Source organism: Bacillus rossius, chromosome 16 (genome assembly GCF_032445375.1).
Source record: "Bacillus rossius redtenbacheri isolate Brsri chromosome 16, Brsri_v3, whole genome shotgun sequence".
In the NCBI taxonomy this organism is placed as follows: domain Eukaryota; kingdom Metazoa; phylum Arthropoda; class Insecta; order Phasmatodea; family Bacillidae; genus Bacillus; species Bacillus rossius.
Window position 1 is genome coordinate 26189543 of NC_086343.1, and position 72089 is coordinate 26261631.

General features: G+C 38.6%; 4 protein-coding genes across 4 annotated transcripts; all 4 read left to right on the forward strand.

The window, feature by feature from the left end:
* The first annotated feature begins 2222 nt into the window (after nucleotides 1-2222).
* LOC134540101 (uncharacterized) lies at nucleotides 2223-7430 on the forward strand. The gene is made up of 3 exons (XM_063382581.1): nucleotides 2223-2257; nucleotides 3863-4368; nucleotides 5689-7430. The coding sequence occupies exons 1-3, from the start codon at nucleotides 2249-2251 to the stop codon at nucleotides 6110-6112; spliced, it is 939 nt and encodes a 312-aa protein (XP_063238651.1). The 5' UTR covers nucleotides 2223-2248; the 3' UTR covers nucleotides 6113-7430.
* A 7330-nt stretch (nucleotides 7431-14760) lies between these two features.
* Nucleotides 14761-21386, forward strand: LOC134540046 (uncharacterized PE-PGRS family protein PE_PGRS46-like). The gene is made up of 3 exons (XM_063382490.1): nucleotides 14761-14808; nucleotides 17570-17805; nucleotides 19133-21386. Exons 1-3 carry the CDS (start codon nucleotides 14800-14802, stop codon nucleotides 19914-19916), a joined length of 1029 nt encoding a protein of 342 aa, XP_063238560.1. The 5' UTR covers nucleotides 14761-14799; the 3' UTR covers nucleotides 19917-21386.
* A 16811-nt stretch (nucleotides 21387-38197) lies between these two features.
* On the forward strand, nucleotides 38198-44843 carry LOC134540052 (uncharacterized PE-PGRS family protein PE_PGRS46-like). The gene is made up of 3 exons (XM_063382504.1): nucleotides 38198-38261; nucleotides 41027-41262; nucleotides 42590-44843. Exons 1-3 carry the CDS (start codon nucleotides 38253-38255, stop codon nucleotides 43371-43373), a joined length of 1029 nt encoding a protein of 342 aa, XP_063238574.1. The 5' UTR covers nucleotides 38198-38252; the 3' UTR covers nucleotides 43374-44843.
* A 16784-nt stretch (nucleotides 44844-61627) lies between these two features.
* Nucleotides 61628-68410, forward strand: LOC134540054 (uncharacterized). Its single transcript, XM_063382506.1, has 3 exons — nucleotides 61628-61707; nucleotides 64472-64707; nucleotides 66032-68410. The coding sequence occupies exons 1-3, from the start codon at nucleotides 61699-61701 to the stop codon at nucleotides 66912-66914; spliced, it is 1128 nt and encodes a 375-aa protein (XP_063238576.1). The 5' UTR covers nucleotides 61628-61698; the 3' UTR covers nucleotides 66915-68410.
* Nucleotides 68411-72089: the final 3679 nt, after the last annotated feature.

Genomic DNA, 72089 nt, shown 5'->3' on the forward strand with positions numbered 1-72089 from the left:
AACCATTAAAAAAATATAAATATTGATTTCAACATTTTTAAATAACTTCTGACATAAATGTCCCTGTCATTATTGAGGCAAGCTGTATGCGCGCACGATAATGTTACTATATGTGAAGTTAAACAAATCCAAGTATTTGGGCATGTACGAAAGAAGTTGTGTAAAGTAGGATTTCGTTGTTTCCCATCCACAGGCGTGAAATACCATTCTGTATCCAAACTGTCCAAAGATAATCATGCCAAGAAGACACCACTAAGAATTGAGGTATATATATTCTAAGAATTTGCCAATAATATAATGGAATATCTATTGATATCTAGACATTAGATATAAAATTTTATCATCTTATCTCCGAAATACGGCATTTGGTTGGAGTGATTTCCTGAATTGCGATGGAAGTTAAGGAACGGAATTGTGTAACAAGCAAGGTGCACCCGTACCTGGCGGATGGCGCAAACCAAAATTTCCAAATACAAAAAAAGAATTATAGTTAATTAAATTAAAGAAGAAGGGCAGTATTTTGACAATTTATTCCTGATCAAATATCAGGTCCAAATATAATATTTTGCTTTTTGTAAGGTATTTTAAAAAATGGATACTTCAAAACACATATAATAAAATTCTCAGATATGATAATCTTGATGATACAGCATATTTTTATTTAATGTGGATTTTGCTTGTAAGTAAATAATTATTCAGCATATTTAAAGTGTGTGTTCTTTAAAACAATTAGATTTATTTCTGCATAGCTGTAAAATTAATCAAGGATTAATTTTGTGATACATGATTACTTGTAATGTACAAATATACAAATGTCTGTCATTCAACTATGAATCCTAATACCAGCTTCCAAAAAAATATAGAAAATATAGAAGTTCAATTAACTACTGTATTAACGATCTAATCAGGTAAATGTTGAAATATTATACTGAATGATCGAAGTTACTTCGAATGAAATTGCACAACCCTTACTATGGTATAAACAGCAGTAAATAAGAAGGCTTTTTTAAATTATATCTGGTAACAAGTTACTGATAATTAGCGCGAGTTCTTCATCGCAGGTTTGCCAAGAGTGAAGCTTACATACACTCACTACGCACTTTTCTTCCAATAAAAAGTAGCTCTTATTAATGATGAAATACACAACTGCAACAATATAGATTTTTACATCATTAAAAAAGTTTATTATTATTTACTTAATGAATTCATAATGATTAACCTTCTAGCTACTTTCCCAACATAGTTTTCAATGACAGAACAATTCACACAGGTTGTTTTGTTACAAAAATAGAAATAATAATACTAAAGTTAACCGTTGTATAGACGTTACCACGTGAACAACATATTTAGAATTATGTTCAGAAACAAGTAGAAACAATCAAACGAAAAAACTTACTCTGAAATATGCTACCTATACACAATTCGACTACTTACTCTCAGGTTGACGATAATATTTAAATTATTTTTAATGTCATTAAAAAGTTTTAAAAAATTATTTGAAACTCTTACTTCTGACTTTAGTTATCTCATGGACACCATTTACAAATTAAAAAAATTAATTCAAATTTATTTCAAACTTTGAAACCTTTATGAAGTAATAATTAATTAATATCGAGAAAATTATTAATTTATTTCCATTGCCTGAGCGAATTTGTTGAGTTAAATCTTATCGTTCAGGCAAAACAAAAATGTTTTCTAACATTATATTTGTCTTAAAAGTATTTAATATATTTTTATTGGAAAAATAAATGGCAGAAAGACACTTCGATTGTATTCATTTGCTGTCATTAAATTTCAACATAACCAAATGACTGGCGTACTTCAAAGTCAGGCTCTGTCAGACAATATTAAAGTTAAAATATAGTACGAGAAAGAGTTCATAGATCGCAAGCCCGTAAACGTCTATCGGTAAAGAAAGAATGTGTTCTAGTAGATTAACAAACCCAGCGCTAGTCACTCTGCTGTCATTGAACACAGTTCAGGCATTTTCCACTCGTGTTCGTTTGTCTTCGGAAGCGACTGACAAATTTCAGGCCACGCCGAGGCTGATAATCCCTCGTCCAAGGACGGAGATGATTCCCGCGGCGAAGAGAACTGGTGCTGTTATCTCTCGCCCTAACTCCCCACGCCACCCACCAATACAACAAAGACAAATGATCCACCACGCACGCGTTATCTTGACCGCTATAAATACCGTCGCCACACTGGAGCTTGTCACATCTCGCCAGCCGACTTCAACCAGAGCAACATGACTCCGGTAGGTGTCTAAATAGCACAGTGGTCAAAATCATTTCTGCTTCAACTTACCAAGAACACTGGTCACAAATAACAAAGTGATCTGCGTAAATTTACTGCTATATTCGTAAATTTACCGACACTGACTTCGCTTACATTGAACTTGGTATCGCAGCCAAAACAATTAAAAAACTATTGAGTCATCAGCAAGGAAAACTTTTATTTGGACCACTTGTGTTTTTGACCTTCGTTTTTAAAACGAAATTTACACCGCTAGGAAGTAATTAACGGGTACTCTTCGTTTATTGCAGTAAAATTCTTTGTTGAGAAGTCCGTAAATTTGTTGTAGATTCTACAAGACCAGTCGGGGCTTCGGTGTCTTTGTCATTTTAGTCTTTCTCGTATTTTAATAAACTGATTAGCAATGTTACGAGAAACAGCAATGCAGTACTCGTTAAGGTATACTTCGGAGACGTAGTAGCGTAAGTCCAAATTTGGCGGATTTTGGTTACATCGCAGTTCCGTACAATAAAAGTTAGTTTCTACCGAACTGTTCCATCACAACATAGTTAAAACAATTTCCTGAAGCATGTCTGTGTTCAAGACGAAAGTTTTTTATTAGAAACTATTTAAAAAAAATTCCTTGATTTGGTTTACATCATGAAAAAATATGATGGTTGATATAAATTAAATGTCTAATCATTGAAAGATAAATTTATCCAATTGTAACATAGAATCGTTTGGTTCTGAGGTAAAATATTTACAGTGTTTATGTTAATACGGTTTTTTATTATCTTAGTATAAGAGAAAATAATATATATTTTATTCAAATTTTATTTATTATTTCTGTACTTAGTCGTGTCAAGGAAAATCTCTTAAACGGTGGTGTATTTATACACTTCAAATATTTAAATTATACAAAAAATATGAACTAAATAAATGAATAAATTAATAACGTTAGGAAAATAAGGTCTTGGTACGAGCTCTTTATACGTCTGTATGACACATTGAACAACACTCTCTGTGGTTCGTACATGACGGAATATTTCTGCTGTTGTTTTTCTTTTGCACTACCTTTGTTACTCCATTAATTGGGCTTAGCTGGATTACTGGAACTTAAGACACACAATCGTTGCGACATTTCTAAATTTAATAAATACTTGGAGGAACGTATGTACGTTGCCCTATATTGCATTTTATTGCGTGCTTCATCAGGCTTCGGGGAGTTACGAATGGTTATAGACGTTTAATTCTAGAAACTTAAAACTGTTTATCCATCTGTGAGAGGTCGTGACTCCTGCGGGAGAAGATGCCTGCAGCCAGTTGTGTCGGGGCTTTTGCCGGCTCCGGTACCCGAGCCAGGATTCAACGGTGTCACGTAAAGTGTGCCTCTCCGACAAACTACCTCCTTGTGGTACCATAGGTGTTCACCAAATTTAGCTCTTCCAGGGATTCCTATTCCCTTGTCATCCTTTCCTTCCACTTTTGCAAGAGCACGGTAAGGGGCCTCTTGGGTAATATATTAGGGTCAATCAAAAGTAAATGGTCCAGGGAACTGCTACGTTTTGGGCCCATCACTGTGTAGCTCCAGTCGGTGTATTCACTTTCGTTCTCTCACTTCCCACAGTTGGCACTGCTGGTCCTGGTTAGCGCGGCGGCCGCCGGATACGCCCCGGGCTCCGTCTCTGACCCCTACGGCGGACCATGTGTGGTCGGGATCTTGGGCCAGCTGCCCGGAGCTGGGGCCTACCCCGTAGCTGGGGCCAACCACGGAGTTAGGGCCTACTCCAGAGCTATGGACTTCCCCGAAATTAGGGCCTACTCCGGAGCTATGGACTACCCCGCAATTAGGGCCTACGCCGGAGCTATGGACTACCCCGGAGTTAGTGCCTACTCCGGAGCTAGGGCCTACTCCGGAGCTATGGACTACCCCGCAATTAGGGCCTACGCCGGAGCTATGGACTACCCCGGAGTTAGTGCCTACTCCGGAGCTAGGGACTACTCTGGAGCTAGGACCTACCCATGGATCGCCGGGGCGTACCCCGTCGCTGGACCGCGCGCCGCGTCAGGCCCCCAGGTGAACATCCGCAAGAACGACAGCGTCAACAATGGAAAACGCAGTTCCGCTTCCGAGTGAGTACATCATGGAGGTTTTAGTCTACAGAATTGGGTGTCGTTCTGAAGTTGAGGTCAACTGGTTGTAAAAAATTCAAACTTGAAAAGTAAAAAATTGATGTTTATCATTTTGCACAGGCTTTGACAAAGCTTTTTAAGTGATAGTTTAGTACTTAAAGTAGGAACAGCGATGTTGGAGTTAAAAATATAAATCTGTATGGCATTTGCGAATAAGTTTGCTTTCAAAACTTTAAATTTTCTTTTCTTCCAAAATGAAAAGAAATTAAAATAAGTTATACTCTTTAATAATATGTATTTTGAAAATTTCACTGACACTTTCGTTATATCTATTTCCACCTCTTTTTTGCATTAGTAGCTGTGTTAAAATAAATTATTCTTTGCTTTCGCGCAACATATTTTTTACTCCCGTAAAATCCACAAAGTTTTTTATGTTGGTCTTCAAGTGCAATGAGTCTTGAAAAACGTTATGCGTTCTGGGTATTTAACTGTGTCGGTATAATCACGATGTCCCTAAAGATGGTCGCAACACAGAATGTAGTAATGTCGGGGATAACTTTACACGTGCCCTTAAACCCGAAAACTGATAAGATGTTAGTTACCCTGGCCACATAATACTACTATATTGATTTAATGACTGTATAGTTAGAGAAAAGCTATAAGGTGAATTGTAATAAAACAGAAATTTAGTCAGTTCACCGCAAAACACCTCATAACCCCGAAGTGTAGCAAAATTCAACTCGAATACATGATGTAAGCTGTTATTAAAATCATTTAATAAACTTTGGTTTGGTTTTCATTTTAAAATATTAAACTTTTATGTAATTAGAATAAATAATTTATTAATTTCTATCTATGGTTTTTAAAGTAAATTAAAACAGTTTTAAAGTTAATTGTATATAGCAATGGGTAAAGGCCCGCATATATATATAACAATCAAATGTACATTAGTGTAAAGTTTTTATTTTATTAACATTGCATACTGATTCCCTTTATTTGCACTTATTTGTTGAAAACACCCTCATCAGTTAACGTTTCATAATTTTAAGTGTCTTAACACAATTTGAAGATCAGCATGATATATCAGATGTGCGTGATAGGTACTGATTATTATGTGCTTTTTTAATTTTTAATGACGATAAAATTGAAATCCACGATTTTAAAAGTAGAAATTATCTTTTTTGTAATACCATAAAATCTTGGCTCAATGTAAAGCAATGACAGGATCTCAAGTGTATTGATTTCAGCACTAGTTGGTGCTGCTATGAGACGTGAAAGGTACTCGTGTGTTCACGAAGGAGTTGATTGTCTGCGCCGCAGATATGCGACCGCCAACGGCATCAGAACGGGCGAGACCGGGGCCGGAGTCGAGGATGTGCGCGGCTCCTACTACTTCACCGACAACGAAGGCAACACCTTCACCCTCGTCTACACCGTTGACGAGAATGACTACCAGTCGAGAGTCACCCACCTGCCCACCCCAACGCCCATCCCGGTGCCCATCCTCAAGGTGGTGGCCACGCCCTACACCGGAGCCGGCGATCCCAGAGTAGCAATTGGTGTGTCCGGAGCTGGTATCCCCGGAGCCGGTGTCCCCGGAGCCGGTAACCCCGGAGCTACTGGCGCCCAACTACCTTACTTCAAGCCACCCGGCTTCGGCGCCAAGACCGTCTACTCGTACCCCAAACCTGGCAAATATCAACCCGACACCTCTGAAGTTGCATCTCGAAAACCGAAGGCCTAGAACTTCAATTCTCTTCCTCGCTGGCGATTGTCTCATTTATAACCTCTCTGTAAGTTACACCCACATTTACAGACGCGATGTCTGTATGGACGGCGAGGGGTACAACACATCTTCTGTACTCACCCCTAAATTTGAGCTGTCTAATAATACTCTGGTGATTTCGAGATAGTTGAAATTTTTTTTATACTTTCTACTTATATATTTTTTTAAATAACTTTAAATTATATATATATATATATATATGAATTGGAAGATACGTACAGTGGTTGTTTTCAACTGACACTCCACTCAACTAAATCTCTCCCGGCACCTTTCCACACACTTCACATGAGCGCGCGTTGTTTCAGTACTTGAGTTCATTATGGTCAGGACGTGAGAGTGTCCTTTGGAGCCAAATCCTGGGGCAGATAAATTTTATTTCATTAACATTCTATGATGTATGAAACGCCCACGTTTCAACTAGTTTCTATTTTGTGGGTCACAATTCGTGAATTGACTGTAAGTGACCATGACGTCTCAAAATAATTTTGTGAGACTGTTTACTTATACAGGAAGTTTTTTTTTTAATAACAATTCCGCTGATCATAGCATCGTATAGGAATACTACAGCTTACTGACATGTGATACTGGTGTTTGACATTATATATTCGTTAAGATATTTTTTGTTGTTTTTCAACGGTTACCTATTTCATATTTTCCTTGTATAGAAATTAAGATAAGCTTTGGCCAACGGGTTCTAAACTCGCATCACAAAACTTCAGTTACTTAATGACTGCTGTAAAGCTCAATGTCATATTACACTCTAGATCTGAAAGGAACAGTAAATAGTTCTGTGTAAAAAAAAACTCTGCATAAAATTGCCTTTACTTGAAAAATTCGTTAGATAAAATGCATACATCAATAATTCAACAATTTACTCAGTTAACATAAAATAAGATTAATAATGTTAAAAGGCTTATTCGTTATGCAAAAATACATTGGGAATAAAATCATAAAGTGATTTGCCAGTCTTAATTTAATCCCTCTTATAAATAATACCACATAAAAGTCAAAGATGACAATTTTACATCCAACAGAATGAATGGTGCTAATAAAAACAGAAATTTTAAATAACATGTAGCTATCGAAGTCTGAAAGATTTCTGTGATTTGTTTCACATATTTCCAGTTAACTTTAAAGGTTTATAGAACTAACTGTCTATTTCTTAGAATGTTTAGATATTAGTTTTAAATGTGACATTATTATGATTATACTTATATTATAAATGTTATTGTACTATGTGTGAAATAAAATAAATAAATTTACAATTGGTACTAAATATGAATTGGAATATTGATTCTCTAAATACCAAGAAAATATTTCAAATCTGGGTTCAGCGAGCTGTAAAATGTTCCTTAATTTATTTAATTCACTTAAGCAGCCCAACCAACTATATAAAATTATTATGGAATGGTAATAAATGACTTAAACAAAGAAAGCGTAAACTTTAACATCATTGGCAGATAGCCTGCTACAAAATAAAATTCAATAAATTCCTCCTCGATAAAGAGCTACATTTGAAGAACAAAGGGATATGTTTCCGTTCTTTAAGGAACAAACGGTAGCGTTTTACACTGCGATAAATCACTCTTAACGTTATAACTGCTGATGACGTAGGTTATTGAGTCACTTTCGTTACACGCAGAGAAAAATACCTACAATCTGATAAATGCCCAAATACCCTTATCTAATTTCCTAGAATTATTTTGTATTTCAAATTAATGTTTTTCAAACAATATTCATTCATTCCATCGAGTTTTATTAAATTGTAATACGAAATAACTATCTTAACAGAACTAAATTACATTATACTTCTCTAAAGCGGAAATATCCTATTTAAGAAAATATTGAATTTGTGCCTGAGAGTAGAGTTACCTTGCAATTATCACTATTTGATTCTGCGACGTCTTTAGTAAGCGTGGATTTAATCAAGACATAGTGCCATGTGTATGTGAGTAAGTGTCTACACAGAAAAAAATAGTGTATTTTTAAAACGGTTACCATGCGTGCCAGGTGCCAAACAATAGTTTTTAATACTACAGGAAGGATATTGTATAAAAGTACCACACTTGGCTATGTATAATGTTGCATATATGAAAAAAATGTATTTCGAGGTAGTTCTGAGTATTTCTTACAGTAATTGCCGCATAATTTTATAATTTAATAATGTTTCATTCAAACATTATATTTTAATAGTCAAAAAGATAATTAAATATTCAATAATTGATCTTTTATTTTATTATGTACGCAGTAAGTATTGGAAACTATTCAGTAAACCGTTTTCAAATAACTATTTAAGGTACCTACTTAGAAAACCCAACTTATAAATTTCCGGGTAAGAATATGATCCCAGTATTACTGCGAACCCAATTTGTAGTGACACAGATGTACAAATTTACAAATATATGATTTTTTCATAAATATATCTATTTGATTTACAAAAAAAAAAAAAGTACAGTGTATTATGCTGCGTAGCAACAGTATTTATGTTCTAAACGTATGTACCTAGTCTCAGGTGACTCTTTTGATTTAACCTGTCAACATATTTTTACATTTTCTCTAATGATTTATATTTATAGAATAAGTACAACCCCGATGAATGAAATTATTTAAGCAAAACTTTGAAATGTTTATCATGAAACTTTGCTGTAACAACTGTAAAACAAGAAATAATCACGTTCTTTACGCAAATTAACCATTTTTTATCAGCAACTACAACCGTTATGTTTTAAGGTGCTTTACTTTTTTTTTTCAGGATTTTTATTGGTGAATATGTAGAAACCATAAACAAAAGAATATAATTGGCAAATCATTGAGATACCTATGCTTCTCATATTTTGGGTCATATTTTAATTTGAAAAATACTGGATGCCCATATAGTATTGTCCTAGTTTAGGTTTAATTAAGAATGTTTAAACAAATCATTTATTAAAGTGAAGGAAAACTAACCTTGATTATTTTACTAATGTTAAAAATGTGCACCTTTAGTAATACAGCACATATTTAACCTAAAGTCCCATTCTTCCCACACTTTAACACGTTCAGAATTATGGAAGCACTAGCCTCTTCAATTCTGTGTCTCAACACTGGAAAATCATTAGGTAGCGGCGGAACGTAATCAAAAACTTTTATATAGCCTTAAAATAAAAAAAAATCGCATGACTTTATTTCAGGAAAACATGGAGAACAGCGAAAAAGAGCTCTGTGTTTCTCGACCATTACGACCAATCCAACGGACAGGGTCTTCGTCGATCAACCACTCTTGTTCAAACGAAACACACTTTTAATTTGAAATTACAGATTCACTCTAGGCCAATCGCAGAAAACTTTGTACGCTCAGGAGTCGCCTTTTTGCGTAAGTGGTGCTGGAAACGAGAATACCACAAAGGAGTACTCGAGCATGCGCTTATCTAAAACTGTTTGAGTATCTCTTTAATTGTGACCTCTGACCAACACTTCACGCTTACAGATGAAACGATTTAAATTCATAACTGGGACATTCTTTTATTGACCAACTGTATACAGAAAAAACGATGTTTGCCTGCACACATGAAATTAGCACGTACATTTTGGAAACTTACCGTATCTCAAAACAGCTCGACGTCAGTATTTCACTATAAGTTTTGATTAAAATTGCCAACTCGATCTTAAATGGCATAATTTCTTAAATACAGTTTAATTGATTATTAATATAATGTATCGTTAGTCATGAAATGTTATGGAAATATTATAATTCATTAATGTGACTAAATACCTCAATCTCACAACTTCAATTAAGAATGATATAAACATCACATTTTTTTTTACCTTTCCTGACTAGCCGGAGTTTCATATGTAGAGTACATTCTACAAGAAACGATTTTGTAAAATGGTTTCTTCGGAATTTACCTAGAACGATTATATATTTATAGCCTACGTCATTCAAATTATCTCAAATTTGACAGTTCTCTAAAGTAGTACCAACGGTCTACATATCCATTCTCCACTGTTGGTCTGTCAGCAGTTTTTGTAAACAACTTAACATGATTATCAATTTCGTGTCCGAGTTTTGTAATATATATATAATTTCAAGATGAGAACGCGTGAATTTCCTCGTTACCGAGGTAAGAGATGTTCACACAACACTGGCCAGTAGTACTGGATGACTCGCTCACATGCTGCGTGCATGCTTCCGGCTCGCGGAGGGAAGATAGCGGTGCGAGGTGGTAGCGGTGGCCTTGACGCACGACGAACCAATCAAGTGATTGTTCCCGCTGCGGCCTCGTTCACGACCGAACACAGTAGCGGGTCTGCGTCACTCTGCAGCCTCGACGCACTGTACACGCTAGGTTCGAGACGTGAGTTGGAGATGGCGCAACCGACTAGCGGCAAGGTCGCGCCTGCAACAATAATCTCCTTGAAGACGTCCGAGCTGTAGTCTGTCTCATGCTGAGATTGCAGTACGTAGTAAATAGTGAACTGATGTCTCCAGATACTACCCAATTCGTTAATATATATTTAGGATTTAAACATTTTTAATAAAACTATTTGTTAATTTTTAGAATATAAGTTAATGTCTTTTGACTGTACTATCACAGTCGAAGTCACTCTGGCGGGAAAAAAAATCAATGTTAAACACTAATGATTTATTTTTCAGAAGAAACTATTTAAGCAGCCTGTCTCCATTAAAAAACAAAAATGCATTACAAAAAAAACATGTGCTATGCTTAAAATAGAAAAATAATTTTAGTTTAAAATTATATAAAAATGATAAAAAAACCAAGATAGCGCTCTATCAATTATCCCTAATTGAAAATTAATAATAATAATAATAATAAATATTATCAAATGATGTATTTAAAGAAATACAACAGGAAAATGTGTTTCGAAAATTCTCATTTAAAATTTGTTTCTTTACAAAACACAATATTTTATATACAATATTAAAAAATTTCATTGCATCACATAGTTGCGTCTTAAACCATTTTTCTCAATTATCTGGTAACAGAGTACACGAAGAAAAAAAAACGGAGCTACTAGCAGATATATTGCATTGGAAATTTAAATCAAATGTCAATTTAAATGCTGAGTGCAATGTAAGGATGAGACACATTATAGGAGCCACATTTGATACACTTATTATTTGAGCTACAACAGCTAATCTGTATTCATCTTTAAAATTTTAGTCCACAAAGCGTCTATTACGAATAGTAGTTTAACTATTAATATATTTTAAATATTTTACCTGTGCGATTCTATGTTGAACACATACGTAGCTAAGTAACCTTACAAAATGTATTGCACCTCTTAAAAGATAAACTAAGTTAAGATTATTAAACTCAGAAAACCTACTTTTTTGTCTAACGCCTTAACAGAGTTGCATAGTTAGAATTTATACTGAGTAAAAAAGTTTGAAAATTATTTATTTTATGTTCGAATATTCTATCAAAGTTTTCATACCCTAAATTTCATGTACGGTTTAGGGATGGATCTATATGTGTATCATGCCGAAGCCTATACGCATAGTTATTCTGGGGATTAAACATGCAGGGAGAGGGACACATGCATCGTGTGCTTTATTCGGGTATTGGCCGGCCATGTCAGCGATTAGCACAATGACTAACTCCCCTATCTTAAAACTATGCCAAGTTGGGGCCAGGTAAAAAATTGGTTGTTTGTAAAGTCGGTTTACGGACGATAGTATAACGCGACAACGTCATAACAAACTTTTATGAATAAAATTGAATAATTTTTTTATTTTAATAATAAAATAATAAATACTTGAAATTATACTAGTAATCAGATTTTTAAAATGAAAGAATAATTAACTTTTATTACCGAAATTTTTGTTGTAATAAGCAATGAAAACCACATTTACTTTTCACTTCACTTTATAAACAGTCGAAGAAACAGTTCACGTGTAGATGACTTGAAATTAATTTAAAAACTGGTGTTTAGCTATAATGTTTAAATATAATTATGAACAAGATTGCATAAAAATAAACTGAAATCAAATATCTAAAATCAATTATATGAATCACCAATATTTTTTAGTCAATTGTAACTCAACCAATTATTACTGCACTCGCCGACAGCGTAACGGAACACAGCATAAATGAACAATGAGCGTAACGGGACACAGCGTACGGAACAATGTTCGTAACGCGACACTTTTTCGTGCGTGCAGCCGGCGTTCATCGATTTATTAGAAGTTGTCATGTCAAAAACCGCGTGGACACAGGGAAACCCAGTGCACAGACATGATGGATGCAAAGGCATATGTAGAAATATGCAGGAGACAGAGGACGGATTGTACGAAGAGTTGGATAGAGAAGGAACGAGTCTGCCGTGCGGGGGGTTGGTACCTTGGACTCGTGGTCGTTGTATCCATTTGCTGGATTCATGACCAGTGTGGTTGTGAGTGGCTGCACAGGCCACTCACTCTGCTGCCAGTCAGCACTCCAGCAGTGGGCGGGGCATAGCGCCCTCGAAGGGAGACGGAACCTCTCGAATTCTCACCGAATGAGAAAGGCGTTCTCTTCAAGGATGAACCCACGTTACTTATCTTTCTTTTATTCATTCCCTTCTTTTCTCACCGCGAAGAGAGACAGGCACACGTCTGTGGTCATCAACAGCGCATCGGGCATGCATATGGAGTGAGCCCATTAAGGGAGTGGGATGGGGTAGCTTTCCAACTGGATCGTTACCGCAACTCGCCGTCTCTGGCCTTCGACGCAAATGTAATCCTCCACCGTCCCAACCGCGAGGGTAACGGCGCGATTCACTCGCTTCCAAATCGGCCCGGTGACCTCCTTTTTTTCCGCGCGGACATTTTGTTCGTGTCATCCGGGAATTCTTCGTCGGCGTCACGTAGTCAGAGGTCGCTACGGATGGCCACATGTGACTAACGACAGTGAAGGGAAGTTGGGGAAGGAATTCAACCTATTGTAGGTATCCTTCCCTGTATCCACCTGCAATGGCTTCCGTAGTCCTTGGATACTCTTAACCAGGAACCAGGATGGCTTGACGAGGATACACACCTTGGTTTCTCCTGAATAAGACAGATGTTACACATTTACACTATCTCTCTCATTGTGTCCTTTTAAGAACTAGGAACTATATATAAGGGGCGTGTATTTTTCGCGAAAAAATAAATCTGTTGCCTCATTACACTACAAATAGCTATGTCTGCGCTAGCGTGTAGTTATATCTCCACGGCAATTGCCACATTACACAAATTCTTTCGTATACTCACGAAACATGCCTTCGTGTAACTTAAAGATTTTTTTTTAATTAAAAAACACAAGTATTAATAGCGCAACATAAATACCATCAGTAGCGAAACAAAAACTCATAAACCATTTAAAATTAGATAAATATTGATGTGAAATTTTTTTAAGTCCCTTCTGTCATAAATGTCTGTCAGTATTGAGGCAAGCTGTATGCGCGCGCAGTATAGCAGCTTTCGCGTTAGGGCTCACACGAACTCTAAAATTTTAAATATAAATAAAGTTAAAAAAAACATCTGTAGTTACACATAGGCAAATTTTCTGGCTTGTACAGAAGTAGTGAAAAGATGAATTTCAGTGTTTATCATTATATCCTAAAATAAAATCTTAATTATTAATAAGATACTAGGTGCTTTCCGGACATAGTTTTTAAAAACGGGATAATTCCATCTGGTTGTTCTGTTAAAAATATTAGACATAATAAGCGTAAATTTCACTATTGTATAGACGTTACCAATTAAACAACATATTTAGGATTTTGTTCAGAAAAAAAAAGAAACAATGAAACAAAATCACTTACTCTGAAATACACTACCTATACATTACCTTTCGGCTACTTTCTCAGGTTAACAAAAAAAATTAATACCTTTTAAATGTTTAAAAAAGTTGTTAAAAACCATTTAAAAACCTTTATGACTTAAGTTATCTCATGGACACCACTTACAAATTCAAAATAATTATTCTAATTTATTTCAAACTTTGAAATAGTTATTTAATCATAATTATCTAAATCATTAATTAATTGTGAGAAAATTATAAAATTTATGTCCATTAACTGAGCAAGTTTTTATGAGTTAAATCATATCATACAGACAAAGCAAAAAAGTTTTCTAACTCTAGGTTTTACTTAAAAGTATTCCATATGTGATTATTTAATAAAAATTGCAGAAATACACTCAGATTGTATTAATTTCTAACATTAAATTTCAACATTACCAAATGACTTTCGTACTTCAACAGTCAGACTCTGTCAGATAATAATAAAAGTTAAATATAGTACGAATAAGAGTTCATGGATCGCAAAGCCCGTAAACGTCCATCGGAAAAGAAGGAATGGGTTCTCGTAGAAACACAAGCCCAGCGCGAGTCGCCCTGCTGTAACTAAACTCAGTTCAGGCGTTTCCTACTCGGATTCGATTGTCTTCGAAAGCGACAGGGCAAATTTCAGGCCACGCCGAGGCTGATAATCTCTCGTCCAAGGACAGAGATGATTCCCGCGGCGAAGAGAACTAGTGCAGTTATCTCTCACCCTAACTCCCCACGCCACCCACCAATACAAAGACAAATGATCCACCACGCACGCGTTATCTTGACCACTATAAATACCGTCGCCACACTGGAGCTTGTCACATCTCGCCAGCCGACTTCAACCAGAGCAACATGACTCCGGTAGGTGTCTGCATCACACAGTGGTAAAAACTTGCTGTTTCAACTTACCAAGAACACTGGTCACAAATTATCCAGTGATCTGAGTAAATTTACTACTATCATCGTAAATTTACCGACACTGACTTCGCTTCTTTGAACTTGGTATAGAAGCAAAAAATTTCAAATTAACCTTTGTTTTTAAAAACAAAAATTACCGCGATGAAGTTAATAAACGGTGTAGTTTCTACGAAGCTTCTGTTGTCTGAAATAACGAAGAACTGTTCGTTTATTGCCGTTAAATTCTTCGTTGGGAAGTCCGTAAATTTGTTGTAAATTCTAACAGAGCAGTCGGTGTTATTTTCATTTAAGACATACTCGTAATTTCATAAACGGATTAGTAATGTTACGAGAATCAGTGGTGTATAACTCGTTGATGTATACCTCGGAGCCGTACCAGTGTAAATCCAAATTAGACGGTTTTTGGATCCATTGTAGTTACGTATTTTAAAAGTTAGTTTTCTACCGAACTATTACAACGCAACTGTACCAAACAATTTTCCTAAACATTTCGTTGTACCAGACGAACATTTTTTATTAGTGGCTATTGAAATTAATTTCCTTGATTTTTGACCACATGTAAAATATGAGCGTTAATAGATAAAATAGTTCAACTTTGAAAAGAAAATTTATAATAATTTTAACTTAGAAGCCTTTAGTTCTGAGGAAATAATTTTTACATCAATTATGTTAATATAGTATTTTCATCTTAGCATAAGAGTAAAATAATATCTATTACTAGACATAATTATTTACTATTTCTATGGTTAGACGTCTGAAGGAAAAACTTTTAAGCTGTGGTGTATTTAATAAATTATAATCTTAAAATTATACGAAATGTATGAACATAATATATGAATAATGCCAGGAAAATAAGGTTTAGGTACGGGCCTTTTATAGGTCTGCATGTGGCACTGAACCAACACACTATGTGGTTGGTACATGACGAATTACTACTGCTGTTGCTGTCCTATTGCACAACCTAAAATACTCCGTTGATTGGGCTTAGCTGGATTAGTGGTACTTAAGACAAACAATCGTTGCGACATTTCTAACCGTGATCAGTACTTGTAGGAATGTCTGATCTTTGACCTATATTGCATTTTATTGCATCCTTCATCGGGCTTCGGGGAGTTACGAATGGTGATAAGACGTTTAATTCTAGAAATTTCAATCTGAATTTCCATCTGTGAGAGGTCGTGACTCCTGTGGGAGAAGGTGCCTGCAGCCAGAGGTGTCGGGGCAGTTGCCGGCTCCAGTATCCGAGCCAGGATCCAACAGGGTCACGTAAAGGGTGCCTCTCCGAATCACTATCTCCTCGTGACACCAAGAGTGTTGAACAAAGCGAGCTCTTCCTGGAAGTCCTCGTCCCTCGACATCCTCAGATGTGTGGAAAGAGGCATCAGGTGAGGCGGAAAAGCCCTATGTGCAGGCAACGGCAGAAGTTTCGGATATTTACCTGGGGGATCAGCACTGTCGGGAACTCATGCCGTCGGGTCCATAAAGGCTTTGGCTCACTGTGCAGAACCAATGGTGTAACCGGAAAGACTAGTCTAGGTGTGGCTTTTGCTGTTAATACGTAAGTAACCAGACTGTACGCTTTAAGCTCCGAGGGGCTGGCCCTACGTGCCCGAGACATCTCCTGTGTTCTGGACCATTAAAGCTGCCGCGCTATCTCACATGATAATCGACCGTACGAGCTCCACAAGTACATGAAGAATCCAGGCAGTATTGCAGGGAGACCCTTTTTGATGCTGGGAGTCCCCGCTACTAGCCCACGTCGCATGTTGAGGACTCGAACTAGCAGTTGCTGGCTCTGATCGCTTGGAGCATGCCCTGAGGTGTATTCTCCCCTCTAATGGCAAACGCAGTGAGAGGTGACCTAGCTCCGGTGCTGGCCTGGACAGCTAGTTGAGGTTGGATGCACCTTTGCCAGATCACAGGTTCTGTGGGACACAGGTAAGCCGAATGGTTAAGGGAGGGGTGGTTGGTTCGTTGATGCTGAGATTGGTTGCCTCGACCTATCATTGTAGCTCAAATGCTTCCAAGTTTTTATGAAATCACATATGCGACTCACTGACTATCTTAGCTACACAAATTCTTACTTATTTCCGGAAGAGCTAGATAATTGAAATTTTGGCATAATTAAGGGTGTTATCTTGTACTGAACGGAAAAATTTCTTTTGGTTAAAAATTTTAATATTCAACCCATCAAAAACATTTTTTTTTCAAATGGTGAACAACTTATTATTTAATTGCTGTCCTAATTCTTTGCAGATTTAGGTCGCATAAAAATAATTCGTACCAGTAGTAAAAAATGTTGACGTAAACACATACAGGGTTAATTTTGAGACTACTTTTGACGTATCTCCAGAGTTGGCTTCAGACACAGGCAATTCGGGTAATGCGAGGACCCATTTCATTTAAATTTTCCTTGGGTTTCTAATTTTCTTAAAAAAAATTAAATTAATAAAAAAATTAACAGTTAAATTGTGACTGGCATGTCTTCCTAAGTTCTTTAAAAGAGTTTATATTAAAATTTACAAAAGTTTAACTTCGGAACGTCCTTTTCTCAGGGGAGCTTTCCTTCAACCATCGCAGGCCCAAGGTAAGGGCCCTCTTAGGTAAGATATTCCGGCCAATAAAAAGTAAATGGGCAAGGGCCCTGCAAAGTTTTGAGCAAGTTCCAGTCTTTGTAATCACTGGCGTTCTTGCCTTCCCTCAGTTGGCACTGCTGGTCCTGGTCGGCGCGGCGGTCGCCGGGGGCGCCCCGGGCTCCGTCTCTGCTCCCATCGGCGGACCTGGTTTGCTCGGGATCTTGGGCCGGCTGCCAGGAGCCGAGGTCAATCCATGGATTTCCGCGGCTAACTCCAGCGCCGCAGAGCGCGCCTCATCAGGCCCCCAGGTGCTCAACCCGAAAAACGACAGCGTCAACAACGGAAAAGGCAGTTCCGCTTACGAGTGAGTATATCATGGAGGTTTTTGTTTACTGAATTGCGTGTCTGTTCTGAAGTTGAGGTCAAATGGTTATCAAATCTGCAAACTTCAAAAGTAAAAAAATTATTTTATGTTGAACATTTCGCATGGGCATTAAAAAATTTTATATGAGATAATTTAATATTCAAAGTAGGAACAGCCATGTTGAAGTATAAAATAATAATCTATATGGCATTTACGAATAAGTTTGCTTTCAAAACTTTAAATTTACTTTTCTTGCTAACTAAAAATAAAAATTTCAATAAGCTGATACCTTTTTATAATATATGTAGTTGAAAAAATCACTGCAACTACCGTAATGATATATTTTATCGCCTCTTTTTTGCATAAGTAGAGTGTGTTTAAATAATTTATTATTCATTTGCATTACCGCAACATATATTTTACTTCTAAAAAAGCCATAGAATTTTTAAATTTTGGTGTTGAAGTGCTATGATTCTTAAAACCTTTTTGGGTTCTGGGTTTATACCGTGTCGTTTGAATCACGATATACCTTGAAACTACTGCAAAAAATGATGCAGAAATGTCAGACATAACTTTACACGTGCCCTAAAACCCATGAAAATGGAAAATGTGTTAGTTACCCTGGCTACGAAATACTACAATATTGATATAATATCTACATAATTAAGAAAAGTTATTAGGTTAATATTGTTATAAAACAGAAATAACAGAAATTTAGACATCACACCGCCAAGCACCACATAACACAGAAATGTAGCAATATTCACCTCGAAAAAATAATTTTAGCCATTAAAATATAAAATTCAGTTAATAAACAATGGTTTGATTTTCATTTCAAAAACCCGAAAACTTATGTAATTAGTAAAAACAATTTCGTAGTTTCTATCTGTGATTTTTTTTAAGTAAATAAAATAATTTTTTAGTAGATTCTATATAGCCATGGGTAAAAACACGCAGATAAACATCACAATCAAATGTACATAAGTGTAATGATTTTAGTCTTTCAACATTGCATACTGATTCCTTTAATTTGCAGTTATTTGTTAAAACTACCCTCATCAGTTAATGTTTCATAAATATTTTAAGTGTCTGAACACAAATTGAAGATCAGCATAATTGTCCGAGATAGGTACTGATTATTTTGTGTGTTTTAATGTTTAACGACGATGAAGATTAAATACACAATTTTAAATGTAGATATATCTTTTTTGTAACACCATTATATCTTGGATCTATTTAAAGCACTGGCAAAAGCTGTAGTCGGTGCTAACTCGATACACGAAGGGCACTCGTGTGTTCACGAAGGAGTTTTTTGTCTGCGCCGTAGATACGCGACCGCCAGCGGCATCAGAACGGGTGAGATCGGAGTCCGGAAGCAAGCTGGCGTACCCGGAGCCGTAGCCGAAGTGGGTCACGGTTCCTACACCTACACCGTCGACGAGAACGGCTTCCAACCGCAGGGCGCCCAAGAGCCCACCCGGCCATCCATCCCGGAGGCCATCCTCAGGTCCCCGAAGCAGAATGCCACTGAGGTCTCGGCGGCCGCGCGCTACCAAGGAGTCGGCACTTCCAGAGCCACATATGGTGCGTCCAGGGCCGGTTTCCCCGGCGGATATGGTGCGTCCGAAGGCGGTATTTTAGGCGGATATGGTGGGCCCGGAGGCGGTTTCCCCGGCGGATACGGTGGGTCCGGAGGCGGTTTCCGAGGCGTATATGGTGCGTCCGAAGGCGGTATTTTCGGCGGATATGGTGGGCCCAAAGGCGGTTTCCCCGGCGGATACGGTGGGTCAGGAGGCGGTTTCGGAGGCGTATATGGTGCGTCCGAAGGCGGTATTTTCAGCGGATATGGTGGGCCCGGAGGCGGTTTCCCCGGCGGATACGGTGGGTCCGGAGGTGGTTTCGGAGGCGTATATGGTGCGTCCGAAGGCGGTATTTTCGGCGGATATGGTGGGCCCGGAGGCGGTTCCCCCGGCGGATACGGTGGGTCAGGAGGCGGTTTCGGAGGCGTATATGGTGCGTCCGAAGGCGGTATTTTCGGCGGATATGGTGGGCCCGGAGGCGGCTTCCCCGGTGGATATAGTGCGTCCGGAGCCGGTTTACCCGGAGCTTAAGGCGATCCGCTGCTTTCCTTCAAGCGGCCCGGCTTCAGCGCCAAGACCAGCTAATCTCGTACCCCAAACCTGGCAAATAAAGAAACCGACACCACATATGAAGTTGTTGTTTTTCGCAAATTAAAAGCTCAGTATTTTTTCTCTTTTCTCGCTGTCAATCGTCTCATTTATAACCTCTTTGTATGCTACACCCACATGTTCAGTGACGCGACGTCTGTCTGGTACGGCGATGGGTACAACACATTTATTGTATACTCACCCCGAAATTTGAACTGTCGCATAATACTAGCGTGATTTCGAGAAAGTTCAGGTTTTTTTTATTTTCTGCTTATCCTTTTTACTAGATAACTTCTATATATATATATATATGTGTGTGTGTATATATATATCAACTGGTAGATAAGGACAGAGATTGTTCTCATCCTGTACTCCACTCAGCTAAAACTTTCCTGGCACCTCTGCACAGACTTTGCTTGAGCGCGCGATGCTTCAGTATTTTAGTTCTGGTTGGTCGGGACGTGACAGTGTCGTTTGGAATCAAATCTCGGGCGGATAAAATTATTTCAGTAGCCTTCAATGACGAATGAAACGATCACGTTTCAACTAGTTACTATTATGTGGGTCACAATCCGTGAATTCACTGTAAGTGACCCTGATGTCCCAAAAGTCATTAGTAACGCTGTTTATTTGTACATGTAGTTTTTCTTAATTTTAAACAACAATTCCGTTGATCAAAGCATCGTATGGGAAAACTACATCTTACTAACATGTTATAATTGTATGTTACATGATATATTCGTTAGGATATTTTTTGTTGTTTTTCAAAGGTTTGGTATATTATGTTTTCCTTTTATGGAAATTAAGATAAACCATGGTCAGCGGTCTCTAAACCATCATCAGAAAACTTCGCATACTTCTTGCCTGGTGTAAGGCTCATTACTGTATTTCGCTCTGGATCTTAAAATAAACAATAAACGTTTCTGTGTAAAAAAAATTGCATTACAAAATTGCCGTTAAGTACCTGAAAAATTCGTAGAGAAAACGCATACATCAATAATTCAACCATTTCCTTAGTTTACATGTTATAAGAGTCTGAATATTCAAAGGCTTATTCGTAATGCAAAAATAGAACGGGATTAAAATCATGAAGTGCTTTGCCATTGTTTATTGAATTCCTCTTATAAATAATTCTACGGAAAATTCAAGATGATTATAACATCCAACAGAATGAATGATACTAATAAAAACTAATATTGTAAATAGCCTGTAGCAATCGAAGTCTGAATGGTTTCTGTGTTGTGTTACACAGATTTACAGTTATCTTTCATGTTTCATTGAACTAAATGTCTATTTCTTAGAATGTTTATATATTCAATTTAATTGTATATTATTATTGTCATTTTACTTATATTATAAATGTTATTGTACTATGTGTGAAATGAAATAAATATATTTACAATTTATGCTAAATATGAATTGGAATGTTATTTATGTCAATACCAAGAAAATATAACAAATCTGAATTCAGTGAGCTAAAACATTTTCCTTAATTTGTTTAATACACTTAAGCAGTGCAAGTGACTGTATAAGCTTATTATTGAATGGTAATAAAATACTTAAAAAAGAAACATAAATTATTTAATCATCTGCAGTCAGGCTGCTACAACATATTATAAATTAAATTGCTCCTCGATAAACGGCTACGTTTGAAGAACAAAGGAATACGTTTCCGTTCTTTTTGAAACGAATGGTTCCGCTTTACACAGCAAGAAATCACTCTTAACATTGTGGTTGCTGATGACGTAGGTTACTCAGGCACTTTAATTACACACAGAGAAAAATACTTACACAGTATCTGATAAATGCCCAACCCTGTAATTTTACTTCCTAAGAATATTCTGTCTTACAAATTAATGTTTTTCAAACAATATTTATTCATTCCGTCGAGTTATTTAAAGTTGTAAAACGAGTTAACTATCTAGACAGAAATAAATTATATTATTTGTCTCTAAAGTTTAGTTAATACAAAATTCGTGACTGAAACCTATTGTCTCGTAGAATTACCTTGCAATTATCAATATTTGAATCTGCTAAGGAATCTTATACGTCTTGAGTAAGCTTGGAGTTAATCAAGACATAGTGCCGCATGTATGTGGTTAAGTGTCTACACATCTACAAAAAAGATTGTGTACATTTAAAAAAATCCTTTGTGTGTCAGGAGCCAAAAAATAAATTTTGTAATACTACAAGAAGGATATTGTATATTTGTGCAATATGTTTATTGTTGCATATATAAAAAAATTTATTTCGAGGTAGTACTCAGTAGAATAAACCGATGTAATTTGGTGATATTTCACAACTATTGATAATTGGCCGTAATCTATGTTGAAAAATAATATGTTTATCAACAGTAAATCTCAATATACACTTTCGTTCGTACATTAAACCTGATAGAAAATTGATACTCTAAAACAATGAATTTGTAAATAAATTTTTATATTTACTTTTTTTATGTAATTTAGTGATACATATTGTATTTGGGGATATTATAGTCGAGGTAATTTGGTGACAAAATTTATTTTAGAAGTATAATTCTCTGAAGTAGCAAAATCATATTTATGTTACATAATATACACACAGTAACACATAAACTTCCAACTATATGTTGTTATGACATTAAAAAATATATATATAAATTTTTATAAGCTCACTATTAAATTGACATGTATAAAGCATACATGTGAAAACACAATCCAGGATTTAAATAATTAACATTGATAATTGAACATAATTACTAAAAACATTGTTATATTAATTATAAAATTCAACCCCCCCCCCCCCCCCGCCCGTAAAAGGTCATAATTATCGTCGTTGTATCAAAATGTTTATGTAGAAAGCAAATGTAAAGAATCTTTTTTACAGAAAAGTTTTAACCCAAATTTCTACATTATTTAATGGGCACAGTTGTCACACATATAATAGGTTGTGTCATCAAGTTAAGTTTGACACATCTAGTGGTATGGTACTAAACAAGGTAGTTTAACTATTTATATATTTAATGTTTTACCCTTGCGATTCTATGTTGAAAACATACCAAGCTAATTAACCTTTCAAAATTTTTAACATGATTAACAACATTAAGATTTTTAAACTCAGAAAACTTTTTTTTTTGTTAATTCCTTAACATAGTTGCATATTTAGAATTTATACTGAGTAAAAATTTTTGAAAAATATTTATTTTATGTTATATTTATTTCAGTTAAATTTCAGGTGCGTGTTAGGGATACACCTAGATGCGTCTCAGTCCGAAGCCTATACGCGTAGTGATGTTGGATATTAGCCATGCAGGGAGAGGGTCGCATTCATCGAGTGGTCTGTGCTGGGATTGGCCGGCCAAGTCTTCGATTAGCGCCTAGACTAACACTCATATATTAAGAAAAATGCTTAGTTTGAGATAAGTAAAACCATGAATGGACACAGGGAAAACCCTGGGCACAGACATGCGGGATGTGGGGGAACATGCAGGAGTATGCAGGAGACAGAGGATAGTCTGGACGTATAGTTGGACAGAGTAGGAAAGAGTCTGCCGTGCGGGGTTTTGGGAGCTTGGACTTGTGGTCGTGAAAATTTTACCAGGGACAGCTGGCTCCCCTGGTGACGAATGGCTGCACTGGCCACTCACTCCTCTGCCACTCAGCACTCCAGCGGTGGGCGTGGCGGAGCGCCCTCGAAAGGAGACGGAATCTTCTCGAACTCCCGAACGAGAAAGGCGCTTTTCTCATGGATGAACCCCGCATTACTTATCTTTCTTTCATTCCCTACTTTTCTCACCGCGAAAAGCGACGAAAACACGTCTGTGGTCATCACAGCGCACCGGGCATGCATATGAAGCGGGCCCAGTAAGAGGAGGGAGGGGGTAGCTTTCGAACTGGATCGTTACCTCAACTCGCCGTCTCTGGCCTTCTACTCAAATGTCATTCCCCCCATCCATACTAGCGGGTGACGGCGCGATTTACTCACTGCCAAATCGGCGCAGCGACCTTCTTTTCTTCCGCGCGGACACTTTGTTCGTGTCATCCTGGAATTCTTCGTCGGCGTCACGTAGTCAGAGGTCACTACGGACGGCCACATGTGACTAACGACAGTGAAGGGAAGTTGGGGAAGGAATTAAACCTATTGTAGGGATCCTTCCCTGAATCCGTCTGGAATGGCTTCCATAGTCCTAGGATACTCTTAAATAGGAACCAGGATGGCTTGACGAGGATACACACCTTCGTTACTCCTGAATAAGTCAGATGTTACACATTTACACTATCTCTCTCATTGTGTCATTTAAGAACTATATCTAGGGGGTGTGTATTTTTCGCGAAAAAAAAATTAATAAAAATTTGTTGTCTCATTACACTGCAACTATGTATGTCTGTGCTAGCATGAAGTTATATCTCCACGGCAATTGCCACATTACACAAATTCTTTCGTACACTCACGAACCATGCCTTCGTGTAACTTGAAGATATTTTTTTAATTAAAAATACAAGTATTAATAGCACAACATAAAGACAATCAGAGTAGTATATAATAGTTCCTCCGGCGCCTGGCTTCTGGCTGTGAAGCCGAGAGCCGGTCTGCCATCTTGGATTTTGACGCCACGGCGGCCATTTTTGACTCAAAAATTCCTCAAAAATGACTCAAAATGACTCAAAAATTCCCGTTTTGAGGAAAAATTTCCCGTTTTATTCCTTAAAAATCCCAGCAGCTAGAAATGTCCATATGTAGGCTTAAGCATCCATGTCTACAGCCTTTGATAAGCCTCTGACGTCATCATGGATTATGACGTTACCGCTGCAATTATAATAGTTCCTCCGGTGCCTGGCGCCGGCGAGTGGAGCCAGAGTCGGGGTCCGCCATCTCGGATTGTGACGTCACTGTGGCCATCTTGGATGGTTGTGACCTTCACCTTTGACCTAGACCTTGACCCCGGCGCCCATTTTGGATCCGCCATCTTGGATCCGCCATTTTGTATGACTTCATAGTGTTTTCTCGAACATTACGGCATTGTGTGTTCCGCCATGTTGGTTGATGACGTCACCGTTGCAATTTCCGTTACACCCGCAATCTTTAAAATCTTTATTTATTATCTGATTTTAATGAAAAAAAATTAAAAATTATAAAAAAATTTAATTAATAAAATTTGAGTAAAAAATAATAAAAAAACATATATTTACGACACGGAGATCGAAGTCCTCGGTTCGAACCCGACGAGTGCAAAAAAAATTTAAAATGGTGACAGGCTCCTTCCTCAATGGTGGCTGCAGGCAGACTGACTCCCACCACTTTTTTTCAAAGCATATATATCGTCACCTAGTATGACGTCATGTCCGCCATCTTGTCTTCGTTGCTGGAAGCCATCATAATTGTATCGTCGGCGAGAGTGCGCTGATGATATATTATTTTAATTCTTACCCGCTAGAGTGCAGTAATTAATTATTGCTGTGAGAACCGCCATCTTGAAATTTAGGCGCCATCTTGGAAATCCGTAATTATTTAGCTAGAAATTCAGGAAAAGTTCCAATATTCAATAAATAAATCACTCATTATTTACATATTGATTCGATCGATTCCCGTCCTCGGTTCGATACCCGATCGATGCAATAATTTTTAATTTTATGTAAAAAATAATAATTTCAATCAACCATGTTCAACATTCGTAAAGAGACTCTAAATCCTCTACTACAATCATCCTATCAGACATCAACACCACCATATTGGAAATTCGTAATTTTAATGCTAGAGATTCGGGAAAAAGTTCAAAATTCATTAAATAAATTTGTAATCTATATAATGATTGATTATATCGACTAAGGTCCTTGGTTCGATCCCTGGCCGATACAAAATAACTTTAATATTTTAAAAAAGTACCACAAAAGTGTAAGGTTCGAGAAAATAAAAACACCACAAAATCTATTAAAAAATTTTAATACATTAATTCTACACTACTACAAGTACAAAAAAAATACACAGACAAATTACTACAGTTTTGTGGATTCCTTGATTCAAACAGTCTTCCTGTTGTATGGACCAAGTCTGTTACATGTTCGTAAATGTCTATTCAGTTTATCAGGTCGACATATTGGTACACCACAATTTTCACACAAAGACGAATTATCGACTTCATTAAAAGGACAGTGATAAATTTCGTGTCGTTGTGCACTTTGAATATTTGCCAATGTTTTGTTACAAAATATACAGCTTGATTCCGATGAATGTACAGCCAGTCTATCACAATTCCTGGTGCCGTTTTAATCTTCCATATTGTACAAACTTCCCTAAACACCTGTTGCACTGATATTTAATGCTTTCAGAGTAATTACTACAATTGTGTATTACATAATCCCGTAATTTCAAGTTTTTGATGTTCTCACAGTACGTGCAGTCGGATGATGGAACACCGCTGGATGCTCCTTCCTTCATCAATGACATTGGAACTGTTGACAACCATTGTAACACTGCTGACATGTTAACTTCTGAAGCCGTTGAGGTCTGCTCTGCAGAATATGTTGCACGCGTCGAAATCTCCTGCTGTGCTGAAAGAGCAGGTGTAGCTGTAGACATCGTTGTCATCGTGCTCTGCACTGATGATGGTAGACGTTCGATCCAGGTTGGTCTAGATAGTGGTAATGATGCCATCGAGTTATCAAGAATAGCTAGATACCGGTCTATTATGTTATACAAGTCTAACTATCCGATCCGTTCATCACCACAGTCAGATACGGACTGAAGTTCATATCACCAGGGTCTCACTTATATAGTCTCATCAGCTGGTGCAACACATGAGTCAAATCAATAACCATGTTTATTATACTCGCACTTAACTTTCTCGGAGAATTTTTTATAATGATGATGTAAGGTATCGAGAAGTGAAATTAGTTTATTACATTTTATACACTGAAACATTATTATTTGAGCATTATTCTGACAGCTGCTTCTTTCATGTCGGTGCGCATTTGTAGGTTTAGTAAAAGATGCGCCACAATATTTGCATTGATGCGCTGTACGCTCTTCATTAATTGAAGTCTGGAATGCAGATGATGAAACTTCAGCTGATGGTGGTATCACATCTAGTGAAATCTCCTCCAATGTTGACGTCGTCGACGTTGCCAACGGGATCTGCACCTTCTCCGTCGTAGCTGTCGTAAAGGTTCCCGTAGACGATGGTAAACAGTCTATTCCGGTCGACATAACTAAACCTCACGAAACTACCTGAAGAGAGCAGGTCCGTACTGCACCGTGGTCACAGGTGAACTGCGGGTCCAGTCGTCTGAACCTCGCTTATATACCCGCGGTCTACTGGTATACTACATGAGTCAAAATATTGTCTGTATTTAAAATCATTTTTTATTAGGTACCTAAAAATTATAGAAATAAAAACACACACAAGTTTTACACATTTATTTATAAAACATACACAAATACACATTATGTTAAGGAATCAAGCATTTTAACAAGCAAAGTCTTTAATGACGCACGCACTGTAACATCGACTCCGGTTCCAACTGGTTCGCAGGCCACGGGATCAGGAACACAGGTTTCCAGCTGGTCAACTTCTGCGACGTCGACAACTCCGACAAGACATGATCGATGACGTCTGTGACCACGTCTACGCCTGGGCTTTGGCTCAGTGCCAGTTGGTACAGATTCACTGCCTGAACTGTGACGACGAGACGCACACCGTTTGGATGTCTGCGTAGAAGCATCACAGGTCGCAACAGGTTGCAACACGTACATGTTTGGTGTTGCACATGCAGACGAGGCGACTACCTCAGCGATGCTAGCAGGAAGGATTGTGTGTGGTCTCATGTGATAGATGGCACAGTTTCCAGGTTCGCAACAATCTACCAGCTGCTGGGTCGGTTCGTAGGACACAGGAAAGTGCGCAAACCGCCCATGCTGAGCGCCTCCATCACAGGTTTCTGTATATGTACGTAGATACCCGGAATCCTAGTAGTGTACTCGATAATGCTGAAGCTAGGTCTTGCGCTCATGTACACGTTAGCAGGATGAAATGTAAACATCTTCTTGCAGGTCGAACGACAACTGAAGGCACGTACGTATGTATGCCATTTATATATGCAGGCTCCTACTAACATTGTGTGTGCCATTTCTGCATCAACTGCGAGTTTGTACAGGCAAAGACATGTTCAAACTTGTCAAGTGGCTGCACGTCGTATATTGCACTAAGCTTGCGCAGGGAAGGACAGCCGTAGTCGGTCTGTAGGTCAACAACTTCAACAGGTGCATCACACAACTTGCTCAGCCATTTCTTCTGTTCAGGTCCGGCGACGTAGATTATTTCGTTTTCAACTAGTAAATCTGAAATAGGGTTTTTCACTTGGTGGTACGGAATTTTTCCTTCGTCCCACTCTAGCCCGTGATAATATTTACATAGCCATTCATTCGACTCCTGCATTGAGCTGTCTTCCGGTCTGAAGCCCGACGATGATGTATCTTGTTTTTTCCGTAGCGAAGCTGGACTTTACTATCCAATTGATACGCTGACTATGAGGCAAGCCAGGATAAGTTTCCAGGCTCCAGGATCGGAATGGCACATCGAAGTTCTTGCCATTTTCTATGTTCTTCAACATCTTTACTCGTTCAACGGTGCTCACTTGGATGTGGGGCAGCATCCTTTCGATAGACTGTAGTGTTAGCGAGACATCTTGAGGGATTTCTGCAGCGGCGACAATTGCATTAATGTGTGTGTTGGCTAGAAGCAGTACGAGCTCTTGTTTCGAATTAATGATTATATGCTTGTAGTCCTCAGCGAAACCAAGAAGCATGGACAGAAGAACACAAATTCGAACTTCCCTTCGGCATAAACCGGAAGCTTATATTCATTCTCGAGAGCCCAACCGGCCATCTTTGCAGCAGACAGTTCATTTGGCGTGAGCGAAAGGTAATTTTTCATAGCAGATGTTATGCCTACATCTCTCGTCTGGTCTACCTCGACACCATTGAGTACATATGTAATGCGCTCGATTAGGTGAAGAATACCATTGCAGGATATTGACGTCGTTGTCGGGTGCGTACCATCCGATTTTGTCAGCGTGTCTCTGTAAAAATATCTTGGTGCTGTACAGCAATGCGTACTTTCGATGGTAGTGCGTACGGTCCGAGCAGGAAAGGCTGGTACTCGTGCAATTACATTTTCATAATGCTGTCATCAAAAATGACCGGATCTTTCACGTTGAGGATTTCGTCTTCCATATTTATTCGGCACTTGTCCAATACTAAGAAGATACTTTATGTTGTCAGGTGTTAAGGCACCGATGTCTGGTAGAGAACTGTTCTTATTCACGACAATACGATTTCTTTTATAATTGTTCGGTGTTACGAACTTTATGCCCATCGCTTCAAGTGCAGACGTAATGTAATTTCTTAGTCTTGAAAATTCACCAATCGTCCGCGCTGGTCAACGATTCTGACGACGACTTCGTGTGCACACTTCACGACGACTGGAACATAAATGACACTTTGCGGTACTTCTACCAGTTTATATCCTGGCGGGACCATCGGCGAAAACTCGTGCAGCATGTTGTTTAGTCTTCCGTTGAGATACGTTCCACTTGCCAAATTACAGTTTATTCTTATGACATTCACAGGCAAAATGTTTACTGCGCGCGTAGATTCTTACGTTCTTCCTGTATCATACACCTTTGATTCGAATCCGAGCATCGTACCTATGGTCCCAGGTTTCGTAAAATCGACATTTTCACTGCATGTTAGAATGCTTTTTTGAGTGTTTGGATTTCCACGCAGTTGAAAGTCTACATCCTGTGGTATCATATCCCTGATGTAATTTGCAATGTCATCAATTTCGTAAGAGCCAACAGGTAACCGTATTTCATTAGCGGTCCCATCGCTTTTCAGGAAGCACATCTTGCAGTTTTCCTCGTCGATATTAGGTATGGCATTATATGTTTGAAAATCTACGAGTCCGATACACCATTCTCCGTCTAAATCCAGAGGCGGGAAATGTACCGCGTGCACTCAGATGTGTGACCTGTCAATGTAAGTGTTATTGACATGACTAATAAATTATCATCACTGCACAACCTTTAAGTAGCAATTTTTATTTGTCAGCTAATTTTTGTTTGTTAAAAAGCGAAGACACAAGTGTCCGCAGTTTGTTTGATTAGGCCTCTTTTCCGTTTCGTAACTGTAAAACATCATCGTGGACCGGCCCAGGTAATGTCGCAGTTCTGGCGGAGGGCGTAAATTACCGAAACTATCGTAGTTTTCGGCCATTTTTCCCGTCTTTACATAAGCCACCCAGTGCGTGCTGCGACCCGCCGACGTGTCTAAATTAATTATGGTGCGTTCGTACGTTTTTTGCTTGCTGGGCAAAGTGTCTCGCATAAACACGCCGCGGAAATTTGGTATTTTAGGTTTTCGAGCATATTTGAACAAATCTATATTGGTGAGCGGACATTTCGGCAAAGAACTTAGGATTTTTTCATTCGTTTCTTTCTCATGCCTCGACCTGATTTGTGAGGTTGCAAGTAGAGTCCTGCGCCGTTTTTTTTTGTTTTTTTTTACCCATGGCAATGGCTTCCATGTTGGCATTGTGTCGCTGTGTTTCTTTTAACTGCTTGCGCTCATTCTTCGAAGTATTGACTGCCCGCACTATACAGCTCGTTGCACCGATGAGGCCGCCGAGAGCACCCAATGCACGCAAAAGCAAAGGAAGAAATACTCCTATAATCTTCTTGTCGAGAGTCTGTAATTTTTGCTTGGCTTTTTGCACGCCTGCACCAGTCTTGCGTTTGGTCTTGCGTGAGTTAGTCTTTGACTTGATGGAGCTGGCTCGACGAGCACCCAGTCCTAATTTCGTCTTTGCCTTCATGATTTTGGAAACGCCCCACGCTGCGATTTTCTCTCCTAGTCCCGCGTTCGACGATTTACTTATATCTTCGGCTTCCTGTGCCAATATCTCGTCGGCCCGGTGTCTGGATTCCAGATCCTTGCTGAGCGAGTAGGCGATATCGTGCTCCTTGCACTTTTCGTCGAAAGAATTAATTCCCACGTCACCGCGAGCTAACCTTTTCGCTAGTTTAGTCCCGGGGCCGCAGAATCTGTAGCCGGGAATGTGTAGCTCGAATGGTAGATTGTTTATCAGCGAGTTCACGAGTCCTGCACCGATGAGTTTTTTGTTCTTACCTCTTCGAGTCATTACATGCAACTGACCAGAAAGTATAAATGTGTTTGATTTTATACAATTACTTTAGTACAATGCATGTCGTCAAGCAAGAAGTGTGTTTGCCCGTGTTCATTACGCAAGACGATGTATTTATTGCGCTTGAATCACGACATGGCTTACTGTTGCCTTCTGCCATAAGTTGCATCATAGCAGGACCGTCAAACTGTGGCAAGACGTGTTTTTACTGAGTTTACTGGAGGAGCCAAACGGTCTTCGGTTCGAGAACGTTTACTTGTATTCCAAGTCGTTGCAACAGCCAAAGTACCAGCGCTTGGCTGTCGTTCTACGCTCGGTGGATGGTCTGGAGTATTTTCCGTTTAGCTATAATACCGATGTTGTACCTCCAAACGAAGCAAAGCCTAATTCCGTGTTTGTTTTCGACGATGTAATGTGCGAGACACAAGGCATAATACAAGAGTACTTTTCCATGGGCAGACACGCCAAGGTAGACTGCGTATACCTGTGTCAGACCTACAGTCGTATTCCAAAATATCTCCTACGAGACAACGCAAATGTCATGGTTTTGTTTCGCATGGACGAACTTAATTTACGCCACGCTTATGATGATCATGTAAACACCGACATGACATTCCAGGAATTCAAAGACATGTGCTCCTTGTGTTGGAAAGAAGAACATGGATTTATAGTCATAGTCAAAGACTGGCCTCTATATAAGGGCAGGTACAGACGAGGTTTCGACCAGTTTATTGCCAAACATGAGTTATAGCATTTCGAAATTCGGTCGTAGCAGTCGAGACTTACGTACTGCTCTCAAGTCTCATGACGGCGATATCCGCAAATACATTTCGCTACTGGCTCAAAAAGTAGACAGTGTGAAAAAGGAATTACTAGAGTATCTCGTTGCCATCGACCAGCATGTGGAAACCTCGGATTCTCGCATTCGCGACATGATCAAAGTATCGAATGCACAAAGACGTGACGATCTGAGGACTTTTCACAGTAGTCTGAAAGCATATCTATCTCACTTGTCAACAAATTAAGTTAAGATTTGGCCAAACACAAGAAAGAAGTTTCTGCGAACGATTGAAAAAGTATAAAAAGAGGTCTTGCAATAAGTTTTCAGCCAGTACAATGTCGGACCTGGCCAGTGACCTTCATCGAGCTATACAGTCTGTTCGTGAAAAATATTTACTTGCTAGACGAACCAGTCTTGCACGTGAGATGGCAAATTAGGAGATATTTAAACCAATCACTAGTCGCCTCGACGAACTTAAAAACAAGGAAGAACCAGCCATCATTATGAAGACAGAAGTTGAAGATGAATTGCCGACTGTAAAGAAGAGAAAGTATGAACCAGATCGAGAAGAAGAGGACTTAACAAGTACAGAGTCTATGCACAAGAAGAAAATACCGAAAAAGGGACATCAATTTAATGCAATGGTCCGACCATACCTGATATCGTTTACGAGCCGGAGTAATGACACGACCTACGGAGTGTACAGAAAACATAATAAATGGTTCCTCGGTGCTAAAGAAATAGACTTTCTACCAGGAAATATCGTGCGCGTAGCAGAGTTCAAAACGCGCGGGACTCCGTGTCTGTACGAACTGCTGTTTCGCAGGGAGCCTAAAGGATATTCTCACAAAGACTTACAAGAGTACAAAAAACTGCTAGAGCTAACCAATGCACATTTTCGCGATAACGATCCAGATAGTGGTGTATATAAAGACGAATATCATGAAAAAATTGACATTCTCGCTAATCTCTTCAGTGAACTAACAATACGTGGCGAAGGTTTAAAAAAGCTAGAAAGTGGTCAGATATTTGACTATGTATATTGGGACGACGCCAATGAATTAGTTGATCGTCTTAGAATTTTACATGCTTCGATTAGTGTAGGAAACTATTCGCACATCAACGAAATAGTCACCATACTTGAAGATTTGAGGGAAGCCGGCTACATACAATGAGTCGAACCAGAATCGCTCGCGAATTTCATGTTCCTGCTAGACGAAAATACCTTCGTCGCAAAGTCATAGTTCGTGGAATTGATGATTTATTCCAGGCGGACCTTGTTGAGATGATACCGTATTCCCGATTGAATAAAGGTTTCAAGTACATGTTGACAGTCATCGATGTTTATAGCAAGTTCGCTTGGGCGAGACCTGTAAAATCAAAGACTGCAACTGACGCAGCCAAGGCCATGAACAATATTTTGCGTGATGGACGTGTACCATCGCACCTGCAAACGGACCTCGGGAAAGAATTCTACAATGCAACCTTCAAGGCTTTGATGAAGAAGTATGGCATCAAACACTACTCTACATTTAGTAACGTCAAAGCCTCTATTGACGAAAGGTTTAACAGAACTTTGCGTTCCAAGATGTGGCTGCAGTTCACGGCTAACGGAAATTACAAGTGGCTTGACATCTTGCCGAAACTAATAAGCGAGTATAATTCCACGGTGCATTCTACCACGAAACTCAAGCCGAAGGACGTAAAGGACAATCGACTGCTTCGAACTGTGTACTCCAAGACGAAGAAGAAAGATCCACGAAAGCGTAAAGCTAACGTCGGTGACATTGTGCGAATCTCCAAGCAGAAAGGTATCTTTGAGAAAGGTTTACTGCGAACTTGAGTCCTGAACTTTTCCGTGTGACACATGTTCGTGAATCAGAGCCTAGGACCTACTACCTCGAAGATTTGGACCACAATCCTATCCATGGCGGCTTCTATGCCGAAGAGATTTAGTCTACGTTGTATCCCGATACGTACTTGGTGGAGAAGATTATAAAACGAAGAAATGGACTGTCCTACATCAAGTGGTGGGGCTTTCCACCTCGCTTTAATTCGTGGGTGGCTGATGCGGAATCGAGAAATCCACAAAACTTTAGTAATTTGTCTGTGTTTTTTGTACTTGTAGTAGTGTAGTATGTATGTAATAAAAGTTTATAATACAACTTGTGGTGTTTTTATTTTCTCGAACCTTACACTTTAGTGGTACTTTTTTAAAATATTAAAGTTGTTTTGTATCGGCCAGGGATCTAACCAAGGACCTTAGTCGATCTAATAAATCATTATATAGATTACAAATTTATTTAATGAATTTTGAACTTTTTCCCGAATCTCTAGCATTAAAATTACGAATTTCCAATATGGTGGTGTTGATGTCTGATAGGATGATGGTAGTAGTGGATTTAGATTATCTTTACGAATGTTGAACATGGTATTATTGAAATTATTATTTTTTACATAAAATTAAACATTATTGCATCGATCGGGTTTCGAACCGACGACGGGAATCGATCGAATCAATATGTAAATTAATGAGTGATTTATTTAATGAATTTGGGAACTTTTCCCGATTTTCTAACATAAAAATTACGGATTTTCAAGATGGCGTCCAAATTTCAAATGGCGGGGGCACCTCGGTAATAAATGTTTACTGCACTCTAGCAGGTAAGAATTAAACTAATATGTCATCAGCGCACTCTCGCCGACGATACAATTATGATGGCTTCTAGCAACCAAGACAAGATGGCGGACATGACGTCATACTAGGTGACGATATATATGCTTTGAAAAAAAGTGGAGGGAGTCCGAGCTCCGTGTCGTAAATATATGTTTTTTTCTTATTATTTTTTACTCAAATTTTATTAATTAAATTTTTTTATAATTTTTAATTTTTTTTCATTTAAATCGGATAATAAATAAAGATTTTAAAGATTGCGGGTGTAACGGAAATTGCAACGGTGACGTCATCATCCAACATGGCGGAACACACAATGCCGGAATGTTCGAGAAAAAACAATGACGTCATACAAAATGGCGGATCCAAGATGGCGGATCCAAAATGAGCACCGGGGTTAAGGTGAAGGTCAAAGGTCAAGTTCACAATCATCCAAGATGGCCACAGTGACGTCACAATCCGATTTGGCGGACCCCGGCTCTGGCTCCACTCGCCGACGCCAGGCGCCGGAGGTACTATTATAATTGTAGCGGTGACGTCATAATCCATGATGACGTCAGAGGCTTATCAGAGGCTGTAGACATGGATGCTTAAGCCTACATATGATCTTTTCTAGCTGTTGGGATTTTTAAGGAATAAAACGGGAAATTTTCCCACGAAATTGGAATTTTTCCCTCGAAAATGGGAAATTTTTCCTCAAAACGGGAATTTTTGAGTCATTTTGAGTGATTTATTAGGAATTTTTGAGCCAAAAATGGCCACCGTTGCTTCAAAATCCAAGATGGCGGACCGGCTCTCGGTACCACAGCCAGAAGCCAGGCGCCGGAGGAACTATTATATACTACCTATCAGTATCGAAACAAATACTCATAAACCATTAAAAATCAGATAAATATTGATCTGAAAGTTTTTTAGGTCATAAATGTTTGTCAGTAATGAGGCAAGCTGTATGCGCGCGCAGTATGGTGACTTCCGCGTTACGGCACACGCGAACTTTCAAATGTTAATTATAAATGAAGTTAAAAAAAATATGTAGTTACACAGAGGCAAGTATTCGGGCGTGTACAAAAGAAGTAGTGAAAAGATGAATTTCAGTGTTTATTAGTATATACTAAAATGAAATCTTAATAATTAATAACATACTAGGTGCTTTCCGGACATAGTTTCAAAGACAGGATAATTCCATCAGGTTATTCTGTTAAAAAAATTAGACATAATCAGCCTAAAGTTCACTGTTGTGTAGATGTTACCATGTGAACAACTTATTTAGGATTTTTTTTATTTTTTTATTTATTATTATTATTTGAGTGCCTACCAACAGTCAAAGCCTTTAACAGGTAGGCACTTAACAAATATTACATAAAGAAACAACAATAACATACACAAAACACAATGATAAACACAGCAATAAAAATGGGACAACACAAACATAAACACATGACAAAGGACCCTTATAAGATTAAGTAGCTAAATTTGTCAAATTTAAATTAGTTCTTATCAATGAAATAACAATAAAACATTATTTACATCAGAAGTTATCTTAACTGCAAGAAAATTCAAAATTCAAAATATCTTTCATAGAGAATTTTGCCCTTTGGAAAGGGTCTAAATCTTTCAAAATATCATTACAATTATCAGTACACCGTTTTGATAGCTCATTTTTTATGTGATATGTTCGAAAGGGTCGCATTGTTCTATGATTGAATGAAGGAACTCGAAGACCAATTTTGTTTAATATTTCAGTGCTGTGGTAAACATTTATAAAACAATTTATTATAAAAACAGTATCAGAAACTTTCCTTCTAAACTGCAGTGTATGCGTGTTCAGGGTTTCAAGGGTTAGATCGTAGTTAAAATTCTCTGAATTATCATCTATTAAATGTTTGTTATAAATGTATCTGAACAATTTCTTTTGTATATTTTCAAGTCTATTTGAGTCAGTGGTAGTTATAGAGTTCCAGATGACAGAGCCATACTCTAATCTCGATCTTACTAAGGTAAAATAAAGACTAATTACATAATCAAGAGAGCTAGCCAAATAAGTTAAATATTTTATAAGCCCAATTATTTTGTTTGCACTTGCAATTAAATTATCCACGTGGTGATGAAAGTAAAATTTTGAATCTAAGAGAATACCTAGATCACGCATACAATAAGTTCTCTGTATCATGTTGTTGTTTATTACATAGTTAAAATTTTCTGTATATGTTTTCCTAGAATATGATATTATTTTAATCTTCTTAAGATTTAATTTCATTCCGTTAGTTTGACACCACTTAGTTACATTATTTATATCTTCTTGCAACAATAAACAATCACTTGGTGTTCTAATGGTACTATATATTTTTAGATCATCCGCATAGAGCAAAGCTCTCGAATGCTGAATAACATTAACTATGTCGTTTATAAAAATTACAAATAAGTAATGTGATAAGGTTCCACCCTGAGGAACACCAGACGGTGCATTAAAAGATGAAGATAAAGTGCTACAAATACGAACAGCAAAGGATCTTTCATTTAGATAGTTACAGAACCAATTAGTGTAGGAGGCATTCAAATTAAAACTAGTTAATTTATCTACAATTAGAGAGTGCTTGCATGTATCAAATGCTTTACTTAAATCGAAATATATAGCATCCAATTGTTTGCGGGATAAAATTTCGCTGTACGTATAATTAACAAACGCAAATAAATTTGTGATCGTAGTTTTAACAGGTACAAAACCGTGTTGACTATCCGCTATTAAATGGGATGTATGAAACAATGAAACGAAATCACTTACTTTGAAATATACTACCTATACATTACCTTTAGGCTGCTTATTCTCAGGTAAACAAAAAAATTTGAATACATTAAAATGTTAAAAAAAAAGTTGTTTAAAACGTTTTAAAAACCTTTTTTGAGATAAGTTGTCTCATGGACACCCCTTACGAATTAAAAAAAAAATAATTCTAATTTAATTCAAACTTTGAAAAAGTTATATAATCTTAATTTAAAAAATCATTAATTAATTGTGAGAAAATAATAAATCTTATGTCCATTAACTAGGCCAGTTTTTTGAGTTAAATCATATCGTACAGACAAAGCAAAAATGTTTTCTAACTCTAAATTGGACTCAAAAGCATTCCATATGTGATTATTTGATAAAAATTGCAGAAATACACTTAGATTGTATACATTTGCTAACATTAAGTTTAAACATAACCTAATGACTGTCGTACTTCAACAGTCAGGCTCTGTCAGATAATAATAAAAGTTAAATATAGTACGAATAAGACTTCATGGATATCAGAGCCTGTAAACTTCAATCGGAAAAGAAGGAATGGGTTCTCGTAGAAACACAAGCCCAGCGCGAGTCGCCCTGCTGTCATTAAACTCAGTTCAGGGGTTTCCTACTCGGATTCGATTGTCTTCGAAAGCGATTGGCAAATTTCAGGTCACGCCGAGGCTGATAATCTCTCGTCCAAGGACAGAGATGATTCCCGCGGCGAAGAGAACTAGTGCAGTTATCTCTCACCCTAACTCCCCACGCCACCCACCAATACAAAGACAAATGATTCACCACGCACGCGTTATCTTGACCGCTATAAATACCGTCGCCACACTGGAGCTTGTCACATCTCGCCAGCCGACTTCAACCAGAGCAACATGACTCCGGTAGGTGTCTGCATCACACAGTGGTAAAAATTTGCTGTTTCAACTTACCAAGAACACTGGTCACAAATTATCCAGTGATCTGAGTAAATTTACTACTATCATCGTAAATTTACCGACACTGACTTCGCTTACTTTGAACTTGGTATAGAAGCAAAAAATTTCAAATTAACCTTTGTTTTTAAAAACAAAATTTTACCGCGATGAAGTTAATAAACGGTGTAGTTTCTACGAAGCTTCTGTTATCTAAAATAACGAAGAACTGTTCGTTTATTGCCGTTAAATTCCTCGTTGGGAAGTCCGTAAATTTGTTGTAAATTCTAACAGAGCAGTCGGTTTTATTTTCATTTGAGACATACTCGTAATTTCATAAACGGATTAGTAATGTTACGAGAATCAGTGGTGTATAACTCGTTGATGTATACCTCGGAGCCGTACCAGTGTAAATCCAAATTAGACAAATTTTGGATCCATTGTAGTTACGTATTTTAAAAGTTAGTTTTCTACCGAACTATTACAACGCAACTGTACCAAACAATTTTCCTAAACATTTCGTTGTACCAGACGAACATTTTTTATTAGTGGCTATTGAAATTAATTTCCTTGATTTTTGACCACATGTAAAATATGAGCGTTAATAGATAAAATAGTTCAACTTTGAAAAGAAAATTTATAATAATTTTAACTTAGAAGCCTTTAGTTCTGAGGAAATAATTTTTACATCAATTATGTTAATATAGTATTTTCATCTTAGCATAAGAGTAAAATAATATCTATTACTAGACATAATTATTTACTATTTCTATGGTTAGACGTCTGAAGGAAAAACTTTTAAGCTGTGGTGTATTTAATAAATTATAATATTAAAATTATACGAAACGTATGAACATAATATATGAATAACGCCAGGAAAATAAGGTTTAGGTACGGGCCTTTTATTGGTCTGCATGTGGCACTGAACCAACAAACTATGTGGTTGGTACATGACGAATTACTACTGCTGTTGCTGTCCTATTGCACAACCTAAAATACTCCGTTGATTGGGCTTAGCTGGATTAGTGGTACTTAAGACAAACAGTCGTTGCGACATTTCTAACCGTGATCAGTACTTGTAGGAATGTCTGATCTTTGACCTATATTGCATTTTATTGCATTCTTCATCGGGCTTCGGGGAGTTACGAATGGTGATAAGACGTTTAATTCTAGAAATTTCAATCTGAATTTCCATCTGTGAGAGGTCATGACTCCTGCGGGATAAGGTGCCTGCAGCCAGAGGTGTCGGGGCAGTTGCCGGCTCTAGTATCCGAGCCAGAATCCAACAGGGTCACGTAACGGGTGCCTCTCCGAATCACTATCTCCTCGTGACACCAAGAGTGTTGAACAAAGCGAGCTCTTCCCGGAAGTCCTCGTCCCTCGACATCCTCAGGTGTGTGGAAAGAGGCATCAGGTGAGGCGGAAAAGCCCTATGTGCAGGCAACGGCAGAAGTTTCTAATATTAACCTGGGGGATCAGCACTGTCGGGAACTCATGCCGTCGGGTCCATAAAGGCTTTGGCTCACTGTGTAGAACCAATGGTGTAACGGGAAAGACTAGTCTAGGTGTGGCTTTTGCTGTGGAAACGGAAGCAACCAGACTGTACGCTTTTAGCTCCGAGGGGCTGGCCCTACGTGCCCGAGACATCTCCTGTGTCCTGGACCATTAAAGCTGCCGCGCTATCTCACATGATAATCGACCCTACGAGCTCCACAAGCACATGAAGAATCCAGGCAGTAGTTCAGGGAGACCCTTCTTGATGCTGGGAGTCCCCACTACTAGCCCGGGTCGCACGTTGGGGACTCGAACTACCAGTTGCTGGCTCTGATCGCTTGGAACATGCCCTGAGGTGTATCCTCCCCTCTAATGGCAAACGCAGTTAGGAGTGACCTAGCTCCGGTGCTGGCCTGGACAGCTAGTTGAGGTTGGATGCACCTTTGACAGATCACAGGTTCTCTGGGACACAGGTAAGCCGAATGGTTAAAGGAGGGGTGGTTGGTTCGTTGATGATGAGATTGGTTGCCTCGACCTATCATTGTAGCTCAAATGCTTCCAAGTTTTTATGAAATCACATATGCGACTCACTGACTATCTTAGCTACACAAATTCTTACTTATTTCCGGAAGAGCTAGATAATTGAAATTTTGGCATAATTAAGGGTGTTAACTTGTACTGAACGGAAAAATTTCTAATGGTTAAAAATTTTAATATTCAACCCTTCAAAAACATTTTTTTTTTCAAATGGTGAACAACTTATTATTTAATTGCTGTCCTAATTCTTTGCAGATTTAGGTCGCATAAAAATAATTCGTACCAGTAGTAAAAAATATTGACGTAAACACATACAGGGTTAATTTTGAGACTACTTTTGACGTATCTCCAGAGTTGGCTTCAGACACAGGCAATTCGGGTAATGCGAGGACCCATTTTATTTTAATTTTCCTTGGTTTTCTAGTTTTCTTAAAAAAAATTAAATTAATAAAAAAATGAACTGTTAAATTGTGACGGGCATGTCTTCCTAAGTTGTTTATAAGAGTTTATATTAAAATTACCAAAAGTATAACTTCGGAACGTCCTTTTCTCAGGGGAGCTTTCCTTCAACCATCGCAGGCCCAAGGTAAGGGGCCCTCTTAGGTAAGATATTCCGGCCAATCAAAAGTAAATGGGCAAGGGACCTGCAAAGTTTTGAACAAGTTCCAGTCTGTGTATTCACTGGCGTTCTTTCCTTCCCACAGTTGGCACTGCTGGTCCTGGTCGGCGCGGCGGTCGCCGGGGGCGCCCCAGGCTCCGTCTCTGCTCCCGTCGGCGGACCTGGTTTGCTCGGGATCTTGGGCCGGCTGCCCGGAGCCGAGGTCAATCCATGGATTTCCGCGGCTAACTCAAGCGCCGGAGAGCGCGTCTCATCAGGCCCCCAGGTGCTCAACCCCAAAAACGACAGCGTCAACAACGGAAAAGGCAGTTCCGCTTACGAGTGAGTATATCATGGAGGTTTTTGTTTACGGAATTGCGTGTCTGTTCTGAAGTTGAGGTCAAATGGTTATCAAATCTGCAAACTTCAAAAGTAAAAAAGTTATTTTATGTTGAACATTTCGCATGGGCATTAAAAAATTTTATATGAGATAATTTAATATTCAAAGTAGGAACAGCCATGTTGAAGTATAAAATAATAATCTATATGGCATTTACGAATAAGTTTGCTTTCAAAACTTTAAATTTACTTTTCTTGCTAACTAAAAATAAAAATTTCAATAAGCTGATACCTTTTTATAATATGTGTAGTTGGAAAAATCACTAAAAATACCGTAATAATATATTTTATCGCCTCTTTTTTGCATAAGTAGAGTGTGTTTAAATAATTTATTATTCATTTGCATTACCGCAACATATATTTTACTTCTAAAAAAGCCATAGAATTTTTAAATTTTGGTGTTGAAGTGCTATGATTCTTAAAACCTTTTTGGGTTCTGGGTTTATACCGTGTCGTTTGAATCACGATATACCTTGAAACTACTGCAAAAAATGATGCAGAAATGTCAGACATAACTTTACACGTGCCCTAAAACCCATGAAAATGGAAAATGTGTTAGTTACCCTGGCTACGAAATACTACAATATTGATATAATATCTACATAATTAAGAAAAGTTATTAGGTTAATATTGTTATAAAACAGAAATAACAGAAATTTAGACATCACACCAACAAGCACCACATAACACAGAAATGTAGCAATATTCACCTCGAAAAAATAATTTTAGCCATTAAAATATAAAATTCAGTTAATAAACAATGGTTTGATTTTCATTTCAAAAACCCGAAAACTTATGTAATTAGTAAAAACAATTTCGTAGTTTCTATCTGTGATTTTTTTTAAGTAAATAAAATAATTTTTTAGTAGATTCTATATAGCCATGGGTAAAAACACGCAGATAAACATCACAATCAAATGTACATAAGTGTAATGATTTTAGTCTTTCAACATTGCATACTGATTCCTTTAATTTGCAGTTATTTGTTAAAACTACCCTCATCAGTTAATGTTTCATAAATATTTTAAGTGTCTGAACACAAATTGAAGATCAGCATAATTGTCCGAGATAGGTACTGATTATTTTGTGTGTTTTAATGTTTAACGACGATGAAGATTAAATACACAAATTTAAATGTAGATATATCTTTTTTGTAACACCATTATATCTTGGATCTATTTAAAGCACTGGCAAAAGCTGTAGTCGGTGCTAACTCGATACACGAAGGGCACTCGTGTGTTCACGAAGGAGTTTTTTGTCTGCGCCGTAGATACGCGACCGCCAGCGGCATCAGAACGGGTGAGATCGGAGTCCGGAAGCAAGCTGGCGTACCCGGAGCCGTAGCCGAAGTGGGTCACGGTTCCTACACCTACACCGTCGACGAGAACGGCTTCCAACCGCAGGGCGCCCAAGAGCCCACCCGGCCATCCATCCCGGAGGCCATCCTCAGGTCCCCGAAGCAGAATGCCACTGAGGTCTCGGCGGCCGCGCGCTACCAAGGAGTCGGCACTTCCAGAGCCACATATGGTGCGTCCAGGGCCGGTTTCCCCGGCGGATATGGTGCGTCCGAAGGCGGTATTTTAGGCGGATATGGTGGGCCCGGAGGCGGTTTCCCCGGCGGATACGGTGGGTCCGGAGGCGGTTTCCGAGGCGTATATGGTGCGTCCGAAGGCGGTATTTTCGGCGGATATGGTGGGCCCGGAGGCGGTTTCCCCGGCGGATACGGTGGGTCAGGAGGCGGTTTCGGAGGCGTATATGGTGCGTCCGAAGGCGGTATTTTCAGCGGATATGGTGGGCCCGGAGGCGGTTTCCCCGGCGGATACGGTGGGTCCGGAGGTGGTTTCGGAGGCGTATATGGTGCGTCCGAAGGCGGTATTTTCGGCGGATATGGTGGGCCCGGAGGCGGTTCCCCCGGCGGATACGGTGGGTCAGGAGGCGGTTTCGGAGGCGTATATGGTGCGTCCGAAGGCGGTATTTTCGGCGGATATGGTGGGCCCGGAGGCGGATTCCCCGGTGGATATAGTGCGTCCGGAGCCGGTTTACCCGGAGCTTAAGGCGATCCGCTGCTTTCCTTCAAGCGGCCCGGCTTCAGCGCCAAGACCAGCTAATCTCGTACCCCAAACCTGGCAAATAAAGAAACCGACACCACATATGAAGTTGTTGTTTTTCGCAAATTAAAAGCTCAGTATTTTTTCTCTTTTCTCGCTGTCAATCGTCTCATTTATAACCTCTTTGTATGCTACACCCACATGTTCAGTGACGCGACGTCTGTCTGGTACGGCGATGGGTACAACACATTTATTGTATACTCACCCCGAAATTTGAACTGTCGCATAATACTAGCGTGATTTCGAGAAAGTTCAGGTTTTTTTTATTTTCTGCTTATCCTTTTTACTAGATAACTTCTATATATATATATATGTGTGTGTGTGTATATATATATCAACTGGTAGATAAGGACAGAGATTGTTCTCATCCTGTACTCCACTCAGCTAAAACTTTCCTGGCACCTCTGCACAGACTTTGCTTGAGCGCGCGATGCTTCAGTATTTTAGTTCTGGTTGGTCGGGACGTGACAGTGTCGTTTGGAATCAAATCTCGGGCGGATAAAATTATTTCAGTAGCCTTCAATGACGAATGAAACGATCACGTTTCAACTAGTTACTATTATGTGGGTCACAATCCGTGAATTCACTGTAAGTGACCCTGATGTCCCAAAAGTCATTAGTAACGCTGTTTATTTGTACATGTAGTTTTTCTTAATTTTAAACAACAATTCCGTTGATCAAAGCATCGTATGGGAAAACTACATCTTACTAACATGTTATAATTGTATGTTACATGATATATTCGTTAGGATATTTTTTGTTGTTTTTCAAAGGTTTGGTATATTATGTTTTCCTTTTATGGAAATTAAGATAAACCATGGTCAGCGGTCTCTAAACCATCATCAGAAAACTTCGCATACTTCTTGCCTGGTGTAAGGCTCATTACTGTATTTCGCTCTGGATCTTAAAATAAACAATAAACGTTTCTGTGTAAAAAAAATTGCATTACAAAATTGCCGTTAAGTACCTGAAAAATTCGTAGAGAAAACGCATACATCAATAATTCAACCATTTCCTTAGTTTACATGTTATAAGAGTCTGAATATTCAAAGGCTTATTCGTAATGCAAAAATAGAACGGGATTAAAATCATGAAGTGCTTTGCCATTGTTTATTGAATTCCTCTTATAAATAATTCTACGGAAAATTCAAGATGATTATAACATCCAACAGAATGAATGATACTAATAAAAACTAATATTGTAAATAGCCTGTAGCAATCGAAGTCTGAATGGTTTCTGTGTTGTGTTACACAGATTTACAGTTATCTTTCATGTTTCATTGAACTAAATGTCTATTTCTTAGAATGTTTATATATTCAATTTAATTGTATATTATTATTGTCATTTTACTTATATTATAAATGTTATTGTACTATGTGTGAAATGAAATAAATATATTTACAATTTATGCTAAATATGAATTGGAATGTTATTTATGTCAATACCAAGAAAATATAACAAATCTGAATTCAGTGAGCTAAAACATTTTCCTTAATTTGTTTAATACACTTAAGCAGTGCAAGTGACTGTATAAGCTTATTATTGAATGGTAATAAAATACTTAAAAAAGAAACATAAATTATTTAATCATCTGCAGTCAGGCTGCTACAACATATTATAAATTAAATTGCTCCTCGATAAACGGCTACGTTTGAAGAACAAAGGAATACGTTTCCGTTCTTTTTGAAACGAATGGTTCCGCTTTACACAGCAAGAAATCACTCTTAACATTGTGGTTGCTGATGACGTAGGTTACTCAGGCACTTTAATTACACACAGAGAAAAATACTTACACAGTATCTGATAAATGCCCAACCCTGTAATTTTACTTCCTAAGAATATTCTGTCTTACAAATTAATGTTTTTCAAACAATATTTATTCATTCCGTCGAGTTATTTAAAGTTGTAAAACGAGTTAACTATCTAGACAGAAATAAATTATATTATTTGTCTCTAAAGTTTAGTTAATACAAAATTCGTGACTGAAACCTATTGTCTCGTAGAATTACCTTGCAATTATCAATATTTGAATCTGCTAAGGAATCTTATACGTCTTGAGTAAGCTTGGAGTTAATCAAGACATAGTGCCGCATGTATGTGGTTAAGTGTCTACACATCTACAAAAAAGATTGTGTACATTTAAAAAAATCCTTTGTGTGTCAGGAGCCAAAAAATAAATTTTGTAATACTACAAGAAGGATATTGTATATTTGTGCAATATGTTTATTGTTGCATATATAAAAAAATTTATTTCGAGGTAGTACTCAGTAGAATAAACCGATGTAATTTGGTGATATTTCACAACTATTGATAATTGGCCGTAATCTATGTTGAAAAATAATATGTTTATCAACAGTAAATCTCAATATACACTTTCGTTCGTACATTAAACCTGATAGAAAATTGATACTCTAAAACAATGAATTTGTAAATAAATTTTTATATTTACTTTTTTTATGTAATTTAGTGATACATATTGTATTTGGGGATATTATAGTCGAGGTAATTTGGTGACAAAATTTATTTTAGAAGTATAATTCTCTGAAGTAGCAAAATCATATTTATGTTACATAATATACACACAGTAACACATAAACTTCCAACTATATGTTGTTATGACATTAAAAAATATATATATAAATTTTTATAAGCTCACTATTAAATTGACATGTATAAAGCATACATGTGAAAACACAATCCAGGATTTAAATAATTAACATTGATAATTGAACATAATTACTAAAAACATTGTTATATTAATTATAAAATTCAACCCCCCCCCCCCCCCCGCCCGTAAAAGGTCATAATTATCGTCGTTGTATCAAAATGTTTATGTAGAAAGCAAATGTAAAGAATCTTTTTTACAGAAAAGTTTTAACCCAAATTTCTACATTATTTAATGGGCACAGTTGTCACACATATAATAGGTTGTGTCATCAAGTTAAGTTTGACACATCTAGTGGTATGGTACTAAACAAGGTAGTTTAACTATTTATATATTTAATGTTTTACCCTTGCGATTCTATGTTGAAAACATACCAAGCTAATTAACCTTTCAAAATTTTTAACATGATTAACCACATTAAGATTTTTAAACTCAGAAAACTTTTTTTTTTGTTAATTCCTTAACATAGTTGCATATTTAGAATTTATACTGAGTAAAAATTTTTGAAAAATATTTATTTTATGTTATATTTATTTCAGTTAAATTTCAGGTGCGTGTTAGGGATACACCTAGATGCGTCTCAGTCCGAAGCCTATACGCGTAGTGATGTTGGATATTAGCCATGCAGGGAGAGGGTCGCATTCATCGAGTGGTCTGTGCTGGGATTGGCCGGCCAAGTCTTCGATTAGCGCCTAGACTAACACTCATATATTAAGAAAAATGCTTAGTTTGAGATAAGTAAAACCATGAATGGACACAGGGAAAACCCTGGGCACAGACATGCGGGATGTGGGGGAACATGCAGGAGTATGCAGGAGACAGAGGATAGTCTGGACGTATAGTTGGACAGAGTAGGAAAGAGTCTGCCGTGCGGGGTTTTGGGAGCTTGGACTTGTGGTCGTGAAAATTTTACCAGGGACAGCTGGCTCCCCTGGTGACGAATGGCTGCACTGGCCACTCACTCCTCTGCCACTCAGCACTCCAGCGGTGGGCGTGGCGGAGCGCCCTCGAAAGGAGACGGAATCTTCTCGAACTCCCGAACGAGAAAGGCGCTTTTCTCATGGATGAACCCCGCATTACTTATCTTTCTTTCATTCCCTACTTTTCTCACCGCGAAAAGCGACGAAAACACGTCTGTGGTCATCACAGCGCACCGGGCATGCATATGAAGCGGGCCCAGTAAGAGGAGGGAGGGGGTAGCTTTCGAACTGGATCGTTACCTCAACTCGCCGTCTCTGGCCTTCTACTCAAATGTCATTCCCCCCATCCATACTAGCGGGTGACGGCGCGATTTACTCACTGCCAAATCGGCGCAGCGACCTTCTTTTCTTCCGCGCGGACACTTTGTTCGTGTCATCCTGGAATTCTTCGTCGGCGTCACGTAGTCAGAGGTCACTACGGACGGCCACATGTGACTAACGACAGTGAAGGGAAGTTGGGGAAGGAATTAAACCTATTGTAGGGATCCTTCCCTGAATCCGTCTGGAATGGCTTCCGTAGTCCTAGGATACTCTTAAATAGGAACCAGGATGGCTTGACGAGGATACACACCTTCGTTACTCCTGAATAAGTCAGATGTTACACATTTACACTATCTCTCTCATTGTGTCATTTAAGAACTATATCTAGGGGGTGTGTATTTTTCGCGAAAAAAAAATTAATAAAAATTTGTTGTCTCATTACACTGCAACTATGTATGTCTGTGCTAGCATGAAGTTATATCTCCACGGCAATTGCCACATTACACAAATTCTTTCGTACACTCACGAACCATGCCTTCGTGTAACTTGAAGATATTTTTTTAATTAAAAATACAAGTATTAATAGCACAACATAAAGACAATCAGAGTAGTATATAATAGTTCCTCCGGCGCCTGGCTTCTGGCTGTGAAGCCGAGAGCCGGTCTGCCATCTTGGATTTTGACGCCACGGCGGCCATTTTTGACTCAAAAATTCCTCAAAAATGACTCAAAATGACTCAAAAATTCCAGTTTTGAGGAAAAATTTCCCGTTTTATTCCTTAAAAATCCCAGCAGCTAGAAATGTCCATATGTAGGCTTAAGCATCCATGTCTACAGCCTTTGATAAGCCTCTGACGTCATCATGGATTATGACGTTACCGCTGCAATTATAATAGTTCCTCCGGTGCCTGGCGCCGGCGAGTGGAGCCAGAGCCGGGGTCCGCCATCTCGGATTGTGACGTCACTGTGGCCATCTTGGATGGTTGTGACCTTCACCTTTGACCTAGACCTTGACCCCGGCGCCCATTTTGGATCCGCCATCTTGGATCCGCCATTTTGTATGACTTCATAGTGTTTTCTCGAACATTACGGCATTGTGTGTTCCGCCATGTTGGTTGATGACGTCACCGTTGCAATTTCCGTTACACCCGCAATCTTTAAAATCTTTATTTATTATCTGATTTTAATGAAAAAAAATTAAAAATTATAAAAAAATTTAATTAATAAAATTTGAGTAAAAAATAATAAAAAAACATATATTTACGACCCGGAGATCGAAGTCCTCGGTTCGAACCCGACGAGTGCAAAAAAAAATTTAAAATGGTGACAGGCTCCTTCCTCAATGGTGGCTGCAGGCAGACTGACTCCCACCACTTTTTTTCAAAGCATATATATCGTCACCTAGTATGACGTCATGTCCGCCATCTTGTCTTCGTTGCTGGAAGCCATCATAATTGTATCGTCGGCGAGAGTGCGCTGATGATATATTATTTTAATTCTTACCCGCTAGAGTGCAGTAATTAATTATTGCTGTGAGAACCGCCATCTTGAAATTTAGGCGCCATCTTGGAAATCCGTAATTATTTAGCTAGAAATTCAGGAAAAGTTCCAATATTCAATAAATAAATCACTCATTATTTACATATAGATTCGATCGATTCCCGTCCTCGGTTCGATACCCGATCGATGCAATAATTTTTAATTTTATGTAAAAAATAATAATTTCAATCAACCATGTTCAACATTCGTAAAGAGACTCTAAATCCTCTACTACAATCATCCTATCAGACATCAACACCACCATATTGGAAATTCGTAATTTTAATGCTAGAGATTCGGGAAAAAGTTCAAAATTCATTAAATAAATTTGTAATCTATATAATGATTGATTATATCGACTAAGGTCCTTGGTTCGATCCCTGGCCGATACAAAATAACTTTAATATTTTAAAAAAGTACCACAAAAGTGTAAGGTTCGAGAAAATAAAAACACCACAAAATCTATTAAAAAATTTTAATACATTAATTCTACACTACTACAAGTACAAAAAAAATACACAGACAAATTACTACAGTTTTGTGGATTCCTTGATTCAAACAGTCTTCCTGTTGTATGGACCAAGTCTGTTACATGTTCGTAAATGTCTATTCAGTTTATCAGGTCGACATATTGGTACACCACAATTTTCACACAAAGACGAATTATCGACTTCATTAAAAGGACAGTGATAAATTTCGTGTCGTTGTGCACTTTGAATATTTGCCAATGTTTTGTTACAAAATATACAGCTTGATTCCGATGAATGTACAGCCAGTCTATCACAATTCCTGGTGCCGTTTTAATCTTCCATATTGTACAAACTTGCCTAAACACCTGTTGCACTGATATTTAATGCTTTCAGAGTAATTACTACAATTGTGTATTACATAATCCCGTAATTTCAAGTTTTTGATGTTCTCACAGTACGTGCAGTCGGATGATGGAACACCGCTGGATGCTCCTTCCTTCATCAATGACATTGGAACTGTTGACAACCATTGTAACACTGCTGACATGTTAACTTCTGAAGCCGTTGAGGTCTGCTCTGCAGAATATGTTGCACGCGTCGAAATCTCCTGCTGTGCTGAAAGAGCAGGTGTAGCTGTAGACATCGTTGTCATCGTGCTCTGCACTGATGATGGTAGATGTTCGATCCAGGTTGGTCTAGATAGTGGTAATGATGCCATCGAGTTATCAAGAATAGCTAGATACCGGTCTATTATGTTATACAAGTCTAACTATCCGATCCGTTCATCACCACAGTCAGATACGGACTGAAGTTCATATCACCAGGGTCTCACTTATATAGTCTCATCAGCTGGTGCAACACATGAGTCAAATCAATAACCATGTTTATTATACTCGCACTTAACTTTCTCGGAGAATTTTTTATAATGATGATGTAAGGTATCGAGAAGTGAAATTAGTTTATTACATTTTATACACTGAAACATTATTATTTGAGCATTATTCTGACAGCTGCTTCTTTCATGTCGGTGCGCATTTGTAGGTTTATTAAAAGATGCGCCACAATATTTGCATTGATGCGCTGTACGCTCTTCATTAATTGAAGTCTGGAATGCAGATGATGAAACTTCAGCTGATGGTGGTATCACATCTAGTGAAATCTCCTCCAATGTTGACGTCGTCGACGTTGCCAACGGGATCTGCACCTTCTCCGTCGTAGCTGTCGTAAAGGTTCCCGTAGACGATGGTAAACAGTCTATTCCGGTCGACATAACTAAACCTCACGAAACTACCTGAAGAGAGCAGGTCCGTACTGCACCGTGGTCACAGGTGAACTGCGGGTCCAGTCGTCTGAACCTCGCTTATATACCCGCGGTCTACTGGTATACTACATGAGTCAAAATATTGTCTGTATTTAAAATCATTTTTATTAGGTACCTAAAAATTATAGAAATAAAAACACACACAAGTTTTACACATTTATTTATAAAACATACACAAATACACATTATGTTAAGGAATCAAGCATTTTAACAAGCAAAGTCTTTAATGATGCACGCACTGTAACATCGACTCCGGTTCCAACTGGTTCGCAGGCCACGGGATCAGGAACACAGGTTTCCAGCTGGTCAACTTCTGCGACGTCGACAACTCCGACAAGACATGATCGATGACGTCTGTGACCACGTCTACGCCTGGGCTTTGGCTCAGTGCCAGTTGGTACAGATTCACTGCCTGAACTGTGACGACGAGACGCACACCGTTTGGATGTCTGCGTAGAAGCATCACAGGTCGCAACAGGTTGCAACACGTACATGTTTGGTGTTGCACATGCAGACGAGGCGACTACCTCAGCGATGCTAGCAGGAAGGATTGTGTGTGGTCTCATGTGATAGATGGCACAGTTTCCAGGTTCGCAACAATCTACCAGCTGCTGGGTCGGTTCGTAGGACACAGGAAAGTGCGCAAACCGCCCATGCTGAGCGCCTCCATCACAGGTTTCTGTATATGTACGTAGATACCCGGAATCCTAGTAGTGTACTCGATAATGCTGAAGCTAGGTCTTGCGCTCATGTACACGTTAGCAGGATGAAATGTAAACATCTTCTTGCAGGTCGAACGACAACTGAAGGCACGTACGTATGTATGCCATTTATATATGCAGGCTCCTACTAACATTGTGTGTGCCATTTCTGCATCAACTGCGAGTTTGTACAGGCAAAGACATGTTCAAACTTGTCAAGTGGCTGCACGTCGTATATTGCACTAAGCTTGCGCAGGGAAGGACAGCCGTAGTCGGTCTGTAGGTCAACAACTTCAACAGGTGCATCACACAACTTGCTCAGCCATTTCTTCTGTTCAGGTCCGGCGACGTAGATTATTTCGTTTTCAACTAGTAAATCTGAAATAGGGTTTTTCACTTGGTGGTACGGAATTTTTCCTTCGTCCCACTCTAGCCCGTGATAATATTTACATAGCCATTCATTCGACTCCTGCATTGAGCTGTCTTCCGGTCTGAAGCCCGACGATGATGTATCTTGTTTTTTCCGTAGCGAAGCTGGACTTTACTATCCAATTGATACGCTGACTATGAGGCAAGCCAGGATAAGTTTCCAGGCTCCAGGATCGGAATGGCACATCGAAGTTCTTGCCATTTTCTATGTTCTTCAACATCTTTACTCGTTCAACGGTGCTCACTTGGATGTGGGGCAGCATCCTTTCGATAGACTGTAGTGTTAGCGAGACATCTTGAGGGATTTCTGCAGCGGCGACAATTGCATTAATGTGTGTGTTGGCTAGAAGCAGTACGAGCTCTTGTTTCGAATTAATGATTATATGCTTGTAGTCCTCAGCGAAACCAAGAAGCATGGACAGAAGAACACAAATTCGAACTTCCCTTCGGCATAAACCGGAAGCTTATATTCATTCTCGAGAGCCCAACCGGCCATCTTTGCAGCAGACAGTTCATTTGGCGTGAGCGAAAGGTAATTTTTCATAGCAGATGTTATGCCTACATCTCTCGTCTGGTCTACCTCGACACCATTGAGTACATATGTAATGCGCTCGATTAGGTGAAGAATACCATTGCAGGATATTGACGTCGTTGTCGGGTGCGTACCATCCGATTTTGTCAGCGTGTCTCTGTAAAAATATCTTGGTGCTGTACAGCAATGCGTACTTTCGATGGTAGTGCGTACGGTCCGAGCAGGAAAGGCTGGTACTCGTGCAATTACATTTTCATAATGCTGTCATCAAAAATGACCGGATCTTTCACGTTGAGGATTTCGTCTTCCATATTTATTCGGCACTTGTCCAATACTAAGAAGATACTTTATGTTGTCAGGTGTTAAGGCACCGATGTCTGGTAGAGAACTGTTCTTATTCACGACAATACGATTTCTTTTATAATTGTTCGGTGTTACGAACTTTATGCCCATCGCTTCAAGTGCAGACGTAATGTAATTTCTTAGTCTTGAAAATTCACCAATCGTCCTCGCTGGTCAACGATTCTGACGACGACTTCGTGTGCACACTTCACGACGACTGGAACATAAATGACACTTTGCGGTACTTCTACCAGTTTATATCCTGGCGGGACCATCGGCGAAAACTCGTGCAGCATGTTGTTTAGTCTTCCGTTGAGATACGTTCCACTTGCCAAATTACAGTTTATTCTTATGACATTCACAGGCAAAATGTTTACTGCGCGCGTAGATTCTTACGTTCTTCCTGTATCATACACCTTTGATTCGAATCCGAGCATCGTACCTATGGTCCCAGGTTTCGTAAAATCGACATTTTCACTGCATGTTAGAATGCTTTTTTGAGTGTTTGGATTTCCACGCAGTTGAAAGTCTACATCCTGTGGTATCATATCCCTGATGTAATTTGCAATGTCATCAATTTCGTAAGAGCCAACAGGTAACCGTATTTCATTAGCGGTCCCATCGCTTTTCAGGAAGCACATCTTGCAGTTTTCCTCGTCGATATTAGGTATGGCATTATATGTTTGAAAATCTACGAGTCCGATACACCATTCTCCGTCTAGATCCAGAGGCGGGAAATGTACCGCGTGCACTCAGATGTGTGACCTGTCAATGTAAGTGTTATTGACATGACTAATAAATTATCATCACTGCACAACCTTTAAGTAGCAATTTTTATTTGTCAGCTAATTTTTGTTTGTTAAAAAGCGAAGACACAAGTGTCCGCAGTTTGTTTGATTAGGCCTCTTTTCCGTTTCGTAACTGTAAAACATCATCGTGGACCGGCCCAGGTAATGTCGCAGTTCTGGCGGAGGGCGTAAATTACCGAAACTATCGTAGTTTTCGGCCATTTTTCCCGTCTTTACATAAGCCACCCAGTGCGTGCTGCGACCCGCCGACGTGTCTAAATTAATTATGGTGCGTTCGTACGTTTTTTGCTTGCTGGGCAAAGTGTCTCGCATAAACACGCCGCGGAAATTTGGTATTTTAGGTTTTCGAGCATATTTGAACAAATCTATATTGGTGAGCGGACATTTCGGCAAAGAACTTAGGATTTTTTCATTCGTTTCTTTCTCATGCCTCGACCTGATTTGTGAGGTTGCAAGTAGAGTCCTGCGCCGTTTTTTTTTTTTTTTTACCCATGGCAATGGCTTCCATGTTGGCATTGTGTCGCTGTGTTTCTTTTAACTGCTTGCGCTCATTCTTCGAAGTATTGACTGCCCGCACTATACAGCTCGTTGCACCGATGAGGCCGCCGAGAGCACCCAATGCACGCAAAAGCAAAGGAAGAAATACTCCTATAATCTTCTTGTCGAGAGTCTGTAATTTTTGCTTGGCTTTTTGCACGCCTGCACCAGTCTTGCGTTTGGTCTTGCGTGAGTTAGTCTTTGACTTGATGGAGCTGGCTCGACGAGCACCCAGTCCTAATTTCGTCTTTGCCTTCATGATTTTGGAAACGCCCCACGCTGCGATTTTCTCTCCTAGTCCCGCGTTCGACGATTTACTTATATCTTCGGCTTCCTGTGCCAATATCTCGTCGGCCCGGTGTCTGGATTTCAGATCCTTGCTGAGCGAGTAGGCGATATCGTGCTCCTTGCACTTTTCGTCGAAAGAATTAATTCCCACGTCACCGCGAGCTAACCTTTTCGCTAGTTTAGTCCCGGGGCCGCAGAATCTGTAGCCGGGAATGTGTAGCTCGAATGGTAGATTGTTTATCAGCGAGTTCACGAGTCCTGCACCGATGAGTTTTTTGTTCTTACCTCTTCGAGTCATTACATGCAACTGACCAGAAAGTATAAATGTGTTTGATTTTATACAATTACTTTAGTACAATGCATGTCGTCAAGCAAGAAGTGTGTTTGCCCGTGTTCATTACGCAAGACGATGTATTTATTGCGCTTGAATCACGACATGGCTTACTGTTGCCTTCTGCCATAAGTTGCATCATAGCAGGACCGTCAAACTGTGGCAAGACGTGTTTTTACTGAGTTTACTGGAGGAGCCAAACGGTCTTCGGTTCGAGAACGTTTACTTGTATTCCAAGTCGTTGCAACAGCCAAAGTACCAGCGCTTGGCTGTCGTTCTACGCTCGGTGGATGGTCTGGAGTATTTTCCGTTTAGCTATAATACCGATGTTGTACCTCCAAACGAAGCAAAGCCTAATTCCGTGTTTGTTTTCGACGATGTAATGTGCGAGACACAAGGCATAATACAAGAGTACTTTTCCATGGGCAGACACGCCAAGGTAGACTGCGTATACCTGTGTCAGACCTACAGTCGTATTCCAAAATATCTCCTACGAGACAACGCAAATGTCATGGTTTTGTTTCGCATGGACGAACTTAATTTACGCCACGCTTATGATGATCATGTAAACACCGACATGACATTCCAGGAATTCAAAGACATGTGCTCCTTGTGTTGGAAAGAAGAACACGGATTTATAGTCATAGTCAAAGACTGGCCTCTATATAAGGGCAGGTACAGACGAGGTTTCGACCAGTTTATTGCCAAACATGAGTCATAGCATTTCGAAATTCGGTCGTAGCAGTCGAGACTTACGTACTGCTCTCAAGTCTCATGACGGCGATATCCGCAAATACATTTCGCTACTGGCTCAAAAAGTAGACAGTGTGAAAAAGGAATTACTAGAGTATCTCGTTGCCATCGACCAGCATGTGGAAACCTCGGATTCTCGCATTCGCGACATGATCAAAGTATCGAATGCACAAAGACGTGACGATCTGAGGACTTTTCACAGTAGTCTGAAAGCATATCTATCTCACTTGTCAACAAATTAAGTTAAGATTTGGCCAAACACAAGAAAGAAGTTTCTGCGAACGATTGAAAAAGTATAAAAAGAGGTCTTGCAATAAGTTTTCAGCCAGTACAATGTCGGACCTGGCCAGTGACCTTCATCGAGCTATACAGTCTGTTCGTGAAAAATATTTACTTTTTAGACGAACCAGTCTTGCACGTGAGATGGCAAATTAGGAGATATTTAAACCAATCACTAGTCGCCTCGACGAACTTAAAAACAAGGAAGAACCAGCCATCATTATGAAGACAGAAGTTGAAGATGAATTGCCGACTGTAAAGAAGAGAAAGTATGAACCAGATCGAGAAGAAGAGGACTTAACAAGTACAGAGTCTATGCACAAGAAGAAAATACCGAAAAAGGGACATCAATTTAATGCAATGGTCCGACCATACCTGATATCGTTTACGAGCCGGAGTAATGACACGACCTACGGAGTGTACAGAAAACATAATAAATGGTTCCTCGGTGCTAAAGAAATAGACTTTCTACCAGGAAATATCGTGCGCGTAGCAGAGTTCAAAACGCGCGGGACTCCGTGTCTGTACGAACTGCTGTTTCGCAGGGAGCCTAAAGGATATTCTCACAAAGACTTACAAGAGTACAAAAAACTGCTAGAGCTAACCAATGCACATTTTCGCGATAACGATCCAGATAGTGGTGTATATAAAGACGAATATCATGAAAAAATTGACATTCTCGCTAATCTCTTCAGTGAACTAACAATACGTGGCGAAGGTTTAAAAAAGCTAGAAAGTGGTCAGATATTTGACTATGTATATTGGGACGACCCCAATGAATTAGTTGATCGTCTTAGAATTTTACATGCTTCGATTAGTGTAGGAAACTATTCGCACATCAACGAAATAGTCACCATACTTGAAGATTTGAGGGAAGCCGGCTACATACAATGAGTCGAACCAGAATCGCTCGCGAATTTCATGTTCCTGCTAGACGAAAATACCTTCGTCGCAAAGTCATAGTTCGTGGAATTGATGATTTATTCCAGGCGGACCTTGTTGAGATGATACCGTATTCCCGATTGAATAAAGGTTTCAAGTACATGTTGACAGTCATCGATGTTTATATTAAGTTCGCTTGGGCGAGACCTGTAAAATCAAAGACTGCAACTGACGCAGCCAAGGCCATGAACAATATTTTGCGTGATGGACGTGTACCATCGCACCTGCAAACGGACCTCGGGAAAGAATTCTACAATGCAACCTTCAAGGCTTTGATGAAGAAGTATGGCATCAAACACTACTCTACATTTAGTAACGTCAAAGCCTCCATTGACGAAAGGTTTAACAGAACTTTGCATTCCAAGATGTGGCTGCAGTTCACGGCTAACGGAAATTACAAGTGGCTTGACATCTTGCCGAAACTAATAAGCGAGTATAATTCCACGGTGCATTCATCCACGAAACTCAAGCCGAAGGATGTAAAGGACAATCGACTGCTTCGAACTGTGTACTCCAAGACGAAGAAGAAAGATCCACGAAAGCGTAAAGCTAACGTCGGTGACATTGTGCGAATCTCCAAGCAGAAAGGTATCTTTGAGAAAGGTTTACTGCGAACTTGAGTCCTGAACTTTTCCGTGTGACACATGTTCGTGAATCAGAGCCTAGGACCTACTACCTCGAAGATTTGGACCACAATCCTATCCATGGCGGCTTCTATGCCGAAGAGATTTAGTCTACGTTGTATCCCGATACGTACTTGGTGGAGAAGATTATAAAACGAAGAAATGGACTGTCCTACATCAAGTGGTGGGGCTTTCCACCTCGCTTTAATTCGTGGGTGGCTGATGCGGAATCGAGAAATCCACAAAACTTTAGTAATTTGTCTGTGTTTTTTGTACTTGTAGTAGTGTAGTATGTATGTAATAAAAGTTTATAATACAACTTGTGGTGTTTTTATTTTCTCGAACCTTACACTTTAGTGGTACTTTTTTAAAATATTAAAGTTGTTTTGTATCGGCCAGGGATCTAACCAAGGACCTTAGTCGATCTAATAAATCATTATATAGATTACAAATTGATTTAATGAATTTTGAACTTTTTCCCGAATCTCTAGCATTAAAATTACGAATTTCCAATATGGTGGTGTTGATGTCTGATAGGATGATGGTAGTAGTGGATTTAGATTATCTTTACGAATGTTGAACATGGTATTATTGAAATTATTATTTTTTTCATAAAATTAAACATTATTGCATCGATCGGGTTTCGAACCGACGACGGGAATCGATCGAATCAATATGTAAATTAATGAGTGATTTATTTAATGAATTTGGGAACTTTTCCCGATTTTCTAACATAAAAATTACGGATTTTCAAGATGGCGTCCAAATTTCAAATGGCGGGGGCACCTCGGTAATAAATGTTTACTGCACTCTAGCAGGTAAGAATTAAACTAATATGTCATCAGCGCACTCTCGCCGACGATACAATTATGATGGCTTCCAGCAACCAAGACAAGATGGCGGACATGACGTCATACTAGGTGACGATATATATGCTTTGAAAAAAAGTGGAGGGAGTCCGAGCTCCGTGTCGTAAATATATGTTTTTTTTTTATTATTTTTTACTCAAATTTTATTAATTAAATTTTTTTATAATTTTTAATTTTTTTTCATTTAAATCGGATAATAAATAAAGATTTTAAAGATTGCGGGTGTAACGGAAATTGCAACGGTGACGTCATCATCCAACATGGCGGAACACACAATGCCGGAATGTTCGAGAAAAAACAATGACGTCATACAAAATGGCGGATCCAAGATGGCGGATCCAAAATGAGCACCGGGGTTAAGGTGAAGGTCAAAGGTCAAGTTCACAATCATCCAAGATGGCCGCAGTGACGTCACAATCCGATTTGGCGGACCCCGGCTCTGGCTCCACTCGCCGACGCCAGGCGCCGGAGGTACTATTATAATTGTAGCGGTGACGTCATAATCCATGATGACGTCAGAGGCTTATCAGAGGCTGTAGACATGGATGCTTAAGCCTACATATGATCATTTCTAGCTGTTGGGATTTTTAAGGAATAAAACGGGAAATTTTCCCACGAAATTGGAATTTTTCCCTCGAAAATGGGAAATTTTTCCTCAAAACGGGAATTTTTGAGTCATTTTGAGTGATTTATTAGGAATTTTTGAGCCAAAAATGGCCACCGTTGCTTCAAAATCCAAGATGGCGGACCGGCTCTCGGTACCACAGCCAGAAGCCAGGCGCCGGAGGAACTATTATATACTACCTATCAGTATCGAAACAAATACTCATAAACCATTAAAAATCAGATAAATATTGATCTGAAAGTTTTTTAGGTCATAAATGTTTGTCAGTAATGAGGCAAGCTGTATGCGCGCGCAGTATGGTGACTTCCGCGTTACGGCACACGCGAACTTTCAAATGTTAATTATAAATGAAGTTAAAAAAAATATGTAGTTACACAGAGGCAAGTATTCGGGCGTGTACAAAAGAAGTAGTGAAAAGATGAATTTCAGTGTTTATTAGTATATACTAAAATGAAATCTTAATAATTAATAACATACTAGGTGCTTTCCGGACATAGTTTCAAAGACAGGATAATTCCATCAGGTTATTCTGTTAAAAAAATTAGACATAATCAGCCTAAAGTTCACTGTTGTGTAGATGTTACCATGTGAACAACTTATTTAGGATTTTTTTTATTTATTATTATTATTTGAGTGCCTACCAACAGTCAAAGCCTTTAACAGGTAGGCACTTAACAAATATTACATAAAGAAACAACAATAACATACACAAAACACAATGATAAACACAGCAATAAAAATGGGACAACACAAACATAAACACATGACAAAGGACCCTTATAAGATTAAGTAGCTAAATTTGTCAAATTTAAATTAGTTCTTATCAATGAAATAACAATAAAACATTATTTACATCAGAAGTTATCTTAACTGCAAGAAAATTAAAAATTCAAAATATCTTTCATAGAGAATTTTGCCCTTTGGAAAGGGTCTAAATCTTTCAAAATATCATTACAATTATCAGTACACCGTTTTGATAGCTCATTTTTTATGTGATATGTTCGAAAGGGTCGCATTGTTCTATGATTGAATGAAGGAATTCGAAGACCAATTTTGTTTAATATTTCAGTGCTGTGGTAAACATTTATAAAACAATTTATTATAAAAACAGTATCAGAAACTTTCCTTCTAAACTGCAGTGTATGCGTGTTCAGGGTTTCAAGGGTTAGATCGTAGTTAAAATTCTCTGAATTATCATCTATTAAATGTTTGTTATAAATGTATCTGAACAATTTCTTTTGTATATTTTCAAGTCTATTTGAGTCAGTGGTAGTTATAGAGTTCCAGATGACAGAGCCATACTCTAATCTCGATCTTACTAAGGTAAAATAAAGACTAATTACATAATCAAGAGAGCTAGCCAAATAAGTTAAATATTTTATAAGCCCAATTATTTTGTTTGCACTTGCAATTAAATTATCCACGTGGTGATGAAAGTAAAATTTTGAATCTAAGAGAATACCTAGATCACGCATACAATAAGTTCTCTGTATCATGTTGTTGTTTATTACATAGTTAAAATTTTCTGTATATGTTTTCCTAGAATATGATATTATTTTAATCTTCTTAAGATTTAATTTCATTCCGTTAGTTTGACACCACTTAGTTACATTATTTATATCTTCTTTCAACAATAAACAATCACTTGGTGTTCTAATGGTACTATATATTTTTAGATCATCCGCATAGAGCAAAGCTCTCGAATGCTGAATAACATTAACTATGTCGTTTATAAAAATTACAAATAAGTAATGTGATAAGGTTCCACCCTGAGGAACACCAGACGGTGCATTAAAAGATGAAGATAAAGTGCTACAAATACGAACAGCAAAGGATCTTTCATTTAGATAGTTACAGAACCAATTAGTGTAGGAGGCATTCAAATTAAAACTAGTTAATTTATCTACAATTAGAGAGTGCTTGCATGTATCAAATGCTTTACTTAAATCGAAATATATAGCATCCAATTGTTTGCGGGATAAAATTTCGCTGTACGTATAATTAACAAACGCAAATAAATTTGTGATCGTAGTTTTAACAGGTACAAAACCGTGTTGACTATCCGCTATTAAATGGGATGTATGAAACAATGAAACGAAATCACTTACTTTGAAATATACTACCTATACATTACCTTTAGGCTGCTTATTCTCAGGTAAACAAAAAAATTTGAATACATTAAAATGTTAAAAAAAAAGTTGTTTAAAACGTTTTAAAAACCTTTTTTGAGATAAGTTGTCTCATGGACACCCCTTACGAATTAAAAAAAAAATAATTCTAATTTAATTCAAACTTTGAAAAAGTTATATAATCTTAATTTAAAAAATCATTAATTAATTGTGAGAAAATAATAAATCTTATGTCCATTAACTAGGCCAGTTTTTTGAGTTAAATCATATCGTACAGACAAAGCAAAAATGTTTTCTAACTCTAAATTGGACTCAAAAGCATTCCATATGTGATTATTTGATAAAAATTGCAGAAATACACTTAGATTGTATACATTTGCTAACATTAAGTTTAAACATAACCTAATGACTGTCGTACTTCAACAGTCAGGCTCTGTCAGATAATAATAAAAGTTAAATATAGTACGAATAAGACTTCATGGATATCAGAGCCTGTAAACTTCAATCGGAAAAGAAGGAATGGGTTCTCGTAGAAACACAAGCCCAGCGCGAGTCGCCCTGCTGTCATTAAACTCAGTTCAGGGGTTTCCTACTCGGATTCGATTGTCTTCGAAAGCGATTGGCAAATTTCAGGTCACGCCGAGGCTGATAATCTCTCGTCCAAGGACAGAGATGATTCCCGCGGCGAAGAGAACTAGTGCAGTTATCTCTCACCCTAACTCCCCACGCCACCCACCAATACAAAGACAAATGATCCACCACGCACGCGTTATCTTGACCGCTATAAATACCGTCGCCACACTGGAGCTTGTCACATCTCGCCAGCCGACTTCAACCAGAGCAACATGACTCCGGTAGGTGTCTGCATCACACAGTGGTAAAAATTTGCTGTTTCAACTTACCAAGAACACTGGTCACAAATTATCCAGTGATCTGAGTAAATTTACTACTATCATCGTAAATTTACCGACACTGACTTCGCTTACTTTGAACTTGGTATAGAAGCAAAAAATTTCAAATTAACCTTTGTTTTTAAAAACAAAATTTTACCGCGATGAAGTTAATAAACGGTGTAGTTTCTACGAAGCTTCTGTTATCTAAAATAACGAAGAACTGTTCGTTTATTGCCGTTAAATTCCTCGTTGGGAAGTCCGTAAATTTGTTGTAAATTCTAACAGAGCAGTCGGTTTTATTTTCATTTGAGACATACTCGTAATTTCATAAACGGATTAGTAATGTTACGAGAATCAGTGGTGTATAACTCGTTGATGTATACCTCGGAGCCGTACCAGTGTAAATCCAAATTAGACAAATTTTGGATCCATTGTAGTTACGTATTTTAAAAGTTAGTTTTCTACCGAACTATTACAACGCAACTGTACCAAACAATTTTCCTAAACATTTCGTTGTACCAGACGAACATTTTTTATTAGTGGCTATTGAAATTAATTTCCTTGATTTTTGACCACATGTAAAATATGAGCGTTAATAGATAAAATAGTTCAACTTTGAAAAGAAAATTTATAATAATTTTAACTTAGAAGCCTTTAGTTCTGAGGAAATAATTTTTACATCAATTATGTTAATATAGTATTTTCATCTTAGCATAAGAGTAAAATAATATCTATTACTAGACATAATTATTTACTATTTCTATGGTTAGACGTCTGAAGGAAAAACTTTTAAGCTGTGGTGTATTTAATAAATTATAATATTAAAATTATACGAAACGTATGAACATAATATATGAATAACGCCAGGAAAATAAGGTTTAGGTACGGGCCTTTTATTGGTCTGCATGTGGCACTGAACCAACAAACTATGTGGTTGGTACATGACGAATTACTACTGCTGTTGCTGTCCTATTGCACAACCTAAAATACTCCGTTGATTGGGCTTAGCTGGATTAGTGGTACTTAAGACAAACAGTCGTTGCGACATTTCTAACCGTGATCAGTACTTGTAGGAATGTCTGATCTTTGACCTATATTGCATTTTATTGCATTCTTCATCGGGCTTCGGGGAGTTACGAATGGTGATAAGACGTTTAATTCTAGAAATTTCAATCTGAATTTCCATCTGTGAGAGGTCATGACTCCTGCGGGATAAGGTGCCTGCAGCCAGAGGTGTCGGGGCAGTTGCCGGCTCTAGTATCCGAGCCAGAATCCAACAGGGTCACGTAACGGGTGCCTCTCCGAATCACTATCTCCTCGTGACACCAAGAGTGTTGAACAAAGCGAGCTCTTCCCGGAAGTCCTCGTCCCTCGACATCCTCAGGTGTGTGGAAAGAGGCATCAGGTGAGGCGGAAAAGCCCTATGTGCAGGCAACGGCAGAAGTTTCTAATATTATCCTGGGGGATCAGCACTGTCGGGAACTCATGCCGTCGGGTCCATAAAGGCTTTGGCTCACTGTGTAGAACCAATGGTGTAACGGGAAAGACTAGTCTAGGTGTGGCTTTTGCTGTGGAAACGGAAGCAACCAGACTGTACGCTTTTAGCTCCGAGGGGCTGGCCCTACGTGCCCGAGACATCTCCTGTGTCCTGGACCATTAAAGCTGCCGCGCTATCTCACATGATAATCGACCCTACGAGCTCCACAAGTACATGAAGAATCCAGGCAGTAGTTCAGGGAGACCCTTTTTGATGCTGGGAGTCCCCACTACTAGCCCGGGTCGCACGTTGGGGACTCGAACTACCAGTTGCTGGCTCTGATCGCTTGGAACATGGCCTGAGGTGTATCCTCCCCTCTAATGGCAAACGCAGTTAGGAGTGACCTAGCTCCGGTGCTGGCCTGGACAGCTAGTTGAGGTTGGATGCACCTTTGACAGATCACAGGTTCTCTGGGACACAGGTAAGCCGAATGGTTAAAGGAGGGGTGGTTGGTTCGTTGATGATGAGATTGGTTGCCTCGACCTATCATTGTAGCTCAAATGCTTCCAAGTTTTTATGAAATCACATATGCGACTCACTGACTATTTTAGCTACACAAATTCTTACTTATTTCCGTAAGAGCTAGATAATTGAAATTTTGGCATAATTAAGGGTGTTAACTTGTACTGAACGGAAAAATTTCTAATGGTTAAAAATTTTAATATTCAACCCTTCAAAAACATTTTTTTTTTCAAATGGTGAACAACTTATTATTTAATTGCTGTCCTAATTCTTTGCAGATTTAGGTCGCATAAAAATAATTCGTACCAGTAGTAAAAAATATTGACGTAAACACATTCAGGGTTAATTTTGAGACTACTTTTGACGTATCTCCAGAGTTGGCTTCAGACACAGGCAATTCGGGTAATGCGAGGACCCATTTTATTTTAATTTTCCTTGGTTTTCTAGTTTTCTTAAAAAAAATTAAATTAATAAAAAAATGAACTGTTAAATTGTGACGGGCATGTCTTCCTAAGTTGTTTATAAGAGTTTATATTAAAATTACCAAAAGTATAACTTCGGAACGTCCTTTTCTCAGGGGAGCTTTCCTTCAACCATCGCAGGCCCAAGGTAAGGGCCCTCTTAGGTAAGATATTCCGGCCAATCAAAAGTAAATGGGCAAGGGACCTGCAAAGTTTTGAACAAGTTCCAGTCTGTGTATTCACTGGCGTTCTTTCCTTCCCACAGTTGGCACTGCTGGTCCTGGTCGGCGCGGCGGTCGCCGGGGGCGCCCCGGGCTCCGTCTCTGCTCCCGTCGGCGGACCTGGTTTGCTCGGGATCTTGGGCCGGCTGCCCGGAGCCGAGGTCAATCCATGGATTTCCGCGGCTAACTCAAGCGCCGGAGAGCGCGTCTCATCAGGCCCCCAGGTGCTCAACCCGAAAAAAGGCAGCGTCAACAACGGAAAAGGCAGTTCCGCTTACGAGTGAGTATATCATGGAGGTTTTTGTCTACGGAATTGGGTGTCTGTTCTGAAGTTGAGGTTAAATAGTTATCAAATATGCAAATTTCAAAAGTAAAAAAATTACTTTACGTTGAACATTTCGCACTGGCATTAAATTTTTTTTATGAGAGAATTTAATATTCAAAGTAGGAACAGTGATGTTGAAGTATAAAATAATAATCTATATGGCATTTACGAATAAGTTTGCTTTCAAAACTTTAAATTTACTTTTCTTGCTAACTAAAAATAAAAATTTCAATAAGCTGATACCTTTTTATAATATGTGTAGTTGGAAAAATCACTAAAAATACCGTAATAATATATTTTATCACCTCTTTTTTGCATAAGTAGAGTGTGTTTAAATAATTTATTATTCATTTGCATTACCGCAACATATATTTTACTTCTAAAAAAGCCATAGAATTTTTAAATTTTGGTGTTGAAGTGCTATGATTCTTAAAACCTTTTTGGGTTCTGGGTTTATACCGTGTCGTTTGAATCACGATATACCTTGAAACTACTGCAAAAAATGATGCAGAAATGTCAGACATAACTTTACACGTGCCCTAAAACCCATGAAAATGGAAAATGTGTTAGTTACCCTGGCTACGAAATACTACAATATTGATATAATATCTACATAATTAAGAAAAGTTATTAGGTTAATATTGTTATAAAACAGAAATAACAGAAATTTAGACATCACACCGCCAAGCACCACATAACACAGAAATGTAGCAATATTCACCTCGAAAAAATAATTTTAGCCATTAAAATATAAAATTCAGTTAATAAACAATGGTTTGATTTTCATTTCAAAAACCCGAAAACTTATGTAATTAGTAAAAACAATTTCGTAGTTTCTATCTGTGATTTTTTTTAAGTAAATAAAATAATTTTTTAGTAGATTCTATATAGCCATGGGTAAAAACACGCAGATAAACATCACAATCAAATGTACATAAGTGTAATGATTTTAGTCTTTCAACATTGCATACTGATTCCTTTAATTTGCAGTTATTTGTTAAAACTACCCTCATCAGTTAAAGTTTCATAAATATTTTAAGTGTGAACACAAATTGAAGATCAGCATAATTGTCCGAGATAGGTACTGATTATTTTGTGTGTTTTAATGTTTAACGACGATGAAGATTAAATACACAATTTTAAATGTAGATATATCTTTTTTGTAACACCATTATATCTTGGATCTATTTAAAGCACTGGCAAAAGCTGTAGTCGGTGCTAACTCGATACACGAAGGGCACTCGTGTGTTCACGAAGGAGTTTTTTGTCTGCGCCGTAGATACGCGACCGCCAGCGGCATCAGAACGGGTGAGATCGGAGTCCGGAAGCAAGCTGGCGTACCCGGAGCCGTAGCCGAAGTGGGTCACGGTTCCTACACCTACACCGTCGACGAGAACGGCTTCCAACCGCAGGGCGCCCAAGAGCCCACCCGGCCATCCATCCCGGAGGCCATCCTCAGGTCCCCGAAGCAGAATGCCACTGAGGTCTCGGCGGCCGCGCGCTACCAAGGAGTCGGCACTTCCAGAGCCACATATGGTGCGTCCAGGGCCGGTTTCCCCGGCGGATATGGTGCGTCCGAAGGCGGTATTTTAGGCGGATATGGTGGGCCCGGAGGCGGTTTCCCCGGCGGATACGGTGGGTCCGGAGGCGGTATTTTCGGCGGATATGGTGTGTCCGAAGGTGGTATTTTCGGCGGATATGGTGGGCCCGGAGGCGGTTTCCCCGGCGGATACGGTGGGTCAGGAGGCGGTTTCGGAGGCGAATATGGTGCGTCCGAAGGCGGTATTTTCGGCGGATATGGTGGGCCCAGAGGCGGTTTCCCCGGCGGATACGGTGGGTCCGGAGGTGGTTTCGGAGGCGTATATGGTGCGTCCGAAGGCGGTATTTTCGGCGGATATGGTGGGCCCAGAGGCGGTTCCCCCGGCGGATACGGTGGGTCAGGAGGCGGTTTCGGAGGCGTATATGGTGCGTCCGAAGGCGGTATTTTCGGCGGATATGGTGGGCCCGGAGGCGGTTCCCCCGGCGGATACGGTGGGTCAGGAGACGGTTTCGGAGGCGTATATGGTGCGTCCGAAGGCGGTATTTTCGGCGGATATGGTGGGCCCGGAGGCGGCTTCCCCGGTGGATATAGTGCGTCCGGAGCCGGTTTACCCGGAGCTTAAGGCGATCCGCTGCTTTCCTTCAAGCGGCCCGGCTTCAGCGCCAAGACCAGCTAATCTCGTACCCCTAACCTGGCAAATAAAGAAACCGACACCACATATGAAGTTGTTGTTTTTCGCAAATTAAAAGCTCAGTATTTTTTCTCTTTTCTCGCTGTCAATCGTCTCATTTATAACCTCTTTGTATGCTACACCCACATGTTCAGTGACGCGATGTCTGTCTGGTACGGCGATGGGTACAACACATTTATTGTATTCTCACCCCGAAATTTGAACTGTCGCATAATACTAGCGTGATTTCGAGAAAGTTCAGGTTTTTTTTATTTTCTGCTTATCCTTTTTACTAGATAACTTCTATATATATATATATATATATATATATATATATATGTGTGTGTGTGTGTGTGTATATATATATCAACTGGTAGATAAGGACAGAGATTGTTCTCATCCTGTACTCCACTCAGCTAAAACTTTCCTGGCACCTCTGCACAGACTTTGCTTGAGCGCGCGATGCTTCAGTATTTTAGTTCTGGTTGGTCGGGACGTGACAGTGTCGTTTGGAATCAAATCTCGGGCGGATAAAATTATTTCAGTAGCCTTCAATGACGAATGAAACGATCACGTTTCAACTAGTTACTATTATGTGGGTCACAATCCGTGAATTCACTGTAAGTGACCCTGATGTCCCAAAAGTCATTAGTAACGCTGTTTATTTGTACATGTAGTTTTTCTTAATTTTAAACAACAATTCCGTTGATCAAAGCATCGTATGGGAAAACTACATCTTACTAACATGTTATAATTGTATGTTACATGATATATTCGTTAGGATATTTTTTGTTGTTTTTCAAAGGTTTGGTATATTATGTTTTCCTTTTATGGAAATTAAGATAAACCATGGTCAGCGGTCTCTAAACCAGCATCAGAAAACTTCGCATACTTCTTGCCTGGTGTAAGGCTCATTACTGTATTTCGCTCTGGATCTGAAAATAAACAATAAACGTTTCTGTGTAAAAAAAATTGCATTACAAAATTGCCGTTAAATACCTGAAAAATTCGTAGAGAAAACGCATACATCAATAATTCAACCATTTCCTTAGTTTACATGTTATAAGAGTCTGAATATTCAAAGGCTTATTCGTAATGCAAAAATAGAACGGGATTAAAATCATGAAGTGCTTTGCCATTGTTTATTGAATTCCTCTTATAAATAATTCTACGGAAAATTCAAGATGATTATAACATCCAACAGAATGAATGATACTAATAAAAACTAATATTGTAAATAGCCTGTAGCAATCGAAGTCTGAATGGTTTCTGTGTTGTGTTACACAGATTTACAGTTATCTTTCATGTTTCATTGAACTAAATGTCTATTTCTTAGAATGTTTATATATTCAATTTAATTGTATATTATTATTGTCATTTTACTTATATTATAAATGTTATTGTACTATGTGTGAAATGAAATAAATATATTTACAATTTATGCTAAATATGAATTGGAATGTTATTTATGTCAATACCAAGAAAATATAACAAATCTGAATTCAGTGAGCTAAAACATTTTCCTTAATTTGTTTAATACACTTAAGCAGTGCAAGTGACTGTATAAGCTTATTATTGAATGGTAATAAAAGACTTAAAAAAGAAACATAAATTATTTAATCATCTGCAGTCAGGCTGCTACAACATATTATAAATTAAATTGCTCCTCGATAAACGGCTACGTTTGAAGAACAAAGGAATACGTTTCCGTTCTTTTTGAAACGAATGGTTCCGCTTTACACAGCAAGAAATCACTCTTAACATTGTGGTTGCTGATGACGTAGGTTACTCAGGCACTTTAATTACACACAGAGAAAAATACTTACACAGTATCTGATAAATGCCCAACCCTGTAATTTTACTTCCTAAGAATATTCTGTCTTACAAATTAATGTTTTTCAAACAATATTTATTCATTCCGTCGAGTTATTTAAAGTTGTAAAACGAGTTAACTATCTAGACAGAAATAAATTATATTATTTGTCTCTAAAGTTTAGTTAATACAAAATTCGTGACTGAAACCTATTGTCTCGTAGAATTACCTTGCAATTATCAATATTTTAATCTGCTAAGGAATCTTATACGTCTTGAGTAAGCTTGGAGTTAATCAAGACATAGTGCCGCATGTATGTGGTTAAGTGTCTACACATCTACAAAAAAGATTGTGTACATTTAAAAAAATCCTTTGTGTGTCAGGAGCCAAAAAATAAATTTTGTAATACTACAAGAAGGATATTGTATATTTGTGCAATATGTTTATTGTTGCATATATAAAAAAAATTATTTCGAGGTAGTACTCAGTAGAATAAACCGATGTAATTTGGTGATATTTCACAACTATTGATAATTGGCCGTAATCTATGTTGAAAAATAATATGTTTATCAACAGTAAATCTCAATATACACTTTCGTTCGTACATTAAACCTGATAGAAAATTGATACTCTAAAACAATGAATTTGTAAATAAATTTTTATATTTACTTTTTTTATGTAATTTAGTGATACATATTGTATTTGGGGATATTATAGTCGAGGTAATTTGGTGACAAAATTTATTTTAGAAGTATAATTCTCTGAAGTAGCAAAATCATATTTATGTTACATAATATACACACAGTAACACATAAACTTCCAACTATATGTTGTTATGACATTAAAAAATATATATATAAATTTTTATAAGCTCACTATTAAATTGACATGTATAAAGCATACATGTGAAAACACAATCCAGGATTTAAATAATTAACATTAATAATTGAACATAATTACTAAAAACATTGTTATATTAATTATAAAATTCAACCCCCCCCCCCCCCCCCCCGCCCGTAAAAGGTCATAATTATCGTCGTTGTATCAAAATGTTTATGTAGAAAGCAAATGTAAAGAATCTTTTTTACAGAAAAGTTTTAACCCAAATTTCTACATTATTTAATGGGCACAGTTGTCACACATATAATAGGTTGTGTCATCAAGTTAAGTTTGACACATCTAGTGGTATGGTACTAAACAAGGTAGTTTAACTATTTATATATTTAATGTTTTACCCTTGCGATTCTATGTTGAAAACATACCAAGCTAATTAACCTTTCGAAATTTTTAACATGATTAACAACATTAAGATTTTTAAACTCAGAAAACTTTTTTTTTTTGTTAATTCCTTAACATAGTTGCATATTTAGAATTTATACTGAGTAAAAATTTTTGAAAAATATTTATTTTATGTTATATTTATTTCAGTTAAATTTCAGGTGCGTGTTAGGGATACACCTAGATGCGTCTCAGTCCGAAGCCTATACGCGTAGTGATGTTGGATATTAGCCATGCAGGGAGAGGGTCGCATTCATCGAGTGGTCTGTGCTGGGATTGGCCGGCCAAGTCTTCGATTAGCGCCTAGACTAACACTCATATATTAAGAAAAATGCTTAGTTTGAGATAAGTAAAACCATGAATGGACACAGGTAAAACCCTGGGCACAGACATGCGGGATGTGGGGGAACATGCAGGAGTATGCAGGAGACAGAGGATAGTCTGGACGTATAGTTGGACAGAGTAGGAAAGAGTCTGCCGTGCGGGGTTTTGGGAGCTTGGACTTGTGGTCGTGAAAATTTTACCAGGGACAGCTGGCTCCCCTGGTGACGAATGGCTGCACTGGCCACTCACTCCTCTGCCACTCAGCACTCCAGCGGTGGGCGTGGCGGAGCGCCCTCGAAAGGAGACGGAATCTTCTCGAACTCCCGAACGAGAAAGGCGCTTTTCTCATGGATGAACCCCGCATTACTTATCTTTCTTTCATTCCCTACTTTTCTCACCGCGAAAAGCGACGGGATCACGTCTGTGGTCATCACAGCGCACCGGGCATGCATATGAAGCGGGCCCAGTAAGAGGAGGGAGGGGGTAGCTTTCGAACTGGATCGTTACCTCAACTCGCCGTCTCTGGCCTTCTACTCAAATGTCATTCCCCCCATCCATACTAGCGGGTGACGGCGCGATTTACTCACTGCCAAATCGGCGCAGCGACCTTCTTTTCTTCCGCGCGGACACTTTGTTCGTGTCATCCTGGAATTCTTCGTCGGCGTCACGTAGTCAGAGGTCACTACGGACGGCCACATGTGACTAACGACAGTTAAGGGAAGTTGGGGAAGGAATTAAACCTATTGTAGGGATCCTTCCCTGAATCCGTCTGGAATGGCTTCCGTAGTCCTAGGATACTCTTAAATAGGAACCAGGATGGCTTGACGAGGATACACACCTTCGTTACTCCTGAATAAGTCAGATGTTACACATTTACACTATCTCTCTCATTGTGTCATTTAAGAACTATATCTAGGGGGTGTGTATTTTTCGCGAAAAAAAAATTAATAAAAATTTGTTGTCTCATTACACTGCAACTATGTATGTCTGTGCTAGCATGAAGTTATATCTCCACGGCAATTGCCACATTACACAAATTCTTTCGTACACTCACGAACCATGCCTTCGTGTAACTTGAAGATATTTTTTTAATTAAAAATACAAGTATTAATAGCGCAACATAAAGACAATCAGAGTAGTATATAATAGTTCCTCCGGCGCCTGGCTTCTGGCTGTGAAGCCGAGAGCCGGTCTGCCATCTTGGATTTTGACGCCACGGCGGCCATTTTTGACTCAAAAATTCCTCAAAAATGACTCAAAATGACTCAAAAATTCCCGTTTTGAGGAAAAATTTCCCGTTTTATTCCTTAAAAATCCCAGCAGCTAGAAATGTCCATATGTAGGCTTAAGCATCCATGTCTACAGCCTTTGATAAGCCTCTGACGTCATCATGGATTATGACGTTACCGCTGCAATTATAATAGTTCCTCCGGTGCCTGGCGCCGGCGAGTGGAGCCAGAGCCGGGGTCCGCCATCTCGGATTGTGACGTCACTGTGGCCATCTTGGATGGTTGTGACCTTCACCTTTGACCTAGACCTTGACCCCGGCGCCCATTTTGGATCCGCCATCTTGGATCCGCCATTTTGTATGACTTCATAGTGTTTTCTCGAACATTACGGCATTGTGTGTTCCGCCATGTTGGTTGATGACGTCACCGTTGCAATTTCCGTTACACCCGCAATCTTTAAAATCTTTATTTATTATCCGATTT

Coding starts and splice junctions, on each gene's coding strand:
- LOC134540052 (XM_063382504.1), top strand. Junction 41,263..42,589: donor AAAGGCAGTTCCGCTTACGA/GTGAGTATATCA, acceptor TCTGCGCCGTAG/ATACGCGACCGCCAGCGGCA.
- LOC134540101 (XM_063382581.1), top strand. Junction 4,369..5,688: donor AAACGCAGTTCCGCTTCCGA/GTGAGTACATCA, acceptor TCTGCGCCGCAG/ATATGCGACCGCCAACGGCA.
- LOC134540046 (XM_063382490.1), top strand. Junction 17,806..19,132: donor AAAGGCAGTTCCGCTTACGA/GTGAGTATATCA, acceptor TCTGCGCCGTAG/ATACGCGACCGCCAGCGGCA.
- LOC134540054 (XM_063382506.1), top strand. Junction 64,708..66,031: donor AAAGGCAGTTCCGCTTACGA/GTGAGTATATCA, acceptor TCTGCGCCGTAG/ATACGCGACCGCCAGCGGCA.